This window comes from Martes martes (genome assembly GCF_963455335.1).
Source record: "Martes martes genome assembly, chromosome: 1".
Taxonomy (NCBI): domain Eukaryota; kingdom Metazoa; phylum Chordata; class Mammalia; order Carnivora; family Mustelidae; genus Martes; species Martes martes.
Genome location: NC_137888.1, coordinates 46064418 through 46136506, shown reverse-complemented (window position 1 = coordinate 46136506; position 72089 = coordinate 46064418). Strand labels below are relative to the sequence as shown.

Sequence of the window (72089 nt, the reverse complement as noted above, 5' to 3'; positions counted from 1 at the left end):
ATAGTAGCAGTAGTATCTGTGAGCTTAGTGAACCTCCATTAGGTGACCCTGTGGTCCTATCTTTAGTGCTAACAGGCAGAATACTGAAGGGTCTTCAGTGTCTGTGTTTTGCACTTCTAATAGATTGCATTTGCAATACTTCTTTTAATCAGGCTCAGTTCTGTCTCTACAGAGAACCAAGGAAGAGAATAAAGTCATTCTCTGATATTCTTTTCCAACAGTTTTAAGCATTTGCTTTTCAGACTCCTCAGGGAAATGCAAGTTTAAACTTTGATAATATGGAGGAGATGGAGAGGCATAAACTTCCAGTTGTGGAATAAAAAAAGTCACAGAGTTGGGGGCTACAGCATGGGAAATATAGACAATAATACTGTGATAATGTTGTATGGTGACAGATGGTAATTACACTTATCTTGGTGAACACAGAGTAATGCATAGAACTGTTGAATCAGTATGTTTTACACCTGAAACTCATATAACATTGCATGTCAATTATACATCAATAATGATTAAACTACAATAGGTGGATGTACTTTCCCACTAGAATAGCTAAAACTAAAGGGTTTTTCATTGGTTTTCAGCTGTTCCATGTCAAAGTGTTCTTCATATGTTAATAAATTATGTTTCATTTCTCCTTCTTTTTTTCTAATAGCATCTAAGAGATGCCATGCCAAAGCTCTCTCCCCACCCTCTTTTTTCTTTCATATTTCTCCTCATTGTTTGACTTGGGAATTTCTGGAGCCTCTATTTTCAAGAGTTTCCTGTAGGCGAGAAGGTGCCAGAATAGTAATCTAGGCTAAGCGATTTTGAATTTTTTCTAATGCAGTTACCTCTCTTTTATGTAGTCACAAAATTAGCTGCCTTCCTCCAACATAGCTGGTAGTCATGGTTCTTTACACAACGTTTCCTTTTTCCAGTTATGTACCTCATAGTTCCAGAAGGGCCTTCTGCCAGCCCAGTCCTATTCCCGAACCTACTTTAGCAGACAAAGCATATGACTTTGCACTCAAGAAGTACTGCTCAGTTGGGACGTAAACATTTTAGTGTGTGTGTGCTTTGTGATATGTATTAGTCTGGATTCTCTGTGCTCCACTGTCTCTCTTGATGTATTCTGAATAGTAACTGGTTTTATCATCTGAAGTCAGCAGGCTTAGTTCAGGAAACCACACAGTGCTGTGAGTGTTTCTGAGAACAGGGTGTGCAGAAGAATGCTAGGAGTGCTAGATGTTAGAAACCAACAGTAAATATTCTCTCCCAAAAGGATGGGACCCCTCATCAGTGATGACTGCTGTGATCAAAGAGGACAGGCGTGAGGGGACAGTAGAAGACAGAAGGGTTAGAATGTGTTTGGGTGAGGACTCACACAGAAGTGTCAGATTCTATAAAATAGCACTTCTAAAAGAAAGGGGAGTTAGAAAATGGCAATCAGAAGCAGGATCCTCCAGTGAAGGTAGCTTCTTCACCAGAGGCAGTGAAGATACCATAGAAGCTTGGAACTAATGATAGGGACCTTTTTGAATCAAGTTAGGATCTGAAATCTAAGTGAGGCTTGGTCCCCAAAGTGGCATTTATCATTGTAATAGGGGAGGGAGCTCTTTAATTGAGAAACTGGGAAAGTTACTCTTTCCCTCACTTCAAAAAACCTTCCTTCTAAGTGAGAAAATCCAAATCATTCAAATTGGATTAGCAAAGTAATTGTGCAACTAGAACTAGATCCAAAGAAATCTACTCTAGGAAAACAAAAGAGCAAAATAGAACTGAAAATGGATACAAAACTTCCCTGTAGACAACAAACACTCATTAGAAAAATATTGCTCCAAAGCAGAGGAATATTCTAACACAACATCCCAACATGAATAAAGGGAGATAAATCATAATCGAAGGAAAGAAAACAATAAAAAAACAAATACAAGAACTCAGGGAAGACAGGGCCAACAAAGGGAAGGTGATGGTCAATGAAGTATGTGAAATGATCAATTAGCAAAATTTAGGAAAGAAATAGAAGACACAGGGGTGCCTGGGTGATGCAGTTCGTTGGGCATTTGCCTTCGGCTCAGGTCATGATCCTGGGGCCTTGGAATGGAGCCCACATCAGGCTCCTTACTCAGCAGGGAGCCTATTTCTCCCTCTCCTCCCTGCTCACACTCTCTCTATTTCTCTCTCTTTCTTTCAAATAAATATATAAAATCTTTAAATAAAAAGAAATAGAAGACACAGACAAAATCATTTTGTAAAAGACTAAAGTAGAAGGAGCATAAGAGGAAATAGATACTATAGAAAGTGTAACACAAAATAGAGAATATACACACACATATATAAGCAAAAAGGTTTTTTTAAAAGAGAAAGTTATAAAAGGCAAGACTATTCAAAATAAAATTAATTTGAGTTGTTCCATTGGAGGAAAACCAAAAGAATAGAGTAACATACATTATAAAATGTTCTGAAATAAGACTTGAATTTGTATATTTAAAGTCACATTCAAGATATGAGAGAACTGTCCCAGAATGACCAATACCATCTACTAACACCGATCATACAAACATTAGACGGTAACTAGGGTACTACTAACACTAGTAGCAAACTTTGAGCAGCTGGGCAAAAACATTGTATCACTTCTAAGTGAAAGAAAGCTAAATTGGTACAGCTACAATCAGTGCTAACAAATGGAACAATAGCTATCAGATACTTAAGGAAAGAAAGTTTGAGCCAACAATTTGAAATCCTTTCAAGCTGCCTTTCGAGTGTCAAAGCTACAGGCAAAAATTTCTGCAGCTTCAAGGACTCGGGGAATATTGTCCACATTAGATTTTACTGAAGCATCTCCCAAAGAACTAAAACTCATTCAACCAAAAGGTGATCAGACGAAACTTCATCAGAATGACTGGGGGTGAACATTAGAACAAGGCTAAAATGAGGGCTAATTTAAGGGATACAAAACAAATTGTACATGTGAATATTATATTTATATACATTTCCAATGTATATCATCAAGCTATCATTTTAAAAATTATAGTTCTTTATTTTTATTCTAGTGCCTGCCTTTATAATTAGACTATCCTTAAAAGAGTCATTTCTTTTATTTTAGAGAGAGAGAAAAGCAGAGCCCACACAGTGGGAAGGGACAGAGAGAGTCCCAAGCAAACTCCATGCTGAGCACAGAGCTGGACACAGCGCCAACCCCACGACCCTAAGACCACGACCTGAGCCAAAGTCAAGAATCAGGTGACAACTGACTGTGCCACCCAAAACTCCATTTATAATTAGACCTTTATATAACCAAAAAACTTCTTTATTCAGATAATATCTATTGATTCTTATGATGAGCATCAAGTGAATTAACTTGTAACTTCTTTCTACTCTCTTTTCTCTATAGCTTTCTCTACACAATTTTAGTCAATAATATCATTTCCTATGCCTAAATTGTATTCTCCAAAAATTCATGGGTAGATAGATTTATGCTTAGTTTTAAAAGAAAATGCCCTACCTTTTCCCAAAGTGGTTGCACCACTTTACATTCTCACCAACAATGTGTGAGAGCTTCAAATGTTTTTTTCACCTTGCCGGGGTATGATGTTGGCAGCTATTTTAATTTTAGTCCCTCTGTTGAGTATGTAGTGAATGGTATCTCCTTGCGGTCTTGGTTTGTGTTTTGCAATGATGTTAAGCAAGTTTTATGTATGTTCCCATGGTTTTCCCCATGATGAAGATTTTTCTTTAGTACTAAATTGTCCAAGCCCTCAAAATCCTGTTGGATTATGACCCCAATTGCTTTAATCTCTATACATTGATTTGGGAGGCATCACAAACTTGATCTTTCTCTCCTCTTTTTATTATTCAAATTCATTATTTTATCTCTTCCAGGAAGCATTTTTATTTCATATAGATTTCAAATTGCATTTGTTTGGGTTATTACTAGATATTTTAAGTATTTGTGGATATTATAAACACAAAATATATTTTTAATATTTTCTCTGTTTACTGATTATATATAGGAAGGGTTGTGTTGTAGATATTTATCCTCTATCCAGCAACATTATTAAACTTTCTTATAAGTTATAACAGTTTTTCAGTTCTAGTTATAATCGTATCATATTAAGTCTTTTTACACATATATAGCTTCTTTTCCTTTAGTTTTTCTATTGCATTATCTGGAATAGTGGTTCTCAAGCAGAGTAATTTGCTTGCTCGGAAGACATTTGGCCATGTCTGGAAACAGTTTTGATTGTCTCAACTATCTGGTAAGTCAAGGCCAGTGATACTGCAAGACATCTCACAATGTGTAGGACATCTCCCCACAACAAAGAGTCATTTGGCTCAAAATGTCAACAGTGCGGAGATTAAGAAACCCTGGTTGAGAATTTCCAGCAACATACAAAGTAGCGTTGAGGTTAAAGCAATCTTGTCTTAGTCCTGATTTTAATGTGAATATGCAATATTAACAGGTATAAATTTTTATATAAGTTACTAATACTTATAAAAGTAGTAATTTATTCAAGAATGCTTTGTGAACAGGTAATTCTCCAACAGTGACAAGCTAATCATGGCAGTGGTTCTCAAAAAGAGGAAGTTGTAGAAAAAGTGTGAAAAGGTAGGTAACAAAACCTATTATGTGGTTCATTATTGCCAGGGAACATTCACTTCCTCACTGGAATTACTAAAGCATAAAGTACTATACAAAATTAATTATCAGTCAGATTACATTGGACCTGTATGCTTTTCTTTTTTGCCATTAAAACAATATCGCTCACAGTGAAGGTTTACTTTAGGTTAGAAGCTTCTGTGAACTCAATATTTTTATATCTGAATAGGTCTATTTCAGCCTGAACTTTTATTTTCCTCATCAACATTTTGAGGATTTCTCCAATTTTTTCTTTTCATCTAATATTGATGAGAAAGCTGTTATTAATATGTCAGTTTTCATTCTAAGTGATATCCTTTATTGGGAGACTTTTTATCCTTCATGCTCTAAAATTTCACTGCCATGGATCTCCCCCCCACCCCGCCCCGCCCCACCACTTTAATTTCTCTTTCCTCCTGGATCTCTAATTAGAGCTTTTGTTAGAACTGCATGTCTTAACATCTTAAATACTATTTCTTTATTCTTTTGGCTGAGAATTTCTTAGCTTACTTTTAAATCACTTGTTTGATCGGCTATGTTTGAATATAAGTCTCTTTGTTAACTTTATTTCTTTTTACGTCATGGTATCTAATTGGCTCTTATGACCACTTTTTCTTGCTTCAGACTCCTTTTTGTCTAAGATTAAATGTTTTAAGATTCTGTATCAGTCTCACTGATTGTTCATTGTAATTGCTTCTATCATGTCGTGGCTTTTCTCAAGTTTAAGAATTGGTACTGTTTTACAAACTTATGGAATATATAATCAGAGTAGGCACTTTTCTAGATATTTTACAGTTTAATCTCATTAACCATGAACTAAATACAATTAACTCCACTTTACAGACAACTAAACTGAGTCAATGAGTGAGTTAAAAAAATATTCAAGGCCATGAATATAGTAAGTTTTGGAGCAAGTACAAGATCCTATAGAGCCACCTTTCTTCCCAGGTCATACTAATTACATGAGGTCCTTGGTTCTGACCCAAGCTTGCTCATTATTTGCTCCTAAAGCAATTACCCTAGTATGTGTTAGGCCCGTAATGGTGTGAGTAAGGGTATCCACATACTGTCTTCAGTGCCTTAATTTCCTGTGTATCAACCTCCTCTTCCCTAAGAGGGAAGTGTCCTTCTCCCTAAGAGGGAAGTTTCCAGCTGTGAAAGGACACTTGGATTGCAGCTGCCTGTCCACTGTCCACTTTTAGGTAGGAGCCACCTTTTCTAACCCAAGAGCTCTTGTCTTCAAGTTTGGCTTTATATTTAATTAGAAGAAAACCCTACTATTTTGTAAACTTAAAATACGTATATAAGCTAAGGGGGAGGGGAGCTTTAATAAGACCTAAGGAAATTACTTAATTTCTACTACATCCACTTGGACTAGTTGAATTTATCAAATCCTGACTGGGCATCTGGGTGTCCTTGGGACAATAAGGGAAGGTTTTTTTTTTTTTTTAAATTGTTTTTTTGTTTGTTTTGTTTTCCTTCAAGTCTAACGCACCCCCTGTCCCTGAGAAACTTTCACCAAACTCTCAATGATAGACATAACCCTCTTGTACTCCAATAGCAATCTCTTTAACACAAAACTGTAATGCAAAACCAAATTTATTTCCATGCATAACAGTGAAGATTGGGATACTCGATTAAAAGGAAAGCAGTCGTCTGTCAAACAGATGGAGATTCTTACGTAGCTGCCTTCGAGAGCTACTGCTACGGAAGACTTGTGGTGCGGCCTTCAGATGTTGAAGCCTCTTGGCCCCATGTTTCCAAAAACCGTTCAGGTGTGCTTTCCCTCCCAGACAGTCTTTCTAATTCCTCCTGATAGCTATGCTGGTATTGCAGATATCTTATGTTCCTTTTCTGTTTACTCAAGAAAACTTTCACGAATTCTAAGAGCTACAATACAAAAAAAAAAAAAAAAAGATAGGGGAGGACTCATTAAAGACCTTATCTGCAATGGGAGATGACCCAAGATCTTGCTACCAACTTATAGTGGGTACATGGACCAGCAGTCCTGGGAGCTTGTCAGAAATGCAGATTCTCAAGTCTCACCCAGACCTATGAAACCGGATTTGAAGACAGCGCTAAGCTATTCATATGCACCTTGAAATTCAAAGAGCACTGATCAAAGACATTCAAGACCTCCAGGTGAAAACAAATATCCACTTTTAATGAATATGAGTGTTAGGGCATCTCATCAAAAGTACAGGTTAAATAATGAGCTCCTGGTGTAGTGGCTTTCCCACCCTGTTTATTTGAATCACATGGAGGTTTTGAGTAGGCACCCAGACCCCATTCCCTAAATTTTAGATTTAAGTGGTCTGGTGTAAGGCTTAGGTCATAGGTATATCTTCAGGACTCTTCAGTGAATCCAATATCATCTAGGGTCAATAACTTTCATTTTAGGACATTTTTTTCCCCCACTGACCCAGAGAAGGTAGGGGATTGGTAAGAAAATTACCACTACAAGGTGGAATGTTCATCATTAATCAAGAAGACTTCAGAAAAGTTTATAGGACAAGAAGTCACCATTAATATTCAGTTTTTCAAGGACACTCAAGGATAGTGATTCTCAAAATGTGGCCCCTGGCCAGTAACATCGTCACCTGGGAACTTGTTAGAAATGCAATTTTTTGGATACCACATGAAACCAATTGAATTGAACTCTGGGGATAGGGCCCAGCAGTTTATTTCACTAATCCTCCAGGTGATTCTGTTATTCATTAAAATTTAAGCTCTTTTGGTCTAGGAGATTTTTAAGCCAGCAACAGAAGTTGTTTTGTTTAATTATCTGAGCATATTATTCCTGGAAAGTCTTCTCGATCTTGAGTTCAGTTGCATTTCTCCAGCACACCTACGCTCCCCCCAACCAACTTCCAGAAATAAGTTCATTACTTTCTTGGGGAGAAATAAGCACATATTGGGGGATCCACTCACTGTTTCAGACCCATGTCTTAGAAGTAGGTCACAATTCGAAGGGAAAGATAACCCCTGCTTTCAGAACCAATTAACTACTTACATCAGTTTCACGATTCTTAGAAGCCAAGTTCTTCAGCTCTTGCAGGTGCTTGTATAAGTTCCTTTCCACCTCCAGAGCAATCGCGATAGCTTCCCGGTCAGTTCCCCAGTACTCTGCGTCAGGCCTCTGTTGAGGAGAACAAGGGAGTCACTTTTCTACCTCAGCCTTGTTACACCCTACATCCTGGGTTGGATTATGACTAGGTTTACAGAGGCTAATAGTTTCCAAGCTTTGTGGCACAATGGATTCAGCAGGGCATCTTAAATACTCATGTCTGGCTTTCAGACATGAATAATTCAGGCTTAATGGATATGGAGTACAAACCCAGAATCAAGACTTTCAAAAGCTCACCAGGTAATTTTAATGTGTTACAAAGTGTGGTTACCATCAGCACACTTACACGCATTATTACATTAGCTTTGGAATTCTGTGATGGTGGTTCTGTTCTGTTACTAGCAGACATTTAGATCTCTTTACAAAGCTGGAGCTCAAAGAACCCATCAGGTAACTAGGGATGTTTCTACATGTAATACCCCCAAATAAAGTTTAGACTGTTTCTTTGGAGTGTATGTCCTAATGAAAAAGAATTTGTTTTACTGTTTTGAAGACTTAGCCATATTAAATACCTGAACATGTATCTAAATTAGACTAAAGATCTACTATAAGATGCTAATACATTTAGGAAGAAGCCATTAGGGGAGAGCGTCTCAAACTATGCAGAGCATTAGAATCACCTGGAAAGTTGTTAAGCCACTATTCCCCACTGCCTAGAGAATCTGAATCAGTTTGTCCCGCTGGGCCCATGAATTTGAATTTCTATTAAGTTCCCAGGTGATGCTAGTGCTGCTGGCCCATTAAAGAAAAAAAAAAAAAAAAAAAAACCCAAGACAAAACAAGAGGCGCCCGCCTGGCTCAGTCTGAAGACCATGCCACTCTTGATCTTGGGGTCATGAGTTCGAACCCCCCACTGGATGTAGAGATTACTGAAATAAACAAAAATTTAAAAAGGAAAGAAAACCCAAACAAACCAAAAATCAAACAAGCGTTTAATGGTTATGATTTATTCACAATAATATGAAGAGTTTACAAAGATACATTCTTGCCCTTAAAGTCAGTGGCTATAATTCCATGTAAGAAAATAAGTAACCAGGAACGCCTGCGTGGCTCAGTCACTTAGGCATCTAAGTCCTGGTGTCAGCTCAGATCATGATCTCAGGGTCCTGGGATTGAGCCTCATGTCAGGCTCCACGCACAGCACAGAATTTGCTCCAGATTCTCTCTCCCTCCTTCTCTGCTTTTTCCCCTGATCATTCTCCCTCTCCCCCTCTCTCAAATAAATAATCTTAGAAAGAAAAGAAAGCAAAGAAAGAAACAGAGAAAACAAGTAACCTTAGAAGTTAGGTGGTAACTAATCATTGAGTTCTCTAGACCCAGCAGCAAAGGCCATGTGGAGATCATCATAACAAAAGTTACATAGTCACCTTAGTCACCGGAAGGCAGACTTTACTTTGATGGTCTTTTAGATATTTTATGAACCTCTTTGCATGTTCTCGCTTCACCACTGCTTGGTCTTGGAAAAAGGGCACATAAATAGGCGCATCAGAATCTTCATCATAGTAACAGGTCTGGAACGCGGGTGAGAATGGGAACAGAATGGAGGTCAGAGAAGCTGAATTTCAAGACTGGAAATTTTACAGAAGCTCACTTCGTTATTTCTGTGGTTGTCTGAAACGGGCCTTCGTTGTTCTTTCCTTAGTTTGTCCTTTGAATTCCAGAAGGCCCAGGCTGTCTCAAAGAGAAGGTACCCAGATTTTAATATGCTGGTGCCTAATCTTTGGCCATTATGACCTTTTTAGGGGTCAGACTTGTGAACCTGACATACTTATTTCCAGCAATCATGTGGACTCCTGGCAGAAGTTCAGTATAAACTGACATTTTAAATATCCATCTACTTCATCAATCTTAATAATCTACATTCACTCTAAAGTACTGTATGGGTGAAAAATTGTTTATTCAGTCTTCCCACATAGTTGAGGCCCATATAGCATTGGGAAACCACAGGAAAGAACTGAGATTCTCCCTATTATCTCCCATAGTTTGCAATCGCAGCTCCGAATCATTGGGTCATGGCACAGCAAAACCCTAGCTACTAAGTTACAGTGTCATCTAGTATCAAACCACAAACACAGCCATAACCACCATTACTAAGGATATAGAAGATATGTCATCACCCAAACCAGAGCCAAAACTTCCCTCACGATGCCTCAAGAATGCATACTAACCATAGTAAAATAAGCATCACTGACATTCAGCTGATAAGATGCTACAAAATTAACAGCAATCCTACACTCCTCACAGAGAGGTTTCTGAGCCTGGGATGCCATCTCAGCTTTAAGGAAAACCAGGCACAGAAAGTGCTATCCATTAAGGTAGGAGTCTTCTTAAATACTAACGGGCAATATAGCCAGCCCACTTCTATCCAGCTGACAACTTGACGAAATTCCATTCAGCTGGAATTAACAACTACTAATCACTAATGAGGGTGTTGTTTCTGTGTGAAAGAACCAATCTGACCAAAGAAAAATGGTGGTGGGTGTTGTTTCTGTGTGAAAGAACCAATCTGACCAAAGAAAAATGGTGGTGGTGGGGTTGTGGGGTTGCGGGGGGAGGTGCCTAATCCTCCTAACTACCCTAGCAGTGTTCAGCATTCTCCTTCATGTTCACTCTGACAATGATTTGAGAAAGCTGATACATTTCCTGAATAGGGAAACATTAATACAGTTGTTTCTTTCTTCAAAAACTATTTATGGCACATCAAGCTAGACCCTAGGGCGAATCCAAGAAGACTGACTACAATACATTCTTTGCCTACAAATGATTCATCCTCCACCCATAAGGCCTCAACATACATAATTTCTCTCAAGGCAGGATATGTAGGGAGTTCTAAACTGTCAAAAGCATATTTAACTGAAAGGATTGGCGCAGATTTTACTCCTAAGTTTGCATTTGAACTTGGTCTTGGAGGGTGGGTAAGAATGTAGAGGAATGGAAATGGAAGCAGGCCATTCCACCTGGAGAATAGGCATGCAGAGGCTGTAGGGACAAGATTTAATAGTGGCTTCTCCAAACTGCAGTAAGACTGCTTTATTTGGGAATCTTTTGGCTCTTTCCTCAAACTGTCCTGGAAAGATCCCTACTTGTCCCATTTGCTTCCTTTTTTTTTTTTTTTTTTTAAATTTTATTTATTTATTTGACAGACAGAGATCACAAGTAGGCAGAGAAGCAGGCAGAGAGAGAGGAGGAAGCAGGCTCCCTGCTGAGCAGAGAGCCCGATGCGGGGCTCAATCCCAGGATCCTGGGATCATGACCTGAGCTGAAGGCAGAGGCTTTAACCCACTGAGCCACCCAGGCCCATTTGCTTCCTTTGAGGGCAGAGACTTGTTTTACTTACTTTGGTATTCCCATAGCCCATCGTGGAGTATTTTGTAAGTAATAAGTCCTAAATCAACATTGACTAAATAAAAATTTTTTTACATTTATTTTTAATAAGTGTATTTTTACAGTTATGGATGTATGTAAAATATATGTGAAATATATGAAATATAAATATAAATATATATAAATATATGTGAAATACATATAATTTACATGTGTAGCAGTGTAAAATTTCCTATAGTCTGGTGGATTCTTAGTTTGAGCCTCAGCCACGGTTAGTTGAACTGAAATAGAAGTGACAGGTCACCAAAAGTTTGTATCTCTGAGGCAGTAAGGAGGGAGGCCCTCTCCTAAGGGAGAGCTCTTCCTAAGAGAAAGTACCCAAGCCTTCCCAGTTGGGCCCAGCCACAAAGATAAGGTCATCAAAGGGATGGCATCATTATCAAAAGTCCTATTATTTGTCAGCTTTGTTACTTGACCCAATATTGTCCTTGTCTCACAGGGAATTCAGGCTTTAATCCCAGGGAGGGGATTTAAGTAGTTGCCTCTCAAACTGTTATTTGAATATGAATCACCTGGGATTCTTGTTTAAATGCAGATTCTGATGTAGGGACCTGAGATTCTGCATTTCTTTTTTTTTTAATTTTTTTAAAAATGTCTTTTCAGTGTTCCAGAATTCATTGTTTATGCACCACACCCAGTGCTCCATGCAACACATGCCCTCCATAATACCCACCACCAGGCTCACCCAACCCCCTACTCCCCTCCAAAACCCTCAGATTGTTTCTCAGAGTCTACAGTCTCTCATGGTTTGTCTCCCCCTCCAATTTCCCCCAACTCACTTCTCCTCTCCATCTCCCCATGTCCTCCGTGTTATTCCTTATGCTCCAAAAATAAGCAAAACCATATGATAAGTGACTCTCTCTGCTTGACTTATTTCACTCAGCATAATCTCTTCCAGTCCCGTCCATGTTGATACAAAAGTTGGGTATTCATCCTTTCTGATGGAGGCATAATACTCCATAGTATATATGGACCACATCTTCTTTATCCATTCGTCCGTTGAAGGACATCTTTCACATTCTTTCCACAGTTTGGCGACTGTGGCCATTGCTGCTATGAACAGTGGGGTACAGATGGTCCTTCTTTTCACTACATCTGTATCTTTGGGGTAAATACCCAGTAGTGTAATGGCAGGATCATAGGAAAGCTCTATTTTTAATTTCTTAAGGAATCTTCACACTGTTTTCCAAAGTGGCTGCACCAACTTGCATTCCCACCAACAGTGTGAGAGGGTTCCCCTTCCTCCGCAGCCTCTCCAACACTTGTTTACTGTCTCACTGATTTTGGCCATTCTAACTGGTGTGAGGTGGTATCTCAATGTGGTTTTGATTTGAATTTACCTGATGGCTAGTGATGATGAACATTTTTTCATGTGTCTGATAGTCCTTTGTATGTCTTCATTGGAGAAGTGTCTGTTCATGTCTTCTGCCCATTTTTTGACATGATTATCTGTTTTGTGTGTGTTGAGTTTGAGGAGTTCTTTATAGATCCTGGATAGCAGCCCATTGTCTGTACTGTCATTTGTGAATATCTTCTCCCATTCGGTGGGTTGCCTCTCTGTTTTGTTGACTGTTTCCTTTGTTGTGCAGAAGCTTTTGATCTTGATGAAGTCCCAAAAATTCATTTTTGCTTTTGTTTCCTTCGCCTTTGGAGACATGTCTTGAAAGAAGTTACTGTGGCCAGTGTCGAAGAGGTTACTGCCTATGTTCTCCTCTAGGATTCTGATGGATTCCTGCCTCATGTTAAGGTCTTTTATCCATTTGAGTTTATCTTTGTGTATGGTGTAAGAGAATGGTCAAGTTTCATTCTTCTACACATACCTGTCCAGTTTTCCCAGCACCATTTATTGAAGAGAAATTTTCCACTTGTATTTTTTCCTACTTTGTCAAAGATTATTTGACCATAGAGTTGAGGGTCCATATCTGGGTTCTCTACTCTGTTCCACTGGTCTATGTGTCTGTTTTTGTGCCAGTACCATGCTGTCTTGGTGATCACAGCTTTGTAGTAAAGCTTGAAATCAGGTAATGTGATGCCCCCAGTTTTGTTTTTCTTTTTCAAAATTTCCTTAGCATTTCGGGGTCTCTTTTGATTCCATACAAATTTAAGGATTGATTGCTCCAGCTCTTTGAAAAATGCTGGTGGTATTTTGATCAGAATGGCATTGAAAGTATAGATTGCTCTAGGCAGTATTGACATTTTAACAATGTTTATTCTTCCAATCCATGAGCATGGAATGGTCTTCCATCTTTTTGTTACTTCTTCAGTTTCTTTCATGAATGTCTTGTAGTTCCTCGAGTACAGATCCTTTACCTCTCAGCCTTCCCTTTGAGATCAGGAACACGACAAGAATGCCCACTCTCACCACTCTTGTTCAACATAGTATTAGAAGTCCTAGCAACAGCAATCAGACAACAAAGAGAAATAAAAGGTATTCGAATTGTCAATGAAGAAGCCAAACTGTCTCTCTTCACAGATGACATGATACTTTATATAGAAAACCCAAAAGACTCCAGCCCCAAACTACTAGAACTCATACAGCAATTCAGCAATGTGGCAGGATACAAAATCAATGTACAGAAATCAGTTGCTTTCTTATACACAAACAATGAAAATACAAAAAGGGAAATTAGAGAATCGATTCCATTTACTGTAGCACCAAGAACCATAAGATACCTGAGATTCTGCAATTCTGATAAGTCTACCGAATGCTGCTGGTCCACGTTTTGAAGAGCAGGAGTGCCAAGACATGGAACACAAATGGCCCTGCCAGGGAGCCCTCTACTGGGAGAGAAGGGAGCCTTCCATGTGGCTTCTCTGCACAGTTGTGCCGCTTTGGCCTGTCAGTGCTTGCAAACCCTCCATGGCCGCTGTCTGCGAAGGCAGCAGGCACTACCAAGGTTAGAGCTGGGGAAGAGGAAAGAAATGAGAGCTGACTAGATGGTTAACTGGTTGTGCTTGGAGTCTGCATAAAACATTACCTGAACTCCCAAAAGAATTTGAACTTTTCAGATTAGGGTCCTGTGTGAGCAAGTGGGGAAAAGTGACCATAGAATCTGGACTAGTAACTGCTAATATGACCCCTTCAGCAATGTTAGTAACAGTTAGTTGTACGAGTATGGGAATTTTATAGGTGATTTTTTCTTTTTTTTCTATTTTTCATATTTTTTCAAACTTTTATAATCTATTTATCTATTTTCATTTTGAAAAAGAACCCAATAAAACCTTTCTAGAGAATTAACACAATGCTTTTCTCTAATGGAAACTTCACATACATATTTATGAATATATTGTTTGTTTTCTAATTATGAATATAGTATATAATAATTACAAAGTGTTCCAAGATTTCAGCAATATATGATGTAGAAAGTGAAAGCCCGTGGGTAATGCCATAGTTCTTATGTACTTTTAAATCAAATTTGATCCATAATACCACTATTAAATTTTGGTAATCTTATGAATTGACTTTTGAGTTATGGAATATGATCAGCTTGGTCCAATGTACCTTCTTCTCTAGAATGTGCTGAAAATACAAAGGCAATTTTTTTTTTTTATTACTTATACAGCTCCTCTTAAACTTTTTTCAACCTGATCCAAACTTTCTGTCCGTATGGTGTTTTTCACCTTACTGTCTCACTAATGATTAAGGAAGAAGCAAGGATCTCTCTTCTGGACTTAATTCCAATCAATAAATTTTCATCTTTAAAAAATAAATAAAAATGTTTTTAGTGGAGCCCTTATTATGCTCTTTATTTTGTTCTTTGTGCATGTGTTTCCCCTATTTCCCCTATTAGTTTATAAACCTCATAAGACAGAGCCTACATCTCAGTCACCTTTGTATTTCCCAGAGCACTTAATAGAGTGCCTTGCGCATAGAAAGCAGTCAGTGAATTATACTGACTGAACAGTTAGAAAGCAAAAAGGAACCTGAAAGTTTAAAGTTGTTGCTTTTTAAGAAAGTGACAATTGACAGAGCAAAATGAGTACTTTGCATTTTGGAAAAGCAGATTTCAAAAGTTCCCAAAAATCATGGAAAAGGGAGAAAACAGGGATTTCTATGTCATATCTTCAAAAGAAAGGATGATATTTAATAGTCTCAGGCACTGAGAAATAAGTCAGTCAGAGAAAGACAATTATCACGTGACCTTACTCATATGTGGAATTTCTCATTGGAAGTCTCATTGTTAGTGTATAGAAATGCAACTGATTTCTGTGCATTGATTTTATATCCTGCCACATTGCCAAATTCCTGTATGAGTTCTAGCAACCTTGGGGTGGAGTCTTTTGGGTTTTCCACATAGGGTATCATGTCATATGTGAAGAGTGAGAGTTTGACTTCTTCTTTGCCCATTCGGATGCCTTTTATTTCTTTCTGTTGTCTGATAGGTGAGACTAGAACTTCTAATACTACATTGAACAACAGTGGTGATAGTAGACAGCCCTGACGTGTTCCTGACCTTAGGGGAAATGCTCTCAGTTTTTCTGCATTGAGAATGATAGTCACCGTGGGCTTTTCGTATATTGCTTTTATGATGTTAAGATATATTCCTTCTATCCCTACACTGTGAAGAGTTTTAATCAAGAAAGGATGCTGTACTTTGTCAAATGCTTTTTCTGCATCTATTGAGAGGATCATATGGTTCTTGTGCTTTCTTTTATTATGGAGTGTATCACATTGGTTGATTTGTGGATGTTGGACCAACCTTGCAGTCCTGGAATAAATCTCACTTGGTTGTGGTGAATAATCTTTTTAATGTACTGTTAGATCATATTGGCTAGGATCTTGGTGAGAATTTTGACATCCATGTTCATCAGGGATATTGGTCTGTAATTTTCCTTTCTGGTGGGGTCTTTGTCTGGTTTTGGGATTAAAGTAATGTTGGTCTCATAGAAAGAGTTTGGAAATTTCCCTTCCATTTCTGTTTTTTGAAACATCTTGAGAGGAATATGTATTCTTCTTTAGATGTTTGGTAAAATTCCCCTGGGAAGCCATCTGACCCTGAACTCTAGTTTGTTGGGAGATTTTTGGTTACTGTTTTAATTTTCTTGCTGGTTATGTGTCAGTTCAGGTTTTCTATTTCTTCCTGTTTCAGTTTTGGTAATTTATACATCTCTGGAAATGCACCCACTTCTTCCAGATTGCCTAATGTGTCAGCATATAGTTACTCATAGTATGTTCTTATAGTTATTTGTATTTCTGTGGTATTGGTTGTGATCTTTCCTCTCTCATTCATGATTTTATTTATTTCGTCTATTCTCTTTTGTTTTACATAAGTCTGGCCAGGGGTTTATGGATCTTATTAATTCTTTTGAAGAACCAACTCCTAGTTTCATTTATCTGTTGTACTATTATTTTGGTTTCTATTTCATTGATTTCCACTCAAATCTTTATTAATTCTCTTCTTCTGATTTAGACCTTATTTGCCATTCTTTCTCCAGCTTCTTTGGGAGCAAGGTTAGGTTGTGTATTTGAGGCCTTTCATGTTTCTTGAGGAAGACTTGTAGTGCTATATACTTCCCTCTTAAGACTGCCTTTGCTGCATCCCAAAGATTTCAACAGTTGTATTTTCATTTAATTTGTTTCCCTGAATTTCTTTTTAAAGATTTTATTTCTTTGACAGCAAGAGAGGGACAATGAGAGCAGGAACACGAGCATGGGAGTGGGAGAGGGAAAGCAGGCTTCCTGCCGAGCAAGGAGCCTGATGTAGGGTCAATCCCAGGACCCTGGGATCATGACCTGAGCCAAAGACAGCCGCTTAATGACTGAGCCACCCAGGTGGCTGTGTTTCCCCGAATTTTTTAAATTCTTCTTTAATTTCCTAGTTGCCCATTCATTCTTTTTTTTTTTAAAGATTTTATTTATTTATTTGATAGGCAGAGATCACAAGTAGGCAGAGAGGCAGGCAGAGAGAGAGAGGGAGGAAGCAGGCTCTCTGCTGAGCAGAAAGCCCGATGCGGGGCTCGATCCCAGGACCCTGGGATCATGACCTGAGCCGAAGGCAGAGGCTTAACCCACTGAGCCACCCAGGCGCCCCTGCCCATTCATTCTTTAGTAGGATGCTCATAAGCCTCCATGTATGTGAGATTTTTCTAAACTTCCTCTTGTGATTGACTTGCAATTTCAAAGCACTATGGTCTGAAAATATGCAAGGAATGATACCCGTCCTTTGGTACTGGTTGAGACCTGATTTGTGGCCCACTATGTGATCAGTTCTGAAGATTGTTCCATGTGCACTCCCTAAGAATATGTATTCTGTTGCTTTAAGAACAGAATGTTCTGAATATATCTTTGAAGTCCCTCTGGTCCAGTGTGTCATTAAAGCCCTTGTTTCCTTGTTGATCTTCTGCATAGATGATCTGTTCATTGCAGTGAGGGTGGTGTTAAAATCTCCTGCTATTATAGTATTATTATCAATGGGTTTCTTTAAATATTTTTATTAAGTGGTTTATATAATTGGCCGCTCCCATGTTAGGGACATAAATATTTACAATTGTTAGATTTTCTTGTTGGATAGACCCTTTAATTATCATTTAGTGTCCTTCCTCATCTCTTATTACAGTCTTTGGTTTAAAATCTAATTTGTCTCATACAAGGATTGCCTCCCCAGCTTTCTTTTGAGGTCCATTAGCATGACAAATCATTTTCCACCCACTCACTTCCAATCTGGAGGTGTTTTGGGGTCTAAAATGAATCTCTTGCAGACAGCATATCAATGGGTCTTGATTTTTTATCCAATCTGATACCCTGTGTTTTTGGATTGGGGCATTTGGCCCATTTACATTCAGAGTAACTATTGAAATATATTAATTAAGTGCCATTGTATTACCTGTAAAATCTCTGTTTCTGTATATTGTATTTGTTCCTTCCTGGTCAATGTTACTTTTGGGCTTTCTCTTTGCTTTAAATATCCCCTTTAATATTTCTTGCAGGGCTGGTTCAGTGATCACAAATTCTTTTAGTTTGTTTTTCCTGGAAGATTTTATCTCTCCTATTTTGATTGACAGACTTTCTGGATAAAATATTCTTGGTTGCATATTTTTCTCACTTAGCACCCTGAATATATCATGTCAGTCCTTTCTGGCCTGCCAACTCTCTGTGGTTAGGTCTGCTGCCAATCTTATGATTCTAACCTTGTAGTTTACAGACCTCTTGTCTCGAGCTGCTTTCAGGATTTTGTTTTTGTCTCTGAGATTTACAAGTTTCACTATTATATGTCTTGTGTTGAACTATATTTATTGATTTTTGAGGGGAATTCTCTGTCCCTTCTGGGCTTAAATGTCTGTTTCCTTCCCCAGATTAAGGAAGTTCTCTGCTATAATATGCTCCAACATACCTTCTGCCCCTCCTTGTCTCTCTCTCTTTCCACTTCTTCTGGGATCCTAATTATTCTAATATTGTTTCACTTTATGTATCATTTGTCTCTTGAATTCTCCCTTCATTATCCAGTAGTTGTTTATCTCTCTTTTTCTCAGTTTCCTTATTCTCCATCATTTTGTCATCTATATCACTAACTCTGTCTTGTGCTTCATTTAGTCTAGCAATTAGAGCCTCCATTTTTTATTGTACCTCATTAATAGTCTTTTCTAAATTTTGACTTGACTGGATTTTAGTTCTTTTATTTCTCCAGAAAGGGATTTCCTAGTGTCTCCTATGCTTTTTTCAAGCCCAGCTAGTATCTTTATAATTGTTATTCTGAAATCTAGTTCTGACATCTTACTTACATCCATACTGATTAGGTCTCTGGCAGTCAGTACTGCCTCTTGTTCTCTTTTTTTATGGTGAGTTTTTCTGTCTTGTCATTCTGTCCAGAGACGAATAGATGAACAAGAGAACAAAATACTGAAATGGCAACAATGACCCTAGAGAAATATACACTAAACAAATCAGAAGAGACCTAAACCAAAAGAAAAAAAAATGGTAAAAGTTAAAGAAGAAAGAATATAATCTAACAGGTGAACAGAATAGAGCAATACACTGAATCCTGTGTGTATTTTGGTTTCTTCATTAGAAAACTAGATCTCAAAATTGTAAAGAAAGAAAAGCTTGTATATACACAAAAATAAAATTAAACATAATGAAAAGATAGAATATAACTGTAAAAAATGAAAATTAAAAATGATTTTTAAGAGAGTTGATAAGATAAGAAATTGATTGGAAAAGGAAAGAGAAAAAAATTAAAATTGAAAGACTAAAGAATTGTAGGAAAAAAAAAACCATGAAATCTATATATTATTTTCCCCTAGCACTGGAGTTTTGCAGTTCTCTATGATTGGTAAACTTGGTCTTAGCTGGATATTCTTGCTGTTCTTCTGGGGTAGGGGCTTCTTGCATTGAATGAATAGAGTTTTATACTTTAATCAAATTTATACACCATAAGTCTGGAAGGCATAATTAGCATGCATAATGATAGATTAAGGGCCAACAGACCTCAACAGGTAAAATCAAATTGGCTGAAGTTAATATGATAAAATGTAACTGAAGATGAATAAAAAATCCTGTATTTCCATTCAGTAATTCAATCATGCATAAAAAGGGAGAGCTTATTGAACAGCACTTCATATGAAAAAAGACCTAGATTTTCAATTGGTCAAATGTTCACTATGACCACATAGTTGGCAGAAAAACAAATGTAATTCATCCACCCCACCCAGGCAAATAAAGGCTTATTTTATTGAATAATGATGGAGCTATACAATTCTGGAGGCCACTATGTACAGACAAAAGAGGGGAGCCTTAGTTCATGGTCTCAGTCTTGTTCTCTTCCTTGACTTGGAGCTATTCCTCCCAGCACTTATGTGCTTCCTTGACCTTAGACCTGTGTGTCTCAGCCTGGTCAGCCAGCATCTTCTTGCTGCCCTTGTTGGCCTCCAGCTTATGCATGTGTTCCATAAAAATCAGCTTGTTTTTAAACACATTCTCCTTCACCTTCAAGTACAGGCTGGGATACATGCAGTTGTCAGTCTTCTTATATTCACTGTATCTCCCGAGCAGCCAGCTCTGACTTCTCATGCAGGTTACCTTCTCAGGCATTTGGCAGTGCCCTTTGCATACTTGTGCCTGTTATACCTGTCTTTACAGCAGGGCAAGGTGTTTATTCAGCACTGAGTGTGGGAATGGACAGTGAATGTTTTCTGAATGATCAGTCCATTTTTGATTAGCCCCCAGATCCACTGATAGGGGTTGGCGTGGGTGATTTCATTTCCCTCATTGGGTTCCAACCAGACCTTTTTACCACAGTGAAGGATACTATAAATGAGCCTTTTTTGAAGGCTCAAGGCTGCTGTTAAGTTTTCAATAAGCAGTTTTAGGAAGCAGATCAGAGAAGATAACCAGTCCTGATCTTACTATGTAATGATTCATATTCTCAGGCTCCACCCATGCAACACACACTTACCCAGCACCTCCCAGAAATAGCTACCTGGTCAGTGCTGCATGGTAATAGAGATAATCAAGGACTTGAGGAGTTTTTTGGCTGATGTTTTATCATATTTGCGCTGAGTTCTGGTGCCACATTTTTGAGATATTGATGAAATGTACCATAACTGGATGCAGGAGAGTTTTATTTATTTAAATATTTGTGTTATGTAATTATAGTATTTATAAATGCTTAAATGTTGATGAAATTGATGGATAAAAATTCTTCGCAACAATCCTGCCAAGCACGTTTTATTCCTTCTTATGAAAGTGAAAAACAAAGTCTAAGAGAGGTCAAGTAACCTGCCTATAGTAACACCACTAATTAGTGGCAGAGTCTGGGTTTGAATTCATTTTCGTTTGACTCCGAAAATCCATGCTTTTTCTAATGTGCTATTCATGCCATTGTATTAAAAATAAATGCTTCCTTTTTCTGATTTATTGATGTAAGAATAGTAAAAGACTTACAAACCCAGAGCCCAGAAATACATGTATGGTCAACTAACTTACAACAAAGGAGCCAAGAATATACAATGGGAAAACGACAGTCTCTTCAATAAATAGTGTTGGGAAAACTGGACAGCCACATGAAAAAGAATAAAGCTGGGCCACTATTTGACACCATATACAAAAATTAATTAAAAATGGATTAGGATTTGAACATCAGACCTGAAGTCTAGTAGAAAATAGGCAGTAAGCTCCTTGACACTGGTCATGGTGATGATTTTTTTTTAGGGGGTTGATATAATATTTGAGAAATAATAAATAATCCTGCATATCATATATTTACAATTTTTTCTATAGCCCTCCAGATATGCTATTTCTTCTATAAACTTTTCCTTTCAGGCTGCAACTTTATTACATATAATTCAAGTAAGCATACATGAAATTATAGTTTTCAAAATAAATGAGTTTTGGGGCGCTAGGGTGGCTCAGTGGGTTAAAGCCTCTGCCTTCGGCTCAGGTCATGATCCCAGGGTCCTGGGATCGAGCCCCGCATCGGGCTCTCTGCTCAGCGGCGAGTCTGCTTCCTCCTCTGTCTCTGCCTGCCTCTCTGCACACTGGCGATCTGTGTCTATCAAATAAATAAATAAAATCTTAAAAAAAAAAGTTTTATTGACTGAGTAAGTCACCATATAGAAACTTATTGTAATGAAAATATAAATCATCTGTTTTCAGTAGGCTCAGTTAATAGTATTGTGGTTTGATATGGTAATGGATATATATATATATATAAAAATATACTTCATCGAAAATAAAATGCATAAGTAATAGAAATACATTAATATTTTAAACTGCTTATTTTCCCTAGAGACATAATCACTAGTGCCAAAAATTTGTATGTACAGTCATGGTAATAGCCACATCGGTAGCTTTGACTGACAAATTTTGATTAGTGATCCTTAAGTGCATGTTTCAGTGAAAAAATATGAATAATACTTTGAGATAATTCCCCTTACCCACCATAAAACAACCTGGCCATCTTCCAATGGAAGGGAAATTGTGATATCTTAGAAGAGACTTTGGGGACTTATGTGAAATTACACTGTAATCATTTCTCTTAAAAGGAGAGTGCACCATTGCATGAATTTACACACACACACACACACACACGCTATCACCAACACCACCAACACCCCACCATCAACACCAGCAATAAAAACTTCTAAAGGGAGATCTGTAGTTTGGACAACACATTTCTTGATCAGCATCCCTGAACTGTTAGGGTTCCCACACCACTGGGGGGAAAATGCTCTGTATTTAATGTGGAAGCCCCAGCTGTCTATTTCTTAGAGGAACATTTGTTTTTCAGAACATGATTTCGGCTTCCGATGACTCTGGCCGTAACACCATCGCTGACCCAACAGCCAGCCCCAACATGTCTTTTAGCAGAGAGAGTGTCATGAAGGATTAGGCTAGGATGTTGAGACAATGGTTATGGAAGTTAAGTTTTTAAAATCCGTGAAGTTCATTGGTAAGGGCTAACATGGTGACTGGCAACGACAGAAATACAATCTTAAACCCAGTGGGGAAGAGAAGTATTTTAAATTTTTTTTTTTTTTTTTTTTAATTTATTTGTTAGAGAGAGAGAGCGAGTGAGAACAGGCAGACAGAGTGGTAGGCAGAGGCAGAGGGAGAAGCAGGCTCCCCGCCGAGCAAGGAGCCCGATGTGGGACTCGATCCCAGGACGCTGGGATCATGACCTGAGCCGAAGGCAGCTGCTTAACCAACTGAGCCACCCAGGCGTCCCAAGAGAAGTATTTTAAAACATTCCTCAGGCCTTTGGTTTCTCTCATCTGCCTTTTCTCTAAGGCATCTAGATTAAAGAATGAAATTTTTAAATTAATTTTCACTTTCCTGTACTTTTATTGTCTTTATTCTCATAGCCTGGGCTGGTGTAGGAGATTTGAAATTGATGAGAAACATTATGAGTTGTCTTGCGCTCTGGTGAAGAATGCAGTCTTTACCAGAGGCAGCATGGGTTTGAATCCTGTTTTTGCCACTGATTCTGTTAAGAGGCACTTTCCTAGGCACTGGGAACGTAGCAGTAAAAAAAGACAAAATCTCCACTATCAGGAACAATATTTAGTAGCTTTAGGACATTACTCTGTAATTCAGCTTCCTCCTCAATGGCAACTATAAAGACATCTACCTCTTGAGCATGTTTTAAGCCTTCACTGAGTTAATAAATACAAAATCCTTAGTCCAGAGGTTAGCCATCAAAAACATTTCATAAATGTTAAATATTACATTTAACACCTTCTTTTCAGTTGAAGGGGGATGCTGTTGACTTGTATTCTTGTGAAGTGTAACACACACTCTTGTACCTGGGTTCCCTTTTCAGGCTCGGCTTTTGGGGGAACCCAAACTGACACAGCCCTTCATTGGTGGTGTGTGTTCCTCATATCTTCTCCCACTCAGTTGCTTGCTTTTCACTTTTTTAATAGGACTTTTTAATGAAAAGAAGTTCTTAATTTTAATGGAGACCAATTTCTCAATCCTATGTCAAATGTTTTTGTGTCTTAATTATGAATTCTTCACCACCCTATTATCATGAAGATAATTTCTATATTTTCCTCCAAACTTCTATTTGTTTTTGGAGTTACAGTCTATCTGGAATCAATTTTGTGTATGGTAAGAGGTATAGGAAGTTTCTCCTTTTTTACATAGGAATGCTTAGTTGACTGTGGTAGGCAGAATGATGGCCTTGCAAAGATGTCCATGTCCTAATCACAGAGATCTCCATGGCAAAGGGAACTTTGCAGATGTGACTTCAAGATGGGGAGACTATCCTGGGTTTTCTGATCGGACCACATTTAATCAAGTGGGTTCCTAAAACAGGAGAACCTTTCCAAGCTGTGGTCAGAGAGAGATGTGAGTAGGGAAGAATTATCCGAGAAATGCAGCATTGCCGGCTTTGAAAATGGAGCAAGGGGGCCATGAATCAATGTGGAACAGTGAGTTGGGAACCCCGGAAGCTTCTAGAATCTGAGCATGGTAAGGGAATGGATTTTCTCTTAGAGTCTCTAGAGAGTAACACAGCTCTGCCAGTACTTTGATTTATCTCCTTGCGACTTGTGTTGGATTTCTGGCAGAAAGAACTGTAAGTTAATAAAGTTCTGTTGTTTTAAGATAAGTCTGTGGTTATCTGTTATGACAGCTATACAAGATTAATGCATGGACCCAGCACTATTTATGGAAAAGATAATCTTTTACCCACTTTTCTGCAGCTCTACTTTTGTCATAATTGTGTGTCCAACCAAGCAGTATCTGTTTCTGCATTTTTTATTTTTTGTCAGTGGGCTTTTTGTCTATTTTTGTGCAAGTACTGTCCTCCCTTAGCTTATATTGCTTTTTAATATTTTAGACATAATTTAATAATTCCTGTAAATAATTCTCAGTAGGGCAAAGTTTCCCATGGTGTTCTTTAACAGTGATTTAGCTCTCCTTCTTTATATTTCAATATAAATTATATAATCACCTTGTCAGTTTCATCAACAATAATAACAAAAACTTGCTGGGATCTTGATTGGTATAGTACTTCCTCCATAGATCAATTCAAGAAATTGATGTCTTCATAATACTTAATAATACTTCATAATACCTCATGATTTTGAAAAACCCACTGATGACATTTTTGTCATTTATTTGATCTTCCTTAATTTTTCTTAATAATGCTTATAGATTTCTTTTTTTTTTTTTTAAGATTTTATTTATTTATGACAGAGAGATAGTGAGAGGGGGAACACAAGCACGGGGGAGCTGGAGAGGGAGAAGGAGACTCCCTGCTGAGCAGGGAACCCAATATGGGGCTCGATCCCAGGACCCTGGGATCATGACCTGAGCCAAAGGCAGATGTTTACCAACTGAGCCACCCAGGCGTCCCTGCTTATAGATTTCAATGCAGAGGACTTACAAAACTTTTGTTAGATTTATTCTTCAGCATTTAATCTTATTTTATTGTAAACAATGTGTTTTATATTTTTTCCTTTTTTTACTAATGTATACAATTTATTTTTGTGTATTATATATACAGTTTTTATACATTGATTTTTCCAGTAGCTTCATTAATATATTTATTAATATCAAAATTTACCTGTAGTTTTTTTGGAATCTACTTATACAACCATATGATCTGTGAATGATGACAGTTTTCTTTTCCTGTCCTTACAACTTTTATTTTATGTTTTGCTTTATTCCAAAGCTAGAACCTCTAGCACATGGTGAATAAAAGTGAGGACAGCATGTATTTATTCTGTTCTTGATATTAAAGAAAAGTTTAAATATTTCCTCAAGAAGTATGATATTTGTTGTATTTTTTAAGAAATACTTTTGATTAGATTTGAAAATTCTCAACTATTACCAGTTTATTAGGAGTTATTTTGTGATCACACTTTTTATTTTGAGATAATTTGTAGATTTTTTTCCCCATATATTTTTTTAAATTCTAGTCAGTTAACATGGTATCATATTGGTTTCAGGAGTAGAATTTAGTGATTCATCACTTAAATACAACACCCAGTGCTCATTATAACAAGTGCCCTTCTTAATACCCATCACCCATTTAACCCATCCTCCACCCACTTTCCTCCATCAGTCTTCAGTTTTTTCTTTATCATTAAGAGGCTCTAATGGTTTGCTTCCCTCTTTTCTTTTTCCCCCTTCCTGTATGTTCACCTGTTTTGTTTCCTAAATTCCACAAATGAGTGAAATCCTATGGTATTTATCTTTCTCTGACTGACTTATTTCACTTAGGATAATACATTTTAGCTTCACCCACATCATTGCAAATGGTAAGATTTCATTCTTTTTGATGGCTGGGTAATATTCTATTGAAGATATCATATATATATATAATATGTATATATTATATATATATATATATCTCCCATCTTCTTTATCCATTCATCAGTCGGTGAACACTTGGGCTGTTTCCATAGTTTGGCTGTTGATAATGCTACAGTAAACATTAGGGTGCATGTTCCTCTTCACGTCTGTATTTTTGTATCCTTTGGGTAAATACCTAATAGTACAATTGCTGGATTATAGGGTAGTTCTATTTTTAACTTTTTGAGGAACCTCCATACTATTTTCCAGAATGGCTACACCAGTTTGCATTCCCACCAACAGCATAAGAGGGTTCCCCTTTCTCCATATCCTTTCCAACATCTGTTGTTTACTGTGTTGTTAATTTCAGCCATTCTGACTGGTGTGAGGTGGTATCTCACTGGAGTCTTGATGAGATAATTTGTAGATTAACACAAAGTTGTAAGAAATAACATAGAAAGATTCTATGTATTCTTTACCCAGTTCCTTTCAATGATAACATCTTGCAGAGCTATAGTATAATATTATAATCAGGACTTTCTATTACAATCCACCAATCTTATTCAGGTTTCCCTAGTTTTACTTGTACTCATGTGTATTTAGTTCTGTTCAATTTTATCTCATGTGTAGTTCCTATATCTACCACCAAACTCAAAATACAGAACAGTTGCATCACTACAAAAATTCCTCCTGTTGCCTTTTATAAGCAAAAGTTTTTCCCTTCCATCCTCTTCTTCCTTACTACCCCTAACATCTAGTAAGCACTGATTTCTTCCCTATTTCTAAAATTTTTATTTTTAAAAATTTTATATAAATCCAATAAGTCATACAGTAATGAATGGGATTGGCTTTTTCACTCAGCATAATTCCTTGGAGATTCATCCAAATTGTTTTGTATATAAATATAGTAATTTATTCCTTTTTGTTGCTGAGTAATATTCCACAGTACAGAGACATCATATTTTGTTCACATTGAAGGACCCCTGGATTATTTCAATTTTTGATTATCATGAATAAGGCTGCTATGAACATGTATGTATAGATTTTCATGTGAATGTAAGTTCTCATTTCTCTGGGATGAATTTCCATGAGTGCAATCTCTGGGTCATCTGGAGCCTTTATGTCTAGTTTTATAAGAAAGTGCCAAACTGGGCGCCTGGGTGGCTCAGTGGGTTAAGCCGCTGCCTTCGGCTCAGGTCATGATCTCAGGGTCCTGGGATCAAGTCCCGCATCGGGCTCTCTGCTCAGCAGGGAGCCTGCTTCTCTCTCTCCTCTCTCTCTCTCTCTCTCTCTGCCTGCCTCTCTGTCTACTGTGATGTCTCTCTGTCAAATAAATGAATAAAATCTAAAAAAAAAAAAAAAAAAGTGCCAAACTATTTCTCAGTGTAGCAGTACCAAAGAAGTTTGTTTGTTTGCTTGTTTTTAAACAAGAATAAATGTTGAAGTTCATCAAATGCCTTCATTGTCACCTGTTTAGATGATCTATGATTTTTCTCCTTTATTCTGTTACTGTGGTGAATTATGTTGCTTAATCTTTGAATTTAAAAGAACCTTATATTCTCAGCTAAATGTAACTTGTTCAGGATGGATTATCCTTTCTTTTCTTTCTTTTTTTTTTTTTAAGATTTTATTTATTTATTTATTTGAGTCAGAGAGAGAAAGAAATAGCACTAGTTGAGGGGAGGGGTAGAGGGTGAGAGAGAAGCAGGTGCCCTGATGAGCAGGAAGCCTGTGGGAACTGATCCCAAAACCTTGGCATCATGACCTGAACCAAAGCCAGACACTTAACCTACTGAGCCATCCAGGCATCCCTGGGGCGGATTATTTTTCCTATGTACTTTTTGGCTTTGTTAATATTTTGCTCAGAATTTTTGCTTCTGTGTTGATTAGTGTAGTTGTCTGGAAATTTTCCTTTATCTTGATATCCTTGCAGGGTTTTGGTATCAGGGTTATGCTGCCTCAGAGAAGTTAAGAAATATTTCCACTTTTTGAAATACCATATGAATGAATTTGTGTGAGATCAGTGTTACTGTTTCTTAATTATTTGGTAATATTCACTGCTGAAGTCTACTGGGCCTGGAATATTTTGTGGAAAGGTTTTAAATTTTGGATTAAGTAATTAGAGATTTATTCCTATTTTTTATTCTTTTGTCATATTTGGAAAATCGTCATTGCTTGTTGTTAATTTCCAGCTCAGTTGCATTTGGGCTGCATATTCTGTACAATGCCAATCACTTGAAAGCTTATGGAGACTTGCTTTTATGACCCAAGGTAAGACCAACTTTTGTTCATCTGCTTTTCTGTTGTTAAATTACATGTTTTGTATGTGTGAATTAAATCATTTTATTCGTTGTATTGTTTAAATATTCTTTAACTTTACAAAGTTTGGTGTTTGTTCTATCAGTAACCAGGAGAAATATCAACAACTCCCTCTCTATAGAAACATTATTTTCACTTGAGGGTCTATTTTTGTTTTATAAAATGTGATAATATATTTTAAGTGCTTACTGCTACATCTTCATTATAAACTGTTTCATCATTATGAAGATTCTCTTTTTAACTCTAGTAATATTTTTGCCTTAATATTATTTTGTTTGATACCAATTTGGATACATAAGTGTTTGTATGTTATGATTTTGTCCATCTTTTAACTTTTTAAGAAGATTTTATTTATTTATTTGAGAGAGAAACAGCACAGAGGGAGAATGAGAGGAAGAAGCAGACTCCCTACTGAGCAGAGAGCTCAGGTCTCAGGTGGATCCCAGGACCCCGAAATCATGACCTGAGTTGAAGACAGACACTCAGCCCACTACACCACCCAGGTGCCCCCATCTTTTAACTTCTCTATATATTTATAATTAAGATCTACCTACTATTGGCAGCCTATAGTTGCTGTGTTCTGTTTTTAAAATCCAGTCTGAGGAGCAGTTGGTTGGCTTAATTTATAGAGCATGTGACTCTTGACCTTGGGGTTGTAAGTTCAGGCTTCACATTTGGTGTGGAGCTTACTTAAAATTAAAAAAAAAAATCTGGTGTGAAAATTATTTTTTTCCATATGGCATTTATATTTAATGTGAGTACCAATATATTTGAGTTTAAATATATTGTATTAGTGTTCAGTTTTTATATGTCATGCCCATTTCTTTTCTCTTTCCTGCACTCTTTTGGATTGATTTCATTATTATTATTGTTTCATTTAATGTTCTATTAGTTAAGCTATACCCAGACTTCTGACCTATAGAAGCTGGGATACAATAAATGGCTTTGTTTTAAGCCATTAAATTTTTGGTAATTTGTTATATAGCAATAGAAAGTAATACATTCTCCTTCATATTTGAAGGGTATTTTGCTGGATAAAGAATTTTAGATTGGCAATATTTATTTTTCAGAACTCTGTAAATCATTCCAGTGTGTTTGGGATGTCATTATTTATATGACTAAGGCAGCTTCCAACTGAATTATTGCCCTTCTGAAGATAATATCAATAATTCTTATTCTTTTTAAAGAATTTCTCTTCCATTTTCATCAATTTACTTTGATATGCCTAGATTTTTTTTTTCTCTAATCCTGCAGAGGACTCATAGGGCTTTGGAATTCTTCTTAAATGGATTTATATTTGTCTGAGGAGTGTCTAGAACTACTAGCAATGCAAGTTCACTTTGATATGGTATCTGGGATTAAGATGTCATAGGACTAGGCTAAATCTTAATCTCTATACTCTTATGGTTTAGCCTTTGGGGTATTTACTAGAACCTCTCTACTCCCCACCCACATTCCTTGATTAGCCCCATTATCCACTTTTTGTCCTCCATCCAGATGAGGGTATTAAAAACTCTGCTCAACTTTTTATTCATCTCTTCCATAGTTGGTATATACTTTTAGGACAAAAGTAACCAAACTGGTAGGCTCTCCTGTATTGTTCCACCCTAATTCTTTTCCTTCCTTTCCTCAATCTTAGCCCTAATGATCTTCACTGCCATGTTAGCTTTGCAATGCCTACAAGTAGATTATTTGAAAAAAGTTTGTTGAGATTTTCTGGGGGCAACTGGTCAAAATTATTCTGTCTGCCATTACCAGAAGTTGAAAATTCATTATGGATTTTAAGAAACATATCCCCCTGCAGCTGTCTTTCAACTTATTGTGGTCCCTATTGTAGGCTACTAATTTCTAATTCTAATTCCACCCTAAAACAACAGAATACTCATTCTTCTCAAGCACACATGGAATTTTCTCCAGAATAGACCACACACTGGGTCACAAATTAGGGCTCAACTGATACCAAAAGATTGAGATTATTCTCTGCATATTCTCAGACCACAATGCTTTGAAACTAGAACTCAATTACAAGAAAAAATTTGGAAGAAATTCAAACACTTGGAAGCTAAAGACCATCCTGCTTAAGAATGTTTGGTCAACCAGGAAATCAAAGAAGAATTTAATTCATGGAAACCAACGAGAATGAAAACACATCAGTCTAAAACCTATGGGATATGGTAAAGGTGGTCCTAAGGGGGAAAATACATAGCCATCTAAGCCTCACTCAAAAAAATAGAAAAATCCTGAATTCACCAACTTTACACCTTAAAGAACTGGAGAAAAAGCAACAAATGAACCCTAAGCCAGGCACGAGAAGAGAAATAATTAAAATTACAGCAGAGATCAATGAATTAGAAACCAGAGATACAATAGAGAAGATCAATGAAACTAGAAGCTGGTTCTTTGAAAGAAGTAATAAGATTGATAAACCACTGGCCAGACTTATTCAAAGGAAAAAAGAAAGGACCCAAATTAATAAAATTATGAATGAAAGGGGAGAGATCATGACTAATACCAAGGAAATAGAAACAATCATCAGAAATTATTATCAACAACTATATGCCAATAAATTAAGCAACCTGGAAGAAATGGATGCATTCCTGGGAACCTATAAACTGCCAAGACTGAAACAGGAAGAAGGTGATAACCTGAATAGACCAATAACCAGTAACGAGATTGAAGCAGTGATCAAAAACCTCCAAAAAACAAGAGTCTAGGACCTGATGGATACCCTGGGGAATTCTACCAAACATTCAAAGAAGAAATAATAAGTATTCTCCTGAAGCTATTTCAAAAAACAGAAACAGAGTTCCCTCTGTTTCTTCCAGACCCATTCTATGAGTCCAGCACTACCTTGATCCCCAAACCAGGCAAAAACCCCATCAATAAGGAGAATTTCAAACCAATATCCCTGATGAAAATGGATGCCAAAATTCTCAACAAGATCCTAGCTGATAGGATCCAACAGTGCATTAAAAGGATTATCCATCACAACCATGTGGGATTTATCTCTGTGATGCAAAGGTGTTCAACATTCACAAATCAATCAGTGTGATAGAACACATTAATAAGAGGAGAGAGAAGAACCATGTGATCCTGTCAACTGATGCAGAAAAAGCACTTGACAAAATACAGCATCCTTTCCTGATTAAAACTCTTCAGAGCGTAGGAATAGAGGGAACATTCCTCAATTTCATAAAAAAACATCTATGAAAAGCTCACAGTGAATAACACTCTCAATGGGGAAAAGCTGAGAGCCTTTCTCTTAAGATCAGGAACAAGACAAAGATACCACTCTCGCTGTTGTTCTGTTGTACTGTTGTTCAACATAGTACTAGAAGTCCTAGCAATAGCAATCAGACAACAGAAAGAAATAAAAGGTATTTAGATTGGCAAAGAAGAAGTCAAACTCTCTTTCTTTGCAGATGACACGATACTCTATGTGGAAAACCCAAAAGACTCCACCCCTAAATTACTAGAACTCATACAGCAATTCAGTAATGTGGCAGGATACAAAATCAATACACAGAAATTGGTAGCTTTCCTATACACTACCAGTGCGACTGTAGAAAGAGAAATTAGGGAATTGATTCCATTTACAGTAGCACCAAAACCATAAGATACTTGGAATAATCCTAACTAAAGAAATGAAATATCTATACCCTAGAAATTACAGAACACTTATGAAACAAATTGAAGAAGACACAAAAACATGGAAAAACCTTCCATGCTTATGGATCGGAAGAATACTCTTGAACCAAAATTAGCAAGTTCATCACATCATTTGCAGAGTGGCAATGGGAAGAGTAAGAATTAATGAGTTTTATAGAGTGTTTTAGGAAACTCTATGTTAATTCATACAAATAATATTGTCATAAATATGAGGATCATATACTCCAAACCTCAAACTTGAACACACTATCTGATAATTTAGAGTGTATTTATGAGATCATTCTGGAAAATCCAGGCTTCTAGTCACAGTAAACATGAACATTATGACACCCCAACTCAGGATCGTGCTATATACCTATATACCAGGGGTGCTGTTACCTCTTACCTGTACCCATGGCTGACATTAATGTAATTGTGACATTCTTCACTGCTCAGTGTGATTTGGCCACACCACCAGTTAGCAGGAGTTGGCCCTAATCAACAAGAAACCTCTTCACCATCTAGTTTAGAGGTAATTGTGATCTCTTGATCAGCTGGCACCATGTAGAAATGATTAAGCCAACTGGCCAGTGGGGAAAAAGTTTATTTGAAAGTATGACAAGTATGTGTAAAGATTGCTCAAACCTACCCTTTACTACTCATTTTTTTTTTTTTTTTTAAGTTCACATGGAAGCAAGCTAGTCACATGGAAGACACTTAAACTGAATCTTTAGTGAACTTAAAGGTCTGCATGGTTTTCATCTCTTCTTCCATTTGGCCATGGTTCTCATCCTCAAAGAGTTTGTTGTCTAGTAAGAGGGAAAAAATTATAAACATGTAACTATGGTGCAAGGTATAATGTGAAAAAATTCTGTGACAATGATTAGAGTGTCCACAGAAAGGGACATTTCTCTTCTATTCAAGATAAATAGGTACATCCATCTTGCAGTTTGTTTTCTATTTTTCTCATCTGTTTTTATTTCTCTTTTCCTCCTTGTTCCCTTCTCTTGATTAATAAAAAATATTTAGTTTTCTATCTTAATTTCTCTATTGTTGCTGTACCTTTTTGTTTTTTTAAGTGGTATTCTAGAGATCACATTATTCATCCTTAAATCATCACAATCTAGTTGGAGTTAATATCACAACACTTCTTGTAAAATTAAGAACACTACAACAGCAGAATCCCACATACTTCCTCTCTCATCCTTTGTGCTATTGTTGTCATTAGTTTCGTACATACACATGTTAAAAACCAATGATAGTTCAATGTTATTTTTGCTTTAAGCAGTTTGTTTTTTAAATTAAGAAATAAAAGTAGTCTTTGATAGTCTAATAGTGATTAATTCTTTCAGCTTTTACTTACCTGAAGATGTTTTTATTTTACCCTCATTTTTAAGGAAGATTTTCATTGGATATAGACTTGTGGGTTGATTGATTTTTTTCCTTTAGGAACTTTAGTATGTAATTTCATTGTCTTATAGTCTCCATTAGAAGTCAGCCATTTTTCATTTATTTCTCTTTTTGTATGAAATATGTCTTTTGTCTTTGGAGATTTTCTCTTTATTTGGTGCTCATTAGTTTGACTATAATATTCCAAGGTGTGGTTTGCTTTGTATTTATCCTACTTGATATTTACTGAGCTTCTTATATTTGTGAACTAATGTTTTTGACCAAATTTGGGAAATTTGGGCCATTATATCCTCAAATATTTTTTTCTGCCCCTTTCCTCCTTTCTCCCTCCCCACTTCTCTCTCTCTGACTACAAAAATATGTAACTTCTTGATATTGTCTCACAAATTGAGCCTCACTGAGGTTCTGCCCAGCCTTATATCAGTCCTTTTTTCTTCATTGTTCAGTTTCTATTGAATTTGAATTATACAGTTAATTTCTATGGTTTTGTCTTCAAGTTAATAAATTTTTTTTAAAGATTTTATTTATTTATTTGACACAGAGAGATCACAAATTAAAACACGTGTTAATTTCAGCTGGTCTGGATCTGCAGAGACACCCTTGGTCAATGGTATAGAATTTATTATCTACAGATAAAAGATGTTCTTTAACCATCTAGAGGTAAAACAGTCATGAGAAACAAACATCTCTGTGTGAATGTCTAAGGGGGAAAATTTTGCAAATTTTGTTACTAAAAGCAAACTACTGTACTGAATATTGGTGTCTGATTCATTCTCCACTTTGATTCTTAACAAATCAGTTAACTTCCACATTAATGAAAGTTTATCATATTATTCCAGAATTAAAAGAAAGGCAGAGGAGATGGAAAGAAATAAAAAATAAGAGAGTCCAGATTAGAGTAGATTCTAAAAGAAAATATGGAAAGATATTAAAGAAAAATTTAACCTCTTTCAAATTTTTATTAATTTGGTCTATCAGAGATCCGTGCCAGAGAAGAAACTAGCCATTTTCAAATAATTGCTGTCAGGCACTGTGCTATATAGCTAACATATCTTATTTCCTTTTATTCATATAAAAACGCTGAGAAATCTTTCTTATTATCTGTACTTTATAGGTGAAGAGGTTCAGTGAGGCAGATTAAGAATAGAAGTTGCTAAGCCTAATAATTAACTGAATCAGGTGGGCACACACACATTCCCTGGACCAGGTAAAGTTTGAGTTTGATTTTTAACCTAGAAAAGAAAGTAAGAAAGATTGTGTGGAGTGCTCCAGTTGGGTGGGGGTGGGGGGCTGGGGATGGTGAAAGAATTCATCCAAGGTTGAACAAAAGAGAAGTTTATTGAATACAACACTGCAAGGGAGTGGCAGGCAGGAGAGACTGTCTACCACAAAGCGGTGGGGAGAGGCTGCAGGGCAGAGTAAAGGAGTATGGGGATATATGGAATTTTCCTCTTTTTTGTGATCTTAAGAACTGTGCCTGGTTGCAATTGGTTGGTTCGGGTCTATGACTATTTTGAGGTGGGTCACTCACTGAGCCCTGTTTGCATTCCCCTCAGTGGTCACTGTGGGTCCTTTTGCCTTGTTTTGGTTTCCATTGCTTAAGCCTATTGCCTAAGTGCAGCCTCTACAGATTGGAACTGGGTAATGTTTCTCCCATGAATTATCAGGAAATTGCCATGTTGTTTTCTGTCTAAACCACTGACCTTCACAGTGTCCGGAGGGAAATGCGCCTCTGTGTTTAACTGGTATTGACTTTTAATGGATGTTTGATAATGCCAAGGATGACGATGACTAATGGCTGGGAGGGCTGAAGGTCTCCACTTTAATGCAGGACTATAATTCAAAGCTTGCTTTGATTCTCTCTAGACAGAGAACCAACTTTGCTACATTAAATAAATTCCAGGCAGGAGACATCAAAGTTCCAAAGTTTGTATCCCTTCCTCTTGTAAATCCTTCTCTGGATCTAAGTTAAACCTTCATCTCACCCACACCCGTTCCAATTTGCCTTTCTTCTTGACTCACTGATCCAACTCCAAAGAAAACATTAACCAAACTCCATTCTCTACCATGAATTTGTTTGGTACCTTCAATTTTCTTTCTGTGCATCCCCTCATTGCCTTTGCACTCTACTCAAATAATTAGTGCTTCTCTAGGACTCACTTTTCTCCTCTGTAAAGTGGAAGACTTGATTTAATCATTATCTCTGCTTCTTTAGGTCCTAGGAGTTCAAAGCATTAAGTCACATGATAGGATGTGGGCGACATTGCCAACCAGAAACCTCCTTAAACAGAAGCAACAGAAGCAGCTTTGCTTTCTGTGCACATATTCATTGAACTTTTTTTTTTTTTTAAATAAGATTTCATTTCAAGGGATCTGATGCTAAAACAAATTTGAAAACCATTGGATTAGGTTCTATCTCAAGCAGTCTAAGATAATACTCTAGGATTCTTCAATCTTAACAACTCTAACAGGGGGAAAAGCTATTTTACCTATGCATATTTTACATGTTTTCAGAGACTTAAAACCAAGTATATTTTTAAGAGACTTAGAGACTAGATATAAAGCTTGGCTGAGTGCACAAGCTGGCAGCCCCAAGGAATAAATTCTTTTCTCATGAAATCATCCATTCACTCCTCAGGTATTAAAGACAAGACTCAGGTAGCTATTTTTCCCTGGCACTGCTAATTTGATGGTAGCTGGTAGCCAAACAGTGTTGGTGATTTCCAGGCAGAGTCAAGGTGGGAGACTGTGACCTTAGCTCTCCCATCCTCCCTCCCTTCTGCTTGCCTGGCAGCTCCTCCCATTCTGGCTGGGTGGTGATAGAGCAGAACTTTGCTTCTCTTAGGTCAGTCACTTCGAAGTTGCCATGGTTCCTGGAAATCTACCCCACCATCTATAGGATCGTCAAGTGAGATGCAAAACTATCTCCTTTCTCAGCTTCTGGTGCCGTGGAGAGCAATCCAGTTTTTCCTTGGGGACTGCATAGCTCACATGAGTCCTATTTGGAGGATCTGCTGGCTCAAAACCTAGGGAGCATGCTGACTGGGTCCTGTATATACTATCTAGTGGATGGAAATCAAAGGGTGGAGTGGAGAGAGAGTGTTTTATTACAAACCTGACTCTATTTTGAGCTCCTAAGAAGAAAGGATTTATAAGGTTCAAATTGTTATTATTAGAGTCACTAATGTGAATAATCCTAAGTCTTTCTGGAGTCTCTTCCTTAGGATGGAAAGGAGCAGCAGACAACCTTACAACTTCCTGAGGTCCTCTATCCATCTGCCTCCAGCGTGACTCACCCCTCACATTCCATCCCCCACTCTGCTTGCAGAGCGGATCTATGGCAAATGTGAATCTAATCCTGCCACTTTCGGCCTCAGTGCCTTCAGAGGATTTCCACTGACTTCTGGATAAAGTACAAGTTCTTTAAAGAACATGTGAAGACCAGCCTTACTTGGCTCCGTTCATCCTGTACCTTTGGTTCCTGCCATTCCATTACCACTCAGCGGAGGGTCAGGACCTGAAGGCTTACCTGGCTGCAGAGTGTCAGGAGTGTAAGGACCTATTTTATGTTTATATTCTGTCAAGAGGCTTTCATTGAGGTCAAACAAAACCTTGTTTAGCCCTTGAACTGTCCTCGCTCCCCTTCCCCCAGGGAATTCACTTAAAGGCGGGTCCCGGAAACCAGCTCTGGGTAACAATGCCCAGATACAAAGGTGGATCAGGCCAGGTGGAGACATCCGATCAGTAGGGGGTTGCATACTGTCTCCCTAGCTACCAAGGAGTATGGGCCCCCGCCCTTTGGGTACCCTTTTGGCGCCAATCCTAATCAAGGTGTAATAGGCTGATTCAAATGTCTACTAGGGTAAATTATAATTCAATTGGTCACCTAGCATCACTGTGGAGTTTCCTGTGTGTGTTACAATCTCATTGGTCACCTGTGCGTGGCCAGGCCCAACGGCATGGCCTTTGCCCTTAAAAGCTAGACTGTGAAACAGAGAAGGGTCGCCCTCTCTTGTAAGAGGTGCGGCCCCGAACGTTCGGTTAGATTCTTGATGCTTGGCTCTAAATAAAGCTTTGCTTGACCTTCGCTTTGTATCAGTCTCGCTCCTTTAATCACGGACCCGTTATTGGGGCATAACAAGGAGAATATATATTTTTCTTTTAAGAGTAGTCATGTGTTCCTCAAATCTCCCCACAACAAAATCAGTGAATGTCTTTATTAAAAATAATGCTCATAGGGGCTCCTGGGTGGCTCAGTCTTTAAGTGTCTGCCTTAGGCTCAGGTCATGAACTCAGGGTCCTGGGATGAGCCCGCATCAGCCTCCCTGTTTAGCAGGAAGTCTCCTTCTCCCTCTCCCACTCCCCATGCTTGTGTTCCCTGTCTTGCTGTGTCTCTGTCAAATAAATAAAATCTTTTTTTTTTTTTTTTTTAAAGGAAAAAAGCTTGCCTGGGTGGCTCAGTTAGTTGTTAAGTGTCTGCCTTTGGCTCAGGTCGTGATCCCAGCGTCGGGACTGAGCCCCACATAGGGGCTGTTCCCTGCTCTGTGGGAAGCCTGCTTCTCCCTCTCCTGCTTCCCCTGCTTGTGCTCCCTCTCTCACCGTCTCTCTCTCTGTCAAATAAATAAATAAAATCTTTTAAAAAAATTAAAAAATAAAAAAAGGAAAAAAAGAATGTTTGTAATAATAGAATGAATATTTACTGCCAGGCACTAGGTTGTACGTTCTCAGTTCACTCATTTAATCATACATTATAAGAATCCTAAAAGGTAAGTTCTTTCTGTCTTTCTTTCTCTCTTTCTTTAAGTGCTCCTTCTAACTTCATCTGATGGATGAGAAACAGCACAGAAGTTAAATAATTATTCACTTACACAGCAGCAAAATTGGTTTCAAATCCTGGCAATCAGGGTCCACAAGCCATCGTCTTTACCATGCTTCCAAATAGTCTTTCACTAAAAATGCAGATTCATTGGCCCCTCCACAGCCCAAAGTTATACATTTTAAATAAGATCCTAAGGTGATTCTTCAATGCTCTGGTTTCAAAACCCTTACTGTAAATTTTGTTCAAACAGAAAATAGTAGGTGAGTGCCCTCTAGTGTAGACACATGAGCATTACACATTTGTTGATGCTGAATCATCTTTTATCATTTTGTACAAAAGAGCCAAATTTCATGATGTACACATTTTAAGGGCTATACTAGGATAAATTATTTCCATGACAATGTCTTAACTTATGAGTACTACCTAAAATTGATTTTTGTCACAAAAGTATTCTATAAATACTGCCAGATAATTGTCTCTCTCAACAGACCACAACAGCTCCTGGGAATTCAGTTTAAATATTGGAAGCCTCCAATCCAACAAGTCTGTTTGTTGGGAATGAAGGCTCATACCTTTAGTGCACAGTATGTGCTAAATGGGAAACACCATATTCACTCTGTGCAAGGGGCAGATTTTCTCATCCTATTTGTGGTATCTTCATTATATCATTAATTGTCCTCAGTAGGTCCTACTCAGTTTATTAGGTTGGAAGAGGATTAGACTCGGGTCCTTCCACTTTTCTCTTGTCCTCTTTAAAATAAGTTGGAAGGGAGGAGAATCCTCTATTTAATATGACTTGTAAAAATCCCGTTTACTATGTTAGGCTATTGCTTATTCCCAAACAGGAAGCCATCCATGTATTTTCTAGGTTAGAGTTAAGTGTCTGTAACCAAAAGACCCTAAAATGTAATGGCTAAAACAAGATCGACTTTTATTCTCTCTGAGATAACTATCCAGAGATAGTGGTCCATATAGTGAACTCTGACACACGCTCAACACACACATTCCATTTCTGTTCAAAATGTCGGCTCCACTTCCTGCCCTTGCATCTGTATCCCAGCCAGCAGAGAAGAGGCCAGGGAAGAGCACACCCATTCCTTTTAAGGTCAAACCCAGAAGTGGCAGACAACTGCTTTACTCACAACCCCACTGGCCAGAATTTGGTCATAAGCTTTAAGAGAGGATGGGAATGTAGTACTCAGGCAGCTGCCTGACCCACAAAACCTGGAGTACCATCATTAAAGGAAGAAAGGGAACATGAATTCTTAGCAGTTGTCTCTACCACAAACCACTGCCTCTATTTGGACCTTTCTTATGGGATTCTTTCTCTAAGCAGCCAGTTATTTACAGAAAATAGTCAAGAAAATAAGTCAAGTATTTCAAGAATGCCAGTTGATAAAATGAGAGAATTTTTTTACAGAGATGCTGCGAGCTGAGAACCTTGTTTGCTTAGCCTTTTGGTCCTTCATGGTAGAGACGTCTAAATTATAGATCTAGACACCTGGTTTCAAAGTAAATACAGGCAGTCCTCGCACTGTATGGTTTCAGTATGCACAAATTACAGTTAGCTACCATGGCTTAGTCAAACATTACCAGTTCCCCCAACAACACTGTTCAAATTTCAGTTACCATATTATATAACTGTGGGTAATTGCACAAAGTACAAACTTCGCACTAGCTCTTCAGTCCACAAATAACAACACAAATAACAGGTGTGTGTAGGGTTCACTGACCAATCATATTATTCCTTTCAAAGTCCGTTGGTCGTTGGTCACTGCACTCGTGGTATTCAGTTTATGCCCAGAAGCAAAGAGTGGAGCTATGTTGCTTTCTTGTCTCTCAGTGATCAGTCCACATGATGTTTCACAAAAATGGATAAAGGAAAGAGATAATTGGCCAACAAAGATGAAAGTGTAGTAAAGAAACAAAACAAAACAAAAAGTAAAGATGAAAGTGTAGTAAAGAAAAAAAAGTGAAGAAACTTCCAGTAACACTAGAAGTGAAATCCTATTGAATGTACTTGGAATTATAGAAGAAAGAGTGGACCATGGAAATTTTGCCACATTTTAAGACCTATTCAGCCACAGAAACTCTAAGGGTTCTCCAGAGAAACAGAGACATGTGTGTGTGTGTAGAGAGAGAGAGAGAGAGAGAGAGATTTATTTTAAGGAACTGGCTCATGGAGGCTAGCAAGTCCAAAATCTGCAGAGTGAGCCCACAGGCTGAAGACCCAGGGAAAAGCTGATGCTATAGTTCAAGGTTTGACCAAATATGTGGGCACCACGACCCAACCAAATTGAGAAAGAAAATTAAGAATCATGGGAACTTGGTGAAGGCAAACTTATTAATATAAACGAATAAAGTAATGACAAGCCAGAATTGATGCTAATAAAACAGCAACAACTTCACATTAAAGGAACTCTTGGGGAAAAATTAAAAAGAGGAACTCTTGGCAGGACTGGGAGCCTGGCTGGCTCAGTCCCAGGAGCGTGTGACTCTTGATCTTGAGGTCAGGAGTTCGAGCCTCACGTTGGGTGTAGAAATCACTTAAATAAATAAAAGATTAAAGCAACTCTTAGGATAGCCCATGACATTGAAAGTACAAAGAACAAAATGTTGGAAGGTAATGTGAACTTAGAAAGAGCATGACAGTTCACCCAGGTATAGAAAAGATACTCATGCTATGTCTGAAGTTACAGAATAAGAAGGGAAGGTCAGCACTTTTCAAACTATTCTTGATAAGTACAGAAAAATAAGACACTTTAATTCTGAATGTTTCTAAGTCTTTCAATTGTAGTGCACTAAATAAATATTCATTTTTATATTTTTCATTTATAATCTGCAATAACTGAGGTGTTTTTTTGTTTTTTTTTTTTTAAGATTTTATCCATTTATTTGACAGACAGAGAGCATGAGCACAAGCTGGGGAAGTGGCAGACAGAGGGAGAGGCAGAAGGAGAAGCAGGCTCCCGGCCAAACAGGGAGCCTGAGGCAGGGCTCAATTCCAGGACCCTGGGATCATGACCTGAGTCTAAGGCAGATGCTCAACCAACTGAGCTACCCAGGTGCCCTGCATAGTAATTGAGTTTTTAATGTTTTGACAAAAAGTTTTAAAGACTACAGAACAATCATCACTTTTTTTTCCACATTGATTATTAAGATTGATTTATTTGGCTTCTGCTTGCATGGCGATTTTTTTTTTTTTTTGAAGTGGGAGGAGGGGCAGAAAGAGAGGGGCTCCACACCCAGGAGCCTAAGGTGGGGCTCCATCTCACAACCCTGAGATCATGACCTGAGCCAAAATCAAGAGTGGGACATTAAACCGACTGAGCCACCCAGGTTCCCCTTTGCACTGTGATTTTTATGGTCCTCAAGTACCATGCAAAGTGGGGACTGCCTGTATAATATTTCATCGAAAGAGATTATCTGGTCGTTCAAATGGAATCTCTGTTTCTGGAAGGATAAGAGAAGGGTGGCAACTTCTTTGTGCACTCTCATGTCCCTAGTAAGGTACAGATGTTTAGAAAATACTGGTTTCATTGTTTTAGTTGAAAATACTTCTGGGTCAGATGAAGAACCGTGGAGTAACATAAGAAGGCATAAGAAACAAGAGCCACGCTTGGTCTGTGCCTAGACCTAAGCTTTAGTTTCCTGATCCATCACATAGAAGCAGTAACAGTGTTTCCATCTACCTTATGGGGTGCTTTTGAACATGGCACATGAAAGTGCTAAATAAATGTCTACAGAGAAAAATGAATGATCCAGCACTTAGTCTGACCAAGAGTAGTTACCCTACAAAGTTCTCATAACCCTTCAATTATAGTTGAGACTAGAACATTAAGGCTGCCTGGGTGCAGGTTAGGGTGGGAGTGGCAGTGGGCAGGCAGACATTTGGAGCAAGAAGCCAGGTCCCTTGAAAGTACTTATGTTAGGACCAAGAGGGTTTAATCCTTTGCCCCAGTCCTCATTCCCATTCCCCTGTGCTATCTCAATGGAGGCAGAATGGTTCAATCTAGGAAAAGGAGCAGAGGAAACAAACCTGGATTCTGGTCATGGGGTCTCCTAGTGGTGCATATTCTTGCATTTTTAGTTTCTCTCTGTTGCCTCACTCCTTTCAGCAAAAAACAAACATAAAGCATGCTCTAATTTTCCACCTCAAACAAAAGATCAGTCTAATAACTGCCCACCCTGAATTACTATTGTTCTATGCATTCTTTCAATTTAGCAGCCACCTCCTTGGGTTTCCGAAGCTCTGTCTCCGAGTCAGTTGGTGACTTCGTAATTTCCGGTATCTGGTACTCACCACTTGTGTTCTCTGAGCAGAGAGGGCAGCTTTCTGCCCTCTGCCCACACTCTCCTCCTTGATGACTTCTCCCCTCCATGATGCTGAGACATGGCACCAAAGGCCCTACGACTTCTTGTTTCCCTCATCCCTAAATGTGACTCCTTCCATGTGTTCTGACTTGGAGCACTTTATCTTTTTATTTCGAAAGTTCTCCCATGAACTTTTCATCATTCCAGAGCTGTGGGTATCTCACAAATCTTTACCTTTCCAGTCCTCCCTTCTCTGGACCCGCATTTCCATTTGTAACCTACCAACATCTCAGCATGTCTTGCAGTAAAAGAGACTACTTCAAATGTGCCCTTTTCTCCCTCTGCTTTCTTCTTCTTCTTTTTCTTCCTTCTCCTCCTCCTCCTCCTCATTCTTCTTCTTCTCCTCCTCCTCCTTCTTCTTCTTTAGATTTATTTTTATTTTTATTATTTTATTTTTAGATTTTATTTATTTATTAGAGACAGAGAAAGAGAGAGCGAACTAGCAGGGGGAGCTGCAAGCAGAGGGAGCAGTAGGCAGAGGGAGAAGCAGGCTCCCCACTGAGCAAGGAGCCTGATGCTGGACTTGATCCCAGGATCCTGGGATCATGATCTGAGCTGAAGGCAGACACTTAACTGACTGAGCTACCCAGGCACCCCTCTCCCTCTGCTTTCATTCGACCTCATCATTTCTAGAAGCAGTTCCTTGTCCTAGATCAACAGTTAGACATAGAAGAAAATGTTGCTGTAAATAGGTACAGAGAACTTAGGAAATTGATTCTGGACTCATAAATTTAAAAAGATGTTGGCATGGGATTAAGCTAAAAAGTCTTAGACGTTTATTTTCCAAGAGAGCATTCTAGTTTACGGGATGAGATGAACTTGCCATGTCATGAGTGAAAGCAGCTTTGCATCTCTTGAGCAAATACCACAATTTGCAAGGGCCATGAAATCACCATGGATGCAGATGCACGTGAGCAATGTTAAATGTCTTATAGCTGTTGGATGTCTCATTGCCTCGTGCCCATTGTTCCTTGATTGCCAAAATAGAAGGGATACCTGCATAGACCCCAACACTTTTTCCCAACATCTTCCCAGACAACTCTTCCTTTCAGTTAGCCTATGACATTCTCAAGCCTCAAAATGGTTGTTGAGAGCGCTGTATAGCAGAGGGGTGGGGTAATCAGGAAGCTCCTGTACGTAGCAAATGGAACAGCTGGAGACTTTGGCTGAACTGATAGAAATAACGTTTTTAAAAGGATTTATTTATTTATTTGAGGGGGGCACAGAGGGAGAAAGAGAGAGAGAGAGACTCCCCAAGCAGACTCCACCCTGAGCATGTCGCCTGATGTGGGGCTGAATCCCAGGACCCTGAAACCATGACCTGAGCCAAAATCAAGAGTTGACGGCCTAACCAACTAATCCACCCAAGTGCCCTGGTAGAAATAACTTTTAATAATTGTCTAGATTAAACCTATTACCTCCTATACACCTGAACTTGTTAGTTCTTTCTGAATTCCATATTTTTGTTCATCTTAGATTCACAAGCTTAATACCCCAGAAATATCTTCAGAAATTTCTCTCCGTAGTGGGCATCAATGGTATTGTCTGCTTATCATATTTCCCTTTTTTTCTAGAAATGATATCCTACACTTACCATTCCCCCCAGTTATAGTGGAAGGTCATCACGTTCTAACATGATTCCATCCTCTACCCCTGGCCATTGTTGGTTGATTCTAGGGTGGACATCCAAATCGAGATGGAATAATTAGGATGTTAGAAAGACTTAAGATGACAAACAGCATCTTATTTTATTTTTTTCTCATATAACAAGAACTCCAGCCCAGGGCTACGACACCTGCTCAAGAACATATCAGGACCCAGGCTCCATCTATCTTACTGCTCTGCAAACTTTTTTATGTGACTTTTATAATCTCCACCACAAATGGTTGCTGCAACTCTAGATATATGCATATTAGTGTAGAGAAAAAAATATGGAGGGGCTAAAGGCAAAAGGTGAAGGACTAAGGGACATTCACCATGACCCCTCCCTTTCATAAAACTTTTCTGGAATATTTGGGTGGTATCTATATCTCTCTGAGAAAGTAATTTTAAAATTACTTCAGTTAAAGAAAAAGCAAGGCAGCAATACCACATTGCATTGGATATTTAACCTACATTTAACTTTAAGAACCAATTGTGTTAATGAAGTATGTAAATACTTGTTTCTAAAGATCTAAACACTTAAAAAATAAATTGTAAAAGAAATAGAGTAAAAATATCAAAAAGTCCATTTCTTTGCTAATTTCACTACGACTACCCCACCAATATCCCTGTTAGAGTTTTTAACAGATTGCCAAAAGGGCACCAAGGTAAATATATATGTTTGGCAATACTTTGTTAATAATTAGCCTGAGTCTAATTATCTATCTGGGAGTAGCAGATCTGAGTCACTTTGATCATGCATTTCCTAAGTTCGGATCTCAAAATTGGGGAATTGGTGAAAATGGTATACTTTAGTAAAGCTAGTAGGACTCATGAGTGTGTGTGTGTGTGTGTTGTTAAAAGGCAGTAAAGCTGTCAGGGGGATGAAGTCAGAGTCCCTCTGACTCTCTCTAGAAAAGGGCAGGCCTAAAATCAGTTGTGTTTTGGGGAATAAGGGAGAGGAAAAATTCATAAGGATTCTGAGAAACATGTGGAGTTTCAAAAATTCATGAGTTTGTGTAAGGTTATTCAGAATCTTTTTGCTTGATAGGGTCATATAGAATATAAAGCAGTATAGGCAACTAAGTTCAAAAAAGGATGAGAGCCCTTACCATATCCCTTATGTTTTATAAGGTATTGTAAACTTATTATTTGCTCCCACTAGCTTTCTGAATCTTGAAATTGAGTAGGAGATTTTTTTTTTTTTTTAATTCCACACTGAAAAATAGGGCTCAAATCCTTTGGAGACAATTTGTATCCACAAGAAGATGATTTAAATTTACACTAACCAGTCTATGTGAAAATGGATAAAGGAAACCTAGTTCAAAATGGGGTCAGGAGCAACGAAGGGATGGTGCTCACTCAGTATTCATCACAGCTTACTTTATGTAAGCCTGCAGGGAGAAGGAAGATTTTCTCCTCACCCAGCAACAACCCAGCCAATTAGAAGCCACCACAACTTGGAACTCTCTTTCTCCTCCTATGAACTTTCCTCCAAAACAAGCCTTCCCAACTCCCTCCTTTCCTCTATAAAAGCAAGTCCCTCTCCTCTGTTCTTTGTTCCTTATTGTTATTTGTGTCCTTATTGTTATCCTTTGTCCTATTGTTCTTGCCTCTGGTGTGCTGTAGTCTGCATGTCCTGAGTTGTAATTCTTCTGCTATTCCCAGATAAACTCATCTTTATTGATTAAATGACTACTTTATTTATTTTTCTGACTACTTTATTTTTAAGGTTGATAGTTGTAAAGGCCTTTCTTAAGCATAGTATAATTAGGTAAGCGTAGGGAAGGCTCTGGATATCAGAGGAAAGGAGGGCAGCCCTTTTCACAGAGAGGTTATAAGGATGGGGAAGGATGGAAACCTGCAAACTAGTGCACAGTTGGCTCAAGACCAGACTATCTGACTGGGCACATGTTCGAAATGGCCTGTGCCTGCTTATCTTTTCCTAGCTTTGTGAGTAGTCTCAGAATCAGAGCGATAATGAAAGGGGGGTCTTACAGAAAGATGGGCTAGAGAGGTTCTTTCCATTAATGAGGTTCAATTACTACCCCCAGGCCCAGCCAAACCCTATCACAGGCATCTAAGAGAAGCAAACAACCCTTTCTGAAGTGGTGGTTCTTAACTTCCCTTTCCTCTTGCAACTCAGCCTGGCAGCAAGTTACACTATAGCTAAAAGCCATTGGTTTTCTCCCCCCAAAGTATTTATTCACTTCTCAATTCAAGCCTTTACCTTTCATTGAATCTGCTAGCGAGTCAAGCGTGCCTACCCAGCTAACCCTGTGTCCCAGTGTGAGAGTTGCCAGATGCAGTTGTGGATGGGTAAGACACACTGGCTTGATCAGCTGGTCTAACCCAAAGCCATGGAAGTCCCACCGCTGCATCTAGCCACTAAGAAAATACCTGTAGAGACCACCACCAGAGGTTTAAATTATCTACCATTAGAAATTAAAATAATTTCCATGATAGTCATTCTAAAACTTTTATGTCCAGACAACATAGAACTGTGGTGTGGTAATAGGAACAACAACAACAAAGATCTGTCAAATCTATGTTAGCTTCTTTCCTCCTTTTTGAAAAGAGTATGTGTGTGTGTGGAGGGGGGTGGTAGGGCGGAAGCAGTGTGAATGTTTGCCAGGCCAAATTTACAGGAGTTGTTGAAAGCCCTATTGATGAACTATACCTGGCAGCCCCCCACAAATGTAAAATTTTAAGTATTTTTATTTATTTATTTTTATTTTAAAAAAATATCTGATTTATTTATTTGTCAGAGAGAGGGCATGCCCACACAAGCACGGGGAGTAGTAGGCAGAGGGAGAACTCTATGGTAGAGGACCCTGGGATGATGACCTGAGCTGGAGGCAAACACTTAACTGACTGAGCCACCCAGGCATCCCAGATTTTAAGTATTTTTAAATCTCATATTCCTTGGTCTCCCAAACACACCAGGTCATATTAGTTTTAGGCTGGCTTAGTAAAACAATCACTTTGCTTTTCCTATTTCTAAAATAATCAAGTGGGCAGTGTAGGAGCAAGACCTGGGAAGATTTTAATGATGAACTGTGATATGAATTGATCCCAGAAAGTCTTTTACTGGGATTTTCTTAAGTGCCCTGTACTACCTCGCCCTTGCCTACTCCGCTTAGAAACTGCTGGTGAGTAAGGAGTCTCCCACGCTCCGCCCCCAGCCAATCCTGGAAGTTCTCCAGGGTCTCCTGGACTGGTACCAGGCTCCAGGGGGCTTTCTGTAGATTCTGAACCATGATTTGCAGCCCTGTTTGAAAATGTAAATTGGAGCGGGGGTCTCCGGTCACATTCCTGCCCGGTTAGTTCTCAGCGTTCAGCCCTACTTTGTCTTAAGCTTGTGGTTGATTGGACAGCCCACCAGAAGTTGTACGTGACTAGAAAGCCTCTCTTATCTCTACTTTCTCTTCCACTGCCCTTTCGCTTCCCCCACACCCAGTTCCCCAATTTTGGGACGCGCCCTTCTGGGGACGAGGGATTCTTTATCTCCCTGGCGCGCCCCTGCAGGCGGCGATAGGAACCGGACTACAGCTCCCAGCATCCCCCGCCTCCCGCCTCCCGCCTCCCGCCTCCCGCCTCCCGCCTCCCGCCTCCCGCCTCCCGCCTCCCGCCTCCAGCAGGCCGTCCGGGAGCCGACCCGGTAGTAGCTCTTCTTCACCAAAGGCTCCTCCTCCCGGAGCGGTTCGCCAGCTCCGGACCCCCAGGGAGCTCAGGGGCCGGTCTCCGGGACGTAAGCATCGCCAGGAGTGACGGCGCGGGAGCATGGCGTTGCACTTGGGCAGACTGAGCGCGGGCTCCTGCTGGCGAGCGTCGCGGGGCGGTCGCTGTGCGGCCGCACGCATCTGCCGGCCCCCGGGTGCGTCTGGCACCGAGCAGTGCCGGGGTTTGGGGCACATCCCAACGGCGGGAGGAGGCCCCCGGCTGGGGACTGGGCTGACCACGGCGCTGGCGGGGCTGGCGGGGCTGGCCGGGCTGGCCGCCGCCGCCTTCGGGCACGTAGAACGGGCGGAGATGGTGCCCAAGAGCACGGGGGCGCGGAGCCCGTCGTCCGGGAGGCCGGAGGAGGGCGACGATGAGCTGACCCGCCGCTGCAGCTGCTTCATGGCTCCACCGGTGACCGACTTGCGCGAGCTGCGGGGGAGGCCGAGCGACATGAAGACCAAGATGGAGTTGCTGATCCTGGAGACCCAGGCCCAGGTGTGCCAGGCGCTGGCACAGGTAGACGGGGGCGCGCGCTTCTCCGTGGACCGGTGGGAGAGGAAGGAAGGTGAGGAGGTCCCTAGGTGGAGGTGGAGATGGGAATTAGAGGTCGACTTTAGGTTGCTGGCAGAAAAATGAGAAGTACCTACAAGAGCGGCTGCTAGGTTAGAAGGAACACCTTTAGAAAGATGGATACTAAAAGGGTCATCAGACGTCTGGATGCAGATCTTTGATCACTCTAAAACTGTATATTTCAAAATCTATGAGATTTTTTAATGGCATTTTTCTAGAAGTCCTACGGTTATATTTAGCCAGCAAGCTTGGATGTCCAAAGTTGTAACTGAGCATCGATCTTACCCACATTCCGTCTGTTTCTTTGGGTGCATTTACCCTTTCTCTTCCTGTAGAGATGGAAAGATGAACTTGCCTCCTATTTGCTAAATATCTGGCTAGATTCCTCCAGCCGCAGGTGTAATCGTGCTAGTGTGTCTTTTTGTCAAGTTGCACAAGAAATGCTGGGCTTGTCAGTAATTCTTCCAAATGCATGCATTAGATTTCCTGCTAGGAAAATCTTTCTTTTCAATGGCAAAAAACTTCAGTATTGAAACCCATTTCTTGGGGCACCTGGATGGCTTAGTTGGTTAAGCAACTGCCTTGAGGTCGGGTCATGGTCCCGGAGTCCAGGGATCATAGTCCCTCATTGCGTTCCCGGTTCCGCGGGAGTCTGCTTCTCCCTCTGACCTTCTCTCTTATGCTCTCTCTCACTGTCTAGAAAAAAAACCAAAAACAAACCAAAAAACCATTTCTTCAGATCGGTGATTGTCAGAAGGAGGGGGTGAGAGGAATGGGCAAAATGAGTGAAGGGGATCAAGAGTTACAAACTCCCAGTTACAAAATAAAGATGTCATGGGGATGTGATGTACAGCATGGTGACTATAGTGAAAAATATTGTATTGTATGCTTTAAGGTTGCTAAGAGAATAGATCTTGAAAATTCTTATTGTAAGAAGAATTTTGTAACTGTGATGGTGGTAACTAGACTTATTTTGCAATGTATACAAATAATGAATCATTGCATACCTGAAACTAATATAATATTATATGTCAATAATACTTTAATAATGAAAAATCCTGTTTTTATAGAATTGTGTATTCATGACCATCTTATTGCCTATGGAGTGAAACTCCACATCTTGGTCATAAACTTGGAGAATTCCTGACTTCTTAGCTAGGCCTACTGTAGCAGCTCTCATCAGCGGATTTTGAGCTTTGGAGGGTGAAGAATGAAGTGCTTAAAATATTGTCTGATACATAGACAAATTGTGGCAAGAAAGGCTTACCAGCTGTGTAATCGTGGATAAGTTGTCTTATCTTTCTGGGCCTCCTTTTCTCATTTGAAATGTGCAGGGAGGTGGGGGGTGGGTGGGAGCAGGGTTTGCACTGGATCATCTTAACTTCCCATCCAGCTCTAAAAATTCTTAGGGATAAAACAAGACAAATAGGTACTTCTGAGAAACAGTTGCTTTGGTGGTAACTCTAGTGTCTTAAAAACAAACTATGAATAATAAAGCTCAGATACGTAAATATTAACGTGTGTCTTATTCAGTTTAAGCTTCCAAATCCCTGAAGAGTTCAACTATCTACTGTTTTCTTTTTAATTGCCTGTGAACAAAATTAAATGGTAAACAACACACAGAAAAAACAATTGAAATGATATGGAGCTCTTAAACTCATAATAATAGAACATTCCTCAAACATACCCGTACCTGTTTTTAACTTCAGCCTTCTCTCATATATCATAATGAGTGGATGCCATTATGATCAGTAGTTGAAGGGAAAATATTTGTGTGATTTATTTTAGATGTGGAAGAAATCCTCAGTTTAGTGATGTGGGGGAAATACAGTATTTGCCCACTATCAGTAGCAATGTCATCAAGCTAAGCTGATTGATGTTATTGTACTTAAAAATTACAAATATACCGATAATATAGAAGATTTGGAAAATACAGGGAGAAAATTACTCCTAACCCCACACCTTCACATGAGGGTTCTTTTGGATATTGCATCTACCCTTATACTCTCTCCTCATTTTCTGTTTCTGTAAACAGGAGGTGGTGGCATCAGCTGTGTACTTCAAGATGGGCATGTTTTTGAAAAGGCTGGGGTGAGCATTTCTGTTGTTCATGGGAATCTTTCTGAGGAAGCAGCAAAACAAATGAGAAGCCGAGGAAAAATTCTGAAGACTAAAGATGGTAAATCTGACAGTATCCACAGCCTGTCACAGTCCTTGCAAATCTTGCCCCCACAAGTTTTATTTGTAAAATAAATAGTGCTGCTGTCAAAATCCATTTGGCTGCATATGCCAGAGAAGCATGTTCACATTCTCTTTTTAAAAATTTGTTTTTTAAGAGACAAAAAGCGGCTTTTGACAATCAATCCCGAAACTATGTTGAAGTTAATCAAGCCCGCTGATTGACGCTCACTCTGTGTTTTACTTTCCAGGTAAATTGCCATTTTCTGCTATGGGTGTGAGCTCTGTTATCCACCCCAAGAATCCTCATGCTCCTACTATCCATTTCAACTACAGATACTTTGAAATAGAAGAAGCCGATGGTAAGCATCCTGGGAGCTGTGCAAAATACTGTTGTGCAGAATATGTATCTTAAAACAAGCTAGAGGGTGTAATCTAAATGAGAAAGATTTTATAAATCTTAACTAGGTTTTTCAGGAGGCAGATGAAGCCTGATTCCTTGGCAGGCGCAATGGATTATGCTCTAGAGGTGAAAAGAGAAATCAGTATTGACTTGGCTCTGACGTTCCCATATTTCCTCCACACAGAGGGAATGATTTAGTGAATCTCAGACTCAGAGTGCACTCAGGGTTCTTTGCACAGGAAAGAGAATCCTTAGGAAATCCACAGGAAAACCTATGTACAAGGTTACGTTGAAATGGAGAACTTGCTCTTGGAAAACATCTTCCAAATTAATTGCTTCACTGGTCACCAGCACATTGTCAGTGGGCTTAAGATAGAGTGGAGTTGATTGTGCCTCTTTATGAACCTGTGGTTCCAGACCCTGTCTGCAGTTAGCTGGGCCAGGTGTTCCCACCCGGCGGAGCATCTGTGCAGGGCCTCTCTGGGGCTGTGGGAATCTCTGCAGGTGATGGCATTTGAAATCCATGTATTTAAATGTATTTAACTTGCATTTTGAAGACTTTTGGCATTTGGTGTGGTTCAGCCTTTTAATGTTACAAGTTGGTAACTGGTACTGACAACATACAGAGCCAACTAAGCACGTGAAATAGTCTCAGATGGTAGGGGGTGTCCCTCTGCAAGTGCTTTTACCCTTTCTGGGCTAAGGGGAGGGGGACAGTGGTTTTTATTACAGGGAACATCAGAATCTCTTGGGCAGTTTTATAAACTGTTAATGCTTGGGCCAGAGATTTGCTTGTCTTGCCTTTGTTTTTTTAATTGTGCCCTAGCAGAGGCATCTTACACTCCTCACGAAATTTGATACGTAGCCGGAGTCCACTCACGTGATGTTCCGTCATTTACTGCCGTGCATGTCCTTTTCCTCCCGGTTCTACTCTCTCACTTTTTAATTTCCTACTTCTTTTTCTTTCTGCTTTTACCTTTTCTTTCCTGCCTAGGCTTTACTGGCCATCTACAGCTAAATTTAGTTAAATATGTTTTGATTGTCACCCATTTCATGTTTAACCAACTAAGCTGATCAGTTTGGTTTGCAAATACAGTGAGTAGTGTGCTACATCTGAGTCCAGTGCCTGCATGAGAGTCTCATGTCTTGATTTTGTAGGTAACAAGCAGTGGTGGTTTGGTGGTGGATGTGACCTAACTCCAACATACTTGAACCAAGAGGATGCTGTCCATTTTCACAGAACTCTAAAGGAGGCTTGTGACAAGCATGGTCCCGATCTCTACCCTAAATTTAAGAAATGGTGGGTAAAAATGTTGTCATGACACTTCAAATATATTTCATTGCTTCCTTCTGTAGATCCCGAAGGCAACTACTATGTCACTAAATACCTTTTTAGCTTTGAAGGTTCATTTTTTTTTTTTTTTTAAGATTTTATTTATTTATTTGACAGAGAGAGAGATCACAAGTAGGCAGAGAGGCAGGCAGAGCCGGGGCGGGGGGAGCAGAAAGCCCAATGCAAGACTCGATCGCAGGACCCTGAGATCAGGACCTGAGCTGAAGGCAGAAGCCTGTCCCACTGAGCCACCCAGGTGCTCCAGAAGGTTCATCTCCCCCCCCCCCCACTGGAAATGGATACCAGTTTGAAATGTTTTTATGAAGTTATTTAGTTAGATATACTTGGATATCTGTAATAAAAATTTGGTAGCAGCATCTTTTTTGATCCCAAATGATTTAGGGTATAAATTTCAACGTGATCTATACCTCAGAATTAGAGACTTTTTAATCCTCCTGTGGGATATTAACTTCTCATCCCATATGAGAACTGTTGTTGCCATGGGATTATTAGGACATGGGAAGGGTTGGAGAACTATTAGGGAAATATGCAAATATACCAGATGCTTTGGATAAGAAGAGTGGGATTGGAAACTCTGTTAAAGAAACTTTAATGATAAAGGAGAGGGAAACAAATGAGTTGTGAGGAGATCGAGGATATTTGGTAGATGTGAAATGGAGTTTAGGCATAGTTGTTTGGAATAAGAGTAAAGTACCCAACGCTGCTTAGAGCTAATTGGCATTCTTAAAAAGGAAGGACAGTAGAGGTTTTGGTGTTTTTTTATGGGGGGGGTGGTTTTGCTTTGCTTTTAGAGTTAATAGCTGTGGGATCTTGATAATTTATGTAAGATTGGAGTTCAGCTTTAAAATCCTCAGGAAAGACCCCTTCTCCTGATTGATATTACCCCTGAAAACTATATAGACATGAAAGCTTGGATGTGTGAGGAAGGTTTTTTTTTTCTCTCACAAATCAGGATCCTTCCAGGAAGAGGACTGGTATGGGTGACATTGTCTTTTTTTGTTTATTTTCTCTTACTGCTATTATTGAGTTGACTCCATCTGAGGGACGTTAGTTACTGTGATATCGAGGAACCAGACTAGTTAAAGAGAAGTGTCCAGTATAAGTATTTAGCACATTTTTTAATTTTGTAATTTCATGGAGCTTTTGAAACAGTGTGATTTGGTTAAAGCTAACTTCACAACCTTGCTCAGGATGTCCTTCAACTGTGTTAATAAAATGCACATATGAAGGAAAGTAACAAGTCACAGTCAAGGTGAATTAGGCCAGTGCATCAGCTCTAGGGATTTGCAGCTGCTGCCTTTTTTTTTTTTTTTAATTTTAAGCTATTAAGGCTATATTTTTTATTAAGGCAGTTTTTAATAGAACCTTTTGAATAACTTTTATTTTTGCTTGCACAGGTTTTTCTCTTTACATATCCTTATTCTTCTAGAGATACTCTAACAAGCTATTTCTACAGTGTAAACTATTCTTACAAATCTAGCATTTCAGAAACCTGCTCTAGTAGGCACAGAGAGGGGGAAGACTCAAGACCAGATGGCTAGTTTGATGTGGTGGTTCACAGGGAACCTTTCATATGTCTGTAGGTGTTCTCTGAACATCTCCTTCCACCAGCCCCTCCCTCAGTCCTGCATGTTCTAGAGCCTTCCCATTTTATTGCAGAAAGGGACCTTAGAGATTATTTACAGTACCTTTTCTTGGTGAATAAAGAACTGCTGAAGAGCTGAACCACAGACCTGGTTGGTGTTCTTGGTAGAGAATTCCCATCTTGCCTCTTGCAAAAGCACCAGTGTTGCCAAGGGCAGCCATATCCCTTGTTTTAAGAAATACACTATTAATACTGGGCTCTTTGTTCCTTTTTCACTAAAGTTTTTAGAGTTCCATATCCTTTCGATAGACATGTGTTAAATTCCTTACTTGCTTTGCAGATAAAATCATAAGCATTTTCTACATGGGTGCTGATTGCAGGAAATCTGTCTAAAGCCGTAGTTTTATTTTCATAGTTGGACAGAAAGTAAGGACACCATGTTGGCCTTAGTCAAGGATAGCACTCTAAGCTGAAATGCTCACATGGATTCTCATGTCTTTTTTTTTCCCCTTTGATCCTTGGTATGGCCTTGCTGTGTTTTCCAGGTGTGATGATTACTTCTTTATCGTCCATCGTGGGGAGAGGAGGGGCATTGGGGGCATCTTTTTTGATGACCTTGACTCTCCATCCAAGGAGGAAGTGTTTCGCTTTGTACAGAGCTGCGCCCAGGCCGTTGTTCCTTCTTACATTCCTCTTGTGAAAAAGCACCATGATGACTCATTCACGCCCCAGGAGAAGCTGTGGCAGCAGCTCCGGAGAGGACGGTGAGTGAGCAGCAGGAGACTAGATCATCTCATTGCATAACTGGCGGGGGATGTGGAGCAGTTGGAGTAATCGTGGGTGGTGTGTTGTCTTGGGCAGATATTTTCTTAGAGTTGTGTTAATACTATCCTGAGCTGCTTTGTATAACTAGATGAATATTAAGTGAATGTTAAAAATTGTGCAAAATAGTATTGTAAAAGGAGCAAAGTTGGAGCGCCTAGGTGGGTAAGCGTGTGTCTTGGGCTCGGTCGTGATCTCTGGGTCCTGGCATCAAGCCTTGCATTGGGCTCCCCGCTCAGTGGGGAGTCTGGTTCTCCAGCTCCCTCTGCTTCTTCCCTGCTCCCCCTACCCCCATGCTCTCTCTCTCAAATAAATGAAAAGCTTTAAAAAAAGAGCAAAATTTATTTCATCTGTCTGTACATTAGAGACTCATAGCAGCCATGTTGTGGTACTTGCTGATTTAATTGGGCTGATTTCTTTTAGTTTTCTAACAGTGCCTTCTAGCCTTATGCCAAGATATGGGCATCATTTAATGTTTTTGCTGCTTTATAAATTTGGAATCCCACACTTTTCCATCCATCTTTAAGATTTCATGGAAGTCATTATAATGGACATAATCATTTCAGAAATTATTTATACTTAATGACAATATTAACTATTTATGAAGTCCTTACTGTGTGCCAGCCAATATGTTAGACACTTCCTTCTGCCCGAAATAGGAGTTTCCCTTACTGTGTGTATGTGTGTATGTGTGTATGTATGTATGTATGTATGTTAGTACTCTCTAAACCTGAAGTGGGGCTCAAACTCACAACCCCTGGCTCAAGAGTCTCATGCTCTACCTACTGAGCCAGAAACAAACAAACAAACAAACAAACCAACCTAGACTCAAATACAGAGAACAAACCCGTGGTTACCAGTGGGGAGGTGTGGGGGATGGGTGAAATAGGCTGAAGAGGATTAAGAGTCCACTTTCGGTGATGAGCATGAAGTGATGTACAGAATTGTTGAATCATTATGTTGTACACCTGAAACTAGTATAACAGTTATATGTCAATAAAGTAAAAAAATATCCAGTGAAAATTTATATTAAAAAAAAACTAGATAGAAAGGGCAGTGTTCCTAGTGTTGCGTAGGATTTTGTATGCAAAGCTGACGGGTTTTATGAATATGAATTAGGTGAAACCTTAAAACTTTTTAGACATCAGAATCATGTTTTGTGTTCTGTTGGTGTTTGTTTTTTGTATTGGTTTTGGTTTTTATGACTGTTTCTCACAGAGAACCTCCTTCTACCACCCTTATCTCTGGGCCTTAAGATGGCATTAAACTCTGGGACTTCAGATAACTGCAGCTCTTCACTACTGTTGTCAGCATTATCTTCACCTTCTTATACACGGCACTCGTTACCCTACCTGTATCCTTCACAGGTTACACTTGGCTTCACTTCCTTCCACCCCAAATAGGAGAGTCCCTGACTGAGTGATGGGCTGATGGATTATATGTATTTATGTATTGTACGTGTGTATATAGTATGTATGTTAGTACTCTCTACACCCAATGTGGGGCTCAAACTCACAACCACGAGATTGAGAATCGCATGCTCTACTGAGTAAGCCAGTCAGGCACCCCAGAAACTAAAGATCTTTAACTTATTGTTACTTTGTTGTATTTTAGGAAAGGGAAACAGGATAAAATTTAGGCATCTGTTAAATTGAAGGGAATGGCTAAGGTTCATGGTTTGCAGGCACCTCCGAGAGGATAAATGTATGAGAAGGAACAGGAAGATCAGATCTAAGTAAAACCTGGTAGGAGTCAGAGAGGCATTCTTCACTCAAAAAAGGAAAGCAGTACAGGGATCCTTATAGAAAATTTGTTTAGGGAGTTCCATACAAGGGCCTTTGGAAGAGACATCCATACAAACTGGAGAATCACAGCCGTCCCTTAAATATGTTTTAGAAAGGCGGAGTCAGGGGTAAAAAAGGTGGCTGAGGGCTGAAATTCTTTTCTATGGTCTCAGGAGGAAATTGAGAAGTTTTGCTTTATATTATCTTTTGGAACAGGTATAAGAAGGTATTAAATAGTTACTAGTACAAAAAATTCAATCTGTGATGAATCAATACAGAGGACTAGAAAGGGTTCCATGGATATAATTTATTTAAATTTTCTCAGGGATTTTGGCAGGTTTGCACACAGAAGGGTGTTTTTTAAAAATTCAAGTGCTGTGCGATTCTAGAGGATATCTTCCTCCAGGTGTGATGAAAGATGAATCAGTGGGTAAACAAGACTGTGTGAGGGAAGTTTAGACCAAGAGAATAGTTTCTGAATGAACTGGGAAATGGTCTAAAAGGGGGACTGTTCATTGAATTTTCAGCTTTATGGGTCATTCTAATTTCATATGAGTAGTAAAAATTATCTTTGAAGTTTAAACAACCTTTTACAAAAGATCCCATGGTGTTAAAGGCAGAGATTTTTAAGCTAGACAGAGTTTAGATCTGACGCCGGGGCAGTTAGTGGAAAACAAATATATTTGAACCAAGTTTTAGTTGATGCTAAGGATATTTTTCTTAGCAAAATAAAATTGAGCACTGCAGCTCAGCCACTGCTTATTATCATGATTGCCACTAATCTGCAGGAAGACTGAATTGTATGACTGCTTATCAGTGCTATTAACTACTTTAGGAAAAGGAAATACCTAGAATATATTAGTAATTATTAATAGATGGCCATTAGCTTAGTTGCCTTTCAATAATGAAAGTTTTATATCTTAGCATGTGGAAGTTACAGGTGGTGAAATGAAGTCTTCTGAAACATCTCCAGACTACAGGAGAAGGATAAAAAGAACTGTTCTATCCTGATAAAGGGTGCCATTTCTTTTTCTTAATTGTTTTTGTGCCTTAAAATTCTCAGCTTTGTGTCCATTCTGTTTATTTATTGGACAACATAACCTTCTTGTTTTGCTAACTGCCCTGCGTTGGGGCTGAATCTATATCCTATTGTTTGTTGGGTAGAATACCCTTTTATTTATGCGTGTCCAGATGGAGAAGACTCAACTGGCTGTAGGCTGGTGTTCCCTGTGCCTGTTCCAGCTGATTGGGGGTGGGTGCAGTGGGCAGGAAGGGTCCCCCTACTCCCCGTTAGAGTATTCATTATGGGCTAATCTTAAGAAAGATTTTATTCAACTTGCCTTTAATGTTGTCTTTATGTCAGGTATGTAGAATTTAACCTGCTGTATGATCGGGGTACAAAGTTTGGCCTCTTCACTCCAGGATCCAGGATTGAAAGCATCTTGATGTCTTTACCTCTAACTGCTCGGTAAGAGTAACTCATCATAATCCCTCCACTCGGTCTACTAACCCTTACAAAACATGACCGTGAACACAGCAGACGTCTTACCTAAGATTTCATTGGTTTTGACTTCGCTGTTTATAATAAAGTCACAGTCAAATAATAAGGAAAGTAATTTTAATTTTTTTTGTTATTGTTAAAGAATGAATGACAGGATGATTGACATGGCTTTGCAGGTAACAGCTGGGAAAGGATAGAGGGAGTGAGAAGATAGAGTGGATGGTGACATCCTGGCCTACTTGGTGATTTTCTAGGAAGATTTATGGGCAAAGGAAATTTATTTGAGCATATCAGGGTTTTCAACTTAATTTTGTTAGAAATTGTTAACATTTATGAGGAAAAGTCTTACTGTCCAGTATGAAGTATCAAGCTTGTTTGAAAGATGAGGGATTATTGCTGGTGCTTGGCATTCTCTTTTTGCTCTGTATTTGCTCTGGTGAGCTTCCATAAAGGTTAATTGGATCTATGGCCAGGGGTAGTTTTTTTAGTAGGCTCGTAGCCCAGCGTGGAGCCCAACAGAGGCCTTGAACTCACAACCTTGAAATCAAGACCTGAGCTGAGATCAAGAGTCAGATGCTTAACTGACTGAGCCACCCAGGCGCCCCTATGGGGGGAGTTTTAAAGACAGATATATTTATGTTGGTGCAGTTAGGTTGACTTTTTGGCTATAAGAAAGTGAAAATGATGTGTGTCCAGACTGAAGTAGAAAAGATCATAAAAAAAGAAAAATTAAGTGCTTGTTTTATAAGAGCTGGTATCTTCTTTTTCCTGTGAGTGTAAATGTCTAAATATGAATGGACTTTAGATGGCACTGGAAGAGTACCTTGCCTCACTCTTCGGTCCAGATCTAACAGTGAAATTAGTGCCCTCTGTCGTTGTGCCTGCCTTCGAAAGGCATTGGCTCTGTCCTTGTATAACCTCTGTTCTTGGGGTCTCATGTCCTTAGCTGAAAGTTCATGCACATCACTGCTAGGTGTTCTGCCACCCTGGAGACGAGATGTGAATAAAAAGTAGAGATAAGTCTTGAAGGCCTCCAGTAGTCTTCTGATTACTACTAATCAGGCCCCTAATTTTAAGGTACATTCTAAGCTGCAGGTATGGGAGGATCATAAATCAATCCTTTGCTCATTTGAATAGTTACCATGACAGGTCACTTTTGGCTTCTTATAACCTGTACCAAGGGTGTGCAGACTTTAAGCTGTAGGATGAATCCAGGTTCGCTTGTGATGTGTCTTTGTGCAGTCCTTGAGCTAAAAGTGAATTTTGTATTTTTAAAGGATTATTAAAAACAAACAAAAAAGAATATGCAAGAGACTGTGTGGCCCCACAAAGCCTAAATTAAAGTTATCTATTATGTGACCCTTTATAGGAAAAGTTTGCTGACGCCTGGTCTAAACCATTGTCTGCCAGACTTCACACTATAGCTTAACCATTTTGACTATATTTGTATATTACCTGAGGTATTATTTACTTAAATTTTATATTCTTATTTTTTTTTCTGAGAATTTATTTAAAAAGGCAAACTGATTATTATTGCCATAAATAGAAGGTAACACATTAAAATAAATGCATAAGTATTATGCTAAAAATAAAGTTTGCCCACGGAGCATTGGAGGTTCTACATTTTATGACACCCTAGTTTATAGTAATAGTGTATTTTGGCTCCAGGATATTAATGTTAGCTAAAGAATGGTCAGGAATTATTAAAATACTTTGTTTCTTTAGCAGCACCTATTTTAAAAAAGGCTAGTGGGTAAAAGGCATATTAGGTGCATTGGAGACAAGGAGGTATAAGACATTTTTTACTCTTAGAATTTCATTTTTCATCTGTTTTAAGTAGAGGTATGTGTATTGTTCATTATAGTTTTTATTATTACACGTTTTGCTTTTGTTTTGGACCTTTGTAGGTGGGAATACATGCATTCACCCCCAGAGAACTCCAAAGAAGCAGAAATCCTGGAAGTTCTGCGCCATCCAAGAGAGTGGGTGCACTAATGCACACGAGCGGCCTTCCTGGGGCTTGGGGAGGACACAGACTGTGCGCCCTGTTCCCCGGGCTGGCGGCCTTGCCACTGTGCGGTGGTTCGCAACCTGTGTCTAAGAGCTCCAGTCTTCACTCTGCAGCCTGCTTCCTTGGCAGATGCTGACATGTGTTTCAAGTACTACAAGTTTCCGTTGGAAGCGGCGGGTGACAGGTGGTGATATGGCAGCTTGTCAGCGTCAACTGGTTGATATAAAACTCATTTATACTTTTAGAATCATTTCATATGACTAGTTTACAAAATATGAAATTGAGTTTCCCAGTGTTGAGCTGAGGGAATCTAATTATACTTTGTGTCAGGAAACTTCTCATGCTATTTTCATTTCATGTATTTGTTAAAGCTCTAGTTTCTGCCACAAAAATCTGTTGGATAAATTTTATTTTCATTAATTCAGTGAGGTTAAAGCTTAATATGTTTTAGAAATCAGCGTGAAAGGAAGGTAAAATTTTTATTTTGTTGTGACTGAGGTTTCGTTGATCATGATCTTCCTATGTCTCTCTCTAGAGATCATAATATTGTAAAATGTTCATTTTATAATATTTAGGAACACTTGAAGCTTTCTTAATCTCTGCATGTGTTAAAATTCAACGATTCCCTGTAGTTGTTAACTCTGAAGTGACATCCCTGTTGCTTAAATAAGGGGCTTCTAACATGTGGTTCTGATTTTTGAAGAACTATAATTTCTTAATGTTGGATTCTCTGCACTTTTGAATGTGAAAGCTTATAACCTTGGAGTCTGATATTTGAAATTTCCTATTCCAGACTTTTCTATATGGAAGTTTAGACTAAGAACAATCCAGGGGTTAGGAAATATTTCTCATTTGGCAAATGAGAAATATTTTCCTTCGTTAATTAAAGTCAACATAACTAGTGTGAGAAGAATGTAGGCATTTTATAAATGTATTTCTTTGGAAGGTGGACTAATTAAAATTGTTCTTTCGTTAAATTGGAGATTTTGCAGCTCTTTGCCCTTGAGAGAAAAATCACAACAGAATCCTTAGTGTGGCTTCTTTGTTCACATAATAGTGTGAGTGTATTTCTTTATTTTATTATTTTGAGTGTATTTTATTTGATATAATATATTGAAGTTTGTAAGGATTGGTATCTTCCTACATATTATTAAGCCTTATCTTGGAATATGTTAAATGTATGCGATTGTGTGTGACTCTTTAGGGCTGGAAAGTGTATGAACTCTTCAACTGTCTTACCACGGATCTGCTGATAAATTTTATTATGAAATATGGCTAAGAAATGTTTGTATTTTTCATTTTTTAAAAGATAATTGATATAGAGAAAATAAATATTTTTTAGGACTAAAACCATCGTTCTTCATTTCTAGGCATTTTACCCACAAAAAAAATAAGTTTTGCACTCAGATTTCCATAGCAGCTTTATTGACAGTAGCTAAAACTTAGAAACAACAGAAATGCCCATTAACAGATGACTGGATAAACAGGTGATGATATATCAGTATGTGGAAATACTACTCATTAGTGAAAAGGAACAACTACTTGGGCAAATAGCAAAATGGCATTATGCCAAGTGAAAGAAGCCAAACACAAAAGAGGACTTCCTGTATGACTATGCTATGTGAAAACCTAGAAAAGCCAAAATTCAAATAAGAGAAAGCGAGTCTGTGGTTGCTAGGGCTAGGACTGGGAATTGATTGTGGAAGGAAATGAAAGAATATCTTGAGGGGATGGAAATATTCTATATATTGATTGTGGCAGTGGTTACCAGATTGTTTACATATATCAAAACTCTTTGACCTTGGCACTTGAAATCATGGAATTTTATTGTATAGGTCATTTATACTTTAATAAAGCTGATTAAATGAAAAAATACAGGCATATAGGAACAAATGTTCAAATAAACCTCAGTTTTTACAATAAAAAGTCTCTTGGCTTATAGTTCTGCTAGTATATTTAATTGTGTTTAGGGCTGTCAAGTCTGGGCATTGGACTAAGATGAAATTTCAAAATTTCAGAGTATCAGTTTTTCATACTCTCAGTAACCATGTATTTCTCTTACAGGTGAGAACTATGGGGAAAAAGAAAAGAATTGAGTAACTATTGGAGAAAAGATCATTCTACTCTTACTCAGAATGAATTTCTCTTTTAAATTTATATTGATGTTTATTCTGAGTCTACTAGACACCCAGGGTGTACCTCCTAATGCCCTGAACACCTAACTGCCCGTGTCTTATACATGCATATTAGTGGTCATAAGGGGTGGGAATTTGGGGGATAGTATGTAAATGCTTTGGAGCAAATTTCTAACCACTGCTTTGTATCCATCACTGCACTCAGCTTACCCGCCCACGCAGCTGAGTGTTTAATGAGATAAAAACTTCTGTATGCTAAAGAGCGCCATATTAGAAGGCCAAATAATCTGTTCCTTTATGGTTTATCCTTCCATGTGTCTTTTCCTGTTACAGTTCATCAAGCCAGGAATCATCTGACACCTCTATGCCCAGGCTAGGACAACTCGAAGGCTAGGTTCAGCTCGGGATTCAGGACGGTGGACCACAGTGCCTTCAGGTGGCTCAGAACACGTATTCCAGCAAACAAGGCAGAGGTGTTACGGTTGCCTTCTGATGTAGTCCCAGAGAGGTTATGTAGTATCACTTCCTCCAAACTGCACTGGTTCCCAGTGAATCCCTAAGACCAGCTCCAGATTCGAAGGGAAGGGAAACAGATCCCAGAACCATAAAGTAAATCTAATTCTTTCCCTCTTTCATGGCCCTAGTCAGATCCTGTTGAGTATACCTTTGCAATGTTTCTTGATTTCCCAATCTGTCCACTGCTACCATTCTACCTTGGTCCCACATTCCCTCTTACTTGAACTTCTTCAATGTCCTACCTGTTTCTGGTCACTTTGACTCCATTCTCTCCCTTCAGAAGAACTTCCCTAATTCCCATTTTCACTGCCCTCCTCAAGTATTCTAAGAATCCCCCCTTCTACAGAAAAGATGCTAAACTCAACCCAACATTCAAAGCAATCTACCATTTGACTCTGCCCTTGCTTTTATGCCCTTCCTTCTACATTCAGATCTCATGCCCACCACTCATCATGTTGCTGAACATTTCCTAACCCTCTCCCATCCGGCCTGTGGTCAGACTGCTGCCACCTCTGCTTAGAATCTCTTATGCTTCTGTCCATCCTTCCATGCCCAGTTCAGATTTCCAAGAAACCTTCCTTGGAGTCAATCTCTTCTACCCCTCTGCACATTCATCTTTTGTATTGCTCTCATCACGGTCTGTATGTACTTAGTCATTTAATGTACACTACGGTTACTCCAAAATATCCAAGGTGGGTCTTTATTTATAATGCCAGCTCTCTTGTGAATGACTTGTTAACCCTTGTCTCTTCCAACACTGTTCTGCAGTATATTGTGTGATCAAGTTTAGTATTGTTTGGCTTTCTGTCTTGTTCCTAGTCTGTGAAGACAGAAGTTCCCCTTAAGAGAAGTATACATCTCTTAAAACCTAATTTAGAAATGGTTTTCAGGGTTGTATTATATTATCCCTGACATAACTACTGTGTATTTGAAATTCCACATTTTAAAAAGTTGATCCTCCTTCCTAAAGAAACACACTTGTAAAATTCCAATTTCACAATAAACCTAAATTAGCACCTTTAAGTTAGTGAAGCTTAGACATTTACAAATAGTTGACTAAATCTAGTATTGTTACCTGAAACCAAGTCATAGGCTATACAAGAAAAAACCTCACAGACCTGTTTCTAAGGGTCGGTTAATAACAGATACACACTAGCAGACCAGCAGAGCAAGGTAATTAAACTACATTTCACCTTCCAATCAATGTACTTGGTTTTGAGTCTAGAAGTTAAACTCTTGAATCAGTAATCAGCATTTTAAAGAAGGCTTCACCGATTATTATGGACATTGGGGAAGGTATGTGCTATGGTGAGTGCTGTGAAGTGTAAACTTGGTGATTCACAGACCTGTACCCTTGGGGCTAATAATACATTATATGTTAATAAAAAACATTTAAAGAATGCTTCACCTATTAATTCCATTCATACTTCAAAGCATGCTTGAATATAGAAATTGACACAGTTTAATCCATCATGGTTTCAAGGAGTTGACACAAATACAGTCATCTGGGAAAGCAGATTGGCTTTGTCCTCCTTTAGAGTTGCAACATCAACTCTGTCATGGACACATTTGCTTATGAAATGGTTAGGGAAGTATCAAAGTAAAGTTTATAAAGTTGCACCAGTTGGATGCCTGTTTAACAGCAAGGGAATAATGCATCTACAAATTAAAAATGCAGGTTGGTCAAGTTGCTTTCCTTTTCTGATTTAATGAGGCAGCCTGAGGCTTTCAGAATGTTCCATGTCTGCTGTTTTACATCCTTCAAATAAGTTTAATATACAAAATTTCAAGCTAACTTAATTGCTTATAGCCAAACTTGTAGTTTCTTTAAAAACTTTAGAGGGATGCTTGGGTGGCTCAGTTGGTTAAGTGTCCGCCTTTGGCTCAGATTATGATCCCAGGGTCCTGGGAAGGAGTCCCTCATCAGGCTCCCTGCTGAGCAGCTTCTCTTTCTGCCTGCTGCTCCCCCTGCTTGTGCTCTCTCTCTGACGAATACATGAAATATTTAAAAAATTAAAATAAAAATTTCAGTACATATTCTCTCTCTCTGACAGGTAAATAAAATCTTAAAAAATTTTAAGTATATTCAAAAGAACATTTTAAATTATATCAGTACAGATTAACTTCTGCAGGAAGTAGTTTTTATTCTTTGTTATGAACTTGATCTTATATGCTATTTAACATGAATGTGATACTTAAAAGTAATGTGAATGTTTCTAGGAAACAAAGAACAAGAACCTCTTTTCATCTTTACCTCCCTCTCCTCCTCCACCGTTTTGGTAATGTGAGGCAAATACAATATCTTGTAACAGCAAGATAGTCTTCTCAGCTGACGCCCTTGTATGTGGAGCAGAGACAAGCCAGCCCTGCTGTGTATAATCTTTGACTCACAGAAGCTGTGAACGTAGTAAAATGGTTGCTGTTTTAGGTCATTAAATTTGGGGTGTCTTGTTCAATTGCAGTGGATAAGTGGACAAGTTTCGATGTCCTGAACAAAAGAGAGGAGAACAGTTTGGATGAGCTTGACGTACCTGCAAGCTGGTATTTAGAGATATGAGTCTAAGGCTCAAGAGAGAAGTTCAATCTAGAAACAAATATTTACCAATTATTGGTGTAAAGGCATTAACAACACGTGGAAGAAGGTGAGTCATGCAAGGAAGTTCATGCAGTGTAGTAAGAAAGGAAAGTCAGTGACTGAACTGGGGGCAGAAAAATTAGCTTGGGAAGAGGGATCAGAGAAGGAGGATGAGAAGCAGCTCCCTGAGCCAATGGAATAGGGAAGCAGGACATCAAAAGGGACAATTGGGGGAGGTGCCTGGGAGCCTGAGTCCATTATGCAACCAACTCTTTATTTCAGGTCGGTCATGATCTCAGGGTCCTGGGACTGAACCCCTCATCCGACTCCATGTTCAGCAAAGAGGCTGCTTGAGATTCCCTCCCTTTCCCGCTTCTTCTGCCCCTCTCCCTGCTCACATTCTCCCTCTCTAAAATAAATAAATAAATCTTTTTTTTAAAGAAAAGAGACGAGATGGATATGATTGTGATAAGTTTTAAAACATTACAATAGCTGTGGTTCTACACGAGAGGATATTAAAATAACACATGCTCTGTGTGAATACGTTTGATAAATCAAGTATTAACTTCAGATTTTTAGAAATGATCCTAGTCAATAAATTACCAAGATCTTCGGAGGTACTAAAAGTCAGGTAATAAAATAATTTCCATCAACCATATCTCAGGGTGTTTCTAGTTTCTCAAATTATGTTTAAATATGAAATTCTTTAAGGTACCAGTAGGTGGAGCACATTTGTTGAAGAAAATCTAATCCTCGGTTATGGGGGCTTTTTGAAAGGCAGGAGGAGAGGGAAGAGAAAATGAAGGGACGTGAACAAGGAGGGAGAGACCAGGGAGAGGAAGAGGAGGGACATGAGAGAGGGAAAACGTGGCAGAAAAGGAGAGGGAGGAAGGAGAGAAGAGAACTGCTTGGGATCTCTCCTTCGTTCAACTATGGTACTGTTGGAGAGATTAACTAAACACGTTATTACATATTTCATCAAGCAGGGTTACTCTGACTATTGTGCTTATATCTTGACAAATAGCTCCATTATGGTTCATTTTCCTCTTCATTACAGAGATTCTGGAGTGGGCAATGTCTATAATCCCAATAATGTTGAATTCCTAGGAAGTTCCTGAGTTGGGATTTGCCTGATATCACTTTGAAATGTGTGCATTTTTCTTAGAGTTCGTAATGCTAATTTGACTCTCAAAAGGATACATGACCCTGAAAGGACTGAAGACTGTTCGTCCAAATCAGGAGAATGTCTCTACTCCAGGGTATGTGCATGGAAATTCAGTGAAGAAAGATAACATTTTCATCCTTTCATTTTTGTGTGTGATTAATCGTTTGTCCATAATAAATGAGTACTTTGAAGCATATATTTAATTTACAAAAAAGCAAGGATCTTTCAAAGATACAAAGTTAGTAGCACATGATCAAAAAATATCAAAATTTGCTTGTCCATATAAATGGTGTACAATTTTACTTTTAAGGACTAAAAATGAAAGTGGAGAAATCAGAAAGCAGACTATATGGATAAATCAAAGGAAAAAAACGTACAAACGATATGGCTTGACTTCCGGCTGGAGTTACAGGGGAGGAAATGTAAATATGCTAATTTCTCACTGATTTTAGAGGAAACTAATGGATACTGTCTAAAGAAATGAAGAACTAAGATGCTAAATAAAGATGTAATAATAAAGATATTCACTAAAATAGAAATATAAATACCAGAATTACCCACAAAACCCACAAACATAATATGGAGCGAAAAAAAAAAAACCAAAACAAATCCTGTAGATTAAGACATACAGTATGATTTCATTTGTATAAAATTCAGAGGCTACAAAGCTAGACTGTAGACTTTTTTTTATTATTGAGGTGTAGTTGACATACAATGTTAGTTTGAGGTGTACAGCACACTGATTCAATAGTTCTGTATGTTATTCAGTGCTCACCACAAAGCATAGTCCCCGTCTTTCACCATGTAACATTATTACGATACTATTGAGTATACTCCCCAGGCTGTGATTTTCACCTAGGCTGTTTTTAGGTGATAAAACTAATGAAAACCCAATGACTACACAAATTGTGAGTGGGGAGTGGGGAGAAAGATTGAGTCAGGACTTAACAGTTCTCAAATGGCCATTTCAGTATTTTGACATATCAGTAGAACATTTCTTAGCATACTACTCAGATTTTCTAAATGTAAAGAAATACTAAAGATTTAGTTGTAAATCTTTTAAGCTAGGAGCTGAGAAACTTTTTACTCTGATATCAACATGCAATTTGGTGGGTTTTCTTGCTGACATCTTGGTATGTGTTTTTTAAAAAACTGAATATTTTTTCCCTAATATTTAAATTAATATCTATACTTGGTGGACATTTTGGAAAATAAACAAAAGTATCAAGAAGCAAATAACCATCACGTTTTATACACTACTCAGAAATAATAAAAAATACTCAATATTTTGATGTATTTCTCTCTAGCTATTTCATGCATGTTTGAATATAGGTAGATCATACTGGGCATATAATTTTATATCCTGATGTTTCCCCTTTAATTTTATGTTGTAAGCATTTCTCCCTATTATTGAAGACTTTCAAAGGCAGGGGACAGGCTGGGACTGAACATGGGTTTTTGGAAAGTGTGCTTCGGACTGGGGACTCAAAACCATTGCTCACCCTCTTTCTCCAAGGGAGTTCGGCTTCCAGCTGGGCAGGATATTCAAGGGCTGTTTTCTAGAAAACTATTTTCTGGAACAGATCTAAAGGAAAAACAAAAACAAAAACAAAAACACCAGTGGGAGCTTTGGCGTTTTACCACAAAATTATTAGCTCTTTCCTTTGCATGCCCCCATTTCTGCACACCCATCTCTTCACCCCCAGAGCACCCAACCCAGTTTTTAGTGCCTCTTTAGAGGCATGGATCATCAGATTTTTGGGAAAATCTCCAAATATGAGAAAGAGAGATAGAAAAAAGCAGAGAAAACAAACAAACAGACCTGTAGTATTAATGTCCTCAGACAGGTAAGAGATTAAATTTATTATTTAGAAATATGGAGGTAAAAGAAGATGGACCTAAAAGATTTAAAAGTCATTGCTTTTGGAGAGCAGGACTGGGGTAGATAGAAATGGGATGGAAAATGGTTGCTTTTCATTATAAGCCTTATTTATATTTGATTTTCTTAACTGCAGGCATTTATTTATTAGAGTAATACAAATATTTTAAAAAACATGGATTTTTTAGGGTCTCAAAACATCATTTTATTTTTCTTTTTTTTTAAATTTTAAAAAAGATTTTATTTGTTTATTTGACAGAGAGAGAAACAGCAAGAGAAGGAACACAAGCAGGGGGAGTGGGAGAGGGAGAAGCAGGCTTCCAACAGAGCGGGGAGCCCGACGCAAGGCTTGATCCCAGGACTCTGGGATCATGACCGGATCTGAAGGCAGACACTTAATGACTGAGCCACCCAGGTGCCCCAAAACATTATTTTCTTCATGCATATTTTTCCATCATGTAGGTGTTTCTTATCAGAAAGAACTTTCCATTCTGTTACAGTAATTTTTTATCATGAGTTGTCATTACTTTATCAATGTTTTTAAAGAGCTCTTCCTGTTTTTACCCTCCCTGTTAAGATAAATTAAACTCATGTTATGTTCTAAATAGCTCTTTAAGAGATCAGATGTGGTAGAAAAAAGAATTATTTCACAGATTCTAATAATTCTTCAGGATTTGTAGAACTTTCTGTGCAGCACTCAAGTATCTTTTCTATACATGCTGGTAAGTAAAACCAGTGTTCGTAAAAGTCAATGTAGTCACAGCTTTTACACCCAGCAAGGTATATGGGGAAGGTTATTTCAGAGAGTGGGTGCTGGACAATGCCCCAGATATGTGACCTCTTTAGGGTTTTAGCTTGGGCATTTAGCAGTTACACTGAAATTAATGACCAACTACCAAGTTGACCACAGTTTCTGGGTTATGTTTTCTAGAGGCAATAGCTTTCTGGTTCAACCACAGAGACATCTCATGAGTTGTAGAGGAACTTGAGCATATTCGTGTTTGTAAAGAAAGAAACCTAAAAAAATTCCAGTTTTTATAGCTTTCCTTTTTGTTTTCTTCAAATTATATTTTAGTGACACTTGAAGGGCCTGTTACCAATGGCTGCAAAACCTCAACATGGTTTCCTTGGCAATCCCTAGAATGGGGAAATGAAAGGAAAGTTACCCAATCAAAGAACAAAAACCCACAACCCTTCATGCTCCCATTTGATTCCCACCAAATTAGAGGAAACTCTGTGGAGGGGATAAGCCAACCCAAGTATTAGAGAAAATATTTGGCCTCCTCCCTGGATGGCCACACCATCTGTGGGAAGCCACCACAATATTGTTACTTCCTGGTCAGACTGGTATGAGATTCAGCACAGGTGAGCAAAGAGATGAGATTGAAGGATATTTTCTGTGGAGGAAAAATGAGTTAGAAGCTGAAGACCGCATCTTCCTGAAGTCTTCAGGCTTTCTTTCAGTGTTGATACACGGTTGGGTTTATACCCTGGCCAGGTTCTCATGTGGGCAGTTGGGGTGGAGTCCTCTTATTCTTATTATACTTCTGCAGTGGGACATTCTTTCACTGTTATTTGTTCATCATAATTTTTCAGTGTCCTGCTATCATCTTTACAGAAAGTCATAAATGCCTCAGACTCCTCTTATGGGCATAGCATGAAATTGTACATCGGTTATTATCAATTCAGAAAAATGTGTTAGAGTACACACATTTGAAATGCATACGTACAAAGACAACATAGCAAATGTTTTCATTGTTTCACACTGTTTTCTGGACGCATAGGTCTTTTCCTTGAACCCTTCAATTTTCTCCCATTATAAAATATTTTTAATTACATAAATCTCATAAAAATTTAGGTGGATATCCTAAAACAAACTCATTTTCCCTTTTTTGTAACTCATCTTTTATTTTTTTAATGTAGAGTTTTTAGTTCATTATCATATCTCTGTGGCTTGATGTTTTATCCTCTGGATTAATTTCAATACTTTCTTTTCTGTTATTACAGTATTTTCCCTTGCACACACACTTGGGCTTTCATTGAACATCTTTTTAAATTCTGGGCATTTATCACCTGTATCTCTTCATCATTTCTTCTTTAATTTGGATAATTCATGTGTCCCTTCCTTATATGTGGAAATCTAAATCTAGCCTTACAAAATTGCTTCAAATAATGACAATCTATTTACTTATGATACTTCTAATGTATCCTAAAAAAGAATTAAGGTGATTTATAATCACACATGGGATTTGGATGAATTCAATTAGAAGTAAGAAAAGTTAGCAAAGGGAAACTAATGCTAAAAAATTAAGAAGCCAGGACTGCATTCTGTACCTGTATGTTGCCAGAGCCACAGTTTGTCTTCTTAGTGTTGTATCCCTGGTTTTTGTTCACCAGCTTCAATTTTCTTTCTTGTAGTCTGAGGATTACAACTCACTTGTATTAGTCAGGGTTTTCCAGAGAAATCAAACCAGTAGGATGTATATGGGATGGATATACACACACACACACACACACACACACGTGTGTGTGTGTGTGTGTGTGTGTGTATTTCCATCCATCAAGGTATATATGTGTACGCAGAGATCTATTTTATTTTATTTTTATTTATTTTTTTTAAAGATTTTATTTATTTATTTGACAGACGGAGATCACAAGTAGGCAGAGAAGCAGACAGAGGGAGAGGAGGAAGCAGGCTCCCTGATGAGCAGAGAGCCCGATGCGGGGCTCGATCCCAGGACCCTGGGATCACGACCTGAGCCGAAGGCAGAGGCTTTAACCCACTGAGCTACCCAGGTGCCCCCACAGAGATCTATTTTAAGGAATAGCCTCATGTGGTTATGGAGGCTGGCAAGTCCAAAATCTTAATCCCACAGACTGGAGACCTAGGAAAGAGCCAATGCTACAGTTCAAGTCCAAACGAAGGCCAACAACTGCAGATTTTCCTCTTGCTCAGGGGTGGTGGGTATTTTGTTCTCTTTGGGCCTTCAGAAGATTGGAGAAGGCCCATCCACATGATGGAAGGCAATCTGCTTTGCTCAAAGGTCACTAATTTCAATGTTAATCTTACTGAAAAATACCCTCACAGAAACATCCAGAATAATTTTTGACCACCTATCTGGGCACAGTAGCACAGCCAAGCTGACATATAAAACGAAGTGTCACACTGCTAAAGTCCTCTCTTTACCTTTATCTTTTACCTTTGTCTTTACCCTCCACTTACCTTTCTTTTCCTCTGTATGTGCTCCTTTTCCATTTTTCCTAATCTTTGAAACTTCTCTTCATCCTTTTTTTTCTTACATCTTACACTAAAACTAAAGAGACTCCAAAGGTGCCATCAGGCCACAAGTTCCTGTTTCCAGGATTGGGTGCAACTTCTCACCTTTTTTTGGTGGCCAAGGACTGCTTATCAGTAGGCTCTTGGGGTATCTTGGGCTCTGGATAACCCGTCCTCCAATGGCCCTGCCCCCGTCTCTCTTGTAAAAACTCTTACGTTGCTCCAGGCCTGGCTTGAACCACCACTTCTGTTAAAGCATTTCACAGTAGGAAGTAGCTTTGCTAACCCAGGCCATATTTTCTAGGTGCTCATGAAGCCAGTACAGAGTTGTGGCTTTAACAATTGACTTTAATCCCAATGAGGATGAAGCAATGGGACAGTTCTGGGAAAAGCTTCCTGGGACCCAGCCTTCCGATGTGTCTCTGCTGCTGGAGGGGCATCTTGCGCTATCATTCTCTCTTGTTTCTCTGAATAGGGGCCCCAGGCCACAGTCAGGAAGTCGTGGGAATTAGTTGCTCTCCCAGGCAGGGT

General features: G+C 38.7%; 1 protein-coding gene across 1 annotated transcript; it reads left to right on the top strand.

Moving 5' to 3' along the window:
- The first annotated feature begins 47719 nt into the window (after window positions 1–47719).
- On the top strand, window positions 47720–61361 carry CPOX (coproporphyrinogen oxidase). The gene is made up of 7 exons (XM_080830290.1): window positions 47720–48368; window positions 50409–50552; window positions 50803–50913; window positions 52113–52254; window positions 54439–54657; window positions 57863–57967; window positions 59908–61361. The coding sequence occupies exons 1-7, from the start codon at window positions 47864–47866 to the stop codon at window positions 59993–59995; spliced, it is 1314 nt and encodes a 437-aa protein (XP_080686416.1). The 5' UTR covers window positions 47720–47863; the 3' UTR covers window positions 59996–61361.
- Window positions 61362–72089: the final 10728 nt, after the last annotated feature.

Coding starts and splice junctions, on each gene's coding strand:
- CPOX (XM_080830290.1), top strand. CDS start 47,864: ATGGCGTTGCACTTGGGCAGACTGAGCGCGGGCTCCTGCTGGCGAGCG. Junction 48,369..50,408: donor CCGGTGGGAGAGGAAGGAAG/GTGAGGAGGTCC, acceptor TTCTGTAAACAG/GAGGTGGTGGCATCAGCTGT. Junction 50,553..50,802: donor AATTCTGAAGACTAAAGATG/GTAAATCTGACA, acceptor TTTACTTTCCAG/GTAAATTGCCATTTTCTGCT.